Source organism: Macrosteles quadrilineatus, unplaced genomic scaffold (assembly GCF_028750875.1).
Source record: "Macrosteles quadrilineatus isolate MER2022 unplaced genomic scaffold, UCM_ALF_1.0 Scaffold_6__1_contigs__length_79288215, whole genome shotgun sequence".
In the NCBI taxonomy this organism is placed as follows: Eukaryota; Metazoa; Arthropoda; class Insecta; order Hemiptera; family Cicadellidae; genus Macrosteles; species Macrosteles quadrilineatus.
The window spans coordinates 41,627,404-41,699,492 of record NW_026542599.1 but is presented as its reverse complement, the minus strand read 5'-3'; the positions used below and the strand labels follow the sequence as shown (position 1 = coordinate 41,699,492).

Here is a 72,089-nt window from a genome sequence, read left to right as displayed (position 1 = left end):
GTAGCTAACTAACTGTTAAATTAGCAAATTTATTGACTGTTTACAAATTACCATATGTTCTTCTTCTCACTTTTAATTTCTGACAACAGCTGGAGTTTCAAAACAGTTTTTGTTTCCCATGTTAATCTTATGGAGAAATATGAACCTTTAAAGGGCCCCAGGGCCTCACCCTCTAATTATTTCCAAAAAAAGAAAGTGTCCTGCACAACTTCACGTTAAGCTCTTTCCAATGACACCAAGAACATGTAAATCGGTTCAGTAGTTTCGGAGGAGTAATTGTCACAAAAAACCTGCTTGCGTATTAAATAAGTACTAGAGGTCGTCCAGTGGTCGAAACTCGACCAAAAATATATAATGTACAGACTTCTCTATTTTCACCCCACACTGTAAATAAAACATGTGATTGGCATTTCTTCTATTTGTTTTGATTTTCTGTTTATATTTCGTTGTTATTTCGTCACCAGCATGACAACCCATAAAGCCCATGTTAATTTTTTTCAAATTTCAAATTCATTTTTTGTGCTTATTTCTGAGCCTATTTTAATTTTTAAAGGGTTTCTGCACACCTACAGAAAAATATCTTTCTAACGGTATGCGTAGATTTTCCCTGCGATGCACACGAGCTGAGGAAAAAGGTTTTAAAGAAACATGCTTGCCTATTAATATATAGATAGATAGATGTCCTATAACTTATTCTCTGCTAAAACGTCAGCGCAAACCTGAATCCCTCGTGTCCTAGACGTTTACCCATTCAAAGTCTATTTCCAACAATATCTTCAATGAAGTCCCTCATGGTCATCCTAATGGACAGATATGAGGGGATAACTCATGAGGTAATGGCAGGTTGAGGACCCTCATTAATAACGAGGGAGACGCGAGTGTGTGTGTGTGTGTGTGCGTGCGAGAGCCAGGGATTAGCCTATCTGCCAGCCGGTTAGGTAAATGTCCCATAAACATGCATCTGAAACCCGTTATATCGCGAGCTCATGGAGAAGTCAGTTTGGGTATTTTAATCGTCCAAGAATATTTCTACGAGTTTTTCCCTACCTGTGAGACAAGGATTGGGTAAGACAGTGGTTAAAGGGAGATATTTGTGCCCTGGATGAGCTAGTTCGAATCCCACCAAACATAAACGGACTTTTAGAAATGTGGTAATGCCATTTTGTGACCTACTTTAATGTTAAGGAACGGGACGACCAAGTCGGACAACGATAAAATCAGACACCGCTAAAATCTGACAACGATGAAGTCTTTCAAAAATGTCCCAGTTTTACGTCAAACGACGAACCCGGACACATTTTTCAAGTGTCCCAGTTTTACGTTGCACGCAAACGACAAACCTGGAAACTTAATCTGTCCTGGTTTATCGTTGTCCTGGTTTGTCGTTGTCCGACTTTGACGCGGTCCCTAAGGAACCCATGTTTAGCGTATATTTCGAGTCACAGTTTCAAGCGTGTTTCCTCGTCAGGATTCTCAAAACCGCGCCGCCGCTGTCAAGGGTTGTTGTAAAAGTGTCAACGCGAGTTGTAAATCCAAAACACAAAACGTCTGCTTCGCCCGGACCGTAAACAAGAGAAAGTGTTCCTGGAAGACGAGACTAGCACGACTGTGAAATGCAAGCAAACTAGCTTTGGCTTGTCTAATTTTGTTACGTTTGAGGTACGTTGGGAATTGGACTCATGATCTCGAAACGTTGTGAACGCTTTCATTTTTGCAAATAGTTGTGGAAGATTTCCGCAATAACTCCCTAAATACTAGTTTATTTAGTAATCACTATTTTTTAGTAGACTCAGACCTTGCTTTTGCTTGAAACGTTTAATTAATTTATTCTTAGTACTTTATATTTTTACCTAAAATGGCGGCCATACGTAAACGTAAGTAGGTATTTTAAGCCAAGTATGATAGAGATGAGTAGCACAATCTTGTAGATCTTGAGGTATAAATTGACTTTTGGATACCGAAATAGACATCGCATCTCTTTATAGTCCGGTTGTAGCCTATTTTTGTTTATTAAAAGACTGTAGTTTAATGAATGAGCCACTCAAATAGTGCGCTACAGTCTACAATTCGATTTTCTCCCTTACAGTAGTATTTTTTTAATGATGCAGTTTAGTTTAACTTGTCAAAAAAAAAAAAAAATTGAAGTACCCAAATGAAATAAGTTTTTTTACATCAGTTCACTTGTTCTACGGCCAAATTCAACAAAGTTCAGTTGGATTCAAAAACTTGTGACGCCTTGACTATGGGAATATTGTCTATGCACAGTCAAAGGTTTCATACACATATAATATCTGATGTCTTGTGGACGGACAATGCAAGGTTAAAAGGAGGCCTTATAAAAGGTCCACCTTTGAATTTCGTCAGCGGTGATTCACGCGTGGCTTGTGGTGTTGTAAAAAGTCCGCCCGCATCTTCTGTCGCGGTCTAATGAACACTACAGTAGCGTGAGAATATATAGGACTACGGTGACCATTTACAGTGCGAGATACAAATACTTTTGAAGTTATTTCATCTGACTAAGTACGCTAACATTTCACAGTTATGTGCCGGGACAAATCTGACACATCTGTGTTACAAGGGAAAGAGGTGGTAGGACTCTGACGGTTTCGGTTTAAACCAAAACTTTCAATATAAATTAAATACCGTAAAAGTAACATTTTATTTACGTAGAAGGTGGGATTTCACAGACAAAGTGAACTGTTCAATCTTGGTATTCTATGGATAACCACTTCGTGGCGAAAATGTATGGATTAATGCAATGTAGCCCCGAATATGGATTGTTGCTATACATTCGTAACGGGAGCTATAAAGTCAACTACGAAGAATAAGATTTGACTTTTCAATTCCTCGTTTCAGTTGTATGCAGTTAAAAAATACAATTTAACTCATCGATATTTGCCTTACTCATTGGTTCAATGAAATTTTGGACACATTTTGCAGCAGTAATAACAGTTGTCATTCTTATTTGTCATTTTTTAGATAGGTTAAGTTAAAATATCAACTGACTGTAAACTGTAGCGTATATTCGCAATATTCAAACTCGTCCGTATCAACCCGAAAAGCTATAGCAATCCATAAAGATGAAATTCGAATTCAAAGTGCAAAAGTATTTTAATTTCACCCGAGTGCGTACTTGTATACCAACATGACAACACGGTATATTGGACAAGGCGGGGGGAGATATGTTGATCGTATGGGGTATGAAGAGTTTCAGCTGAGTCAGAGTTACCAACATTGCCGCTCAAAATACACCTGCTATCCCCTTCACTGCATATTGAAAAGTGACAGGGTGGAAAACTGGAATTAAGCTATATTTTTACCAAGCGTCTCAAATATTTTCCCTTCCAAACACTCCAGTTACTGAAACGATAAAGACGAACAGTTTCCTATCATAAATAAGTTTTCTTCTTAGAGGAACACAGAATATTGTAGTAAAGAAACTTTCAAAAGCCAGCAATGTAATGTTACACCTCTAAATGTATCTACCATCGTTTACTAAAGTAAACATCCAATTTATACGGATGTACCAGATGTAGTGATTTATATTCATAAGAGAACATTATTAATTGGAACCTCTCACAGAGTAATATGCTACAGTCTAAGTGCCATTTTCTTCCATAAGTTTTTACTGTGATTGTTGATGTGACATAAAAGATGCTACTGGTAACCAAAGATCATAGATTAATCAAAGACCATTGTCCTTTCAGTTGAGTATTCGAAAAAAACGTAATTTACATCAATGTCTATCGGGGGCTAAACCCTGTAGCATTCTTTTTAGTCAGAACTTTAACATAGGATATGAATGTCTAGTTATATTCATAAGCCAAGTTATAGAACAGTTACCAGCTAGATTGTGTAGTTCTAGTTTCCCTAGTCGGGTGAGGCGTCGCCATTATTCCTCGCCATTTGACAGGTTTATTCAGCCATTAGGTAGATTACACGGTGTGATCTTGTGATAATTACATATCTTCTACAACTCAATCTCCCGCCGGAGCGATCTATGTAGACTCGATGCGATCGTAAATCTGATGTCAGCTGAGAACCGCTATATGGACACATCTATCGATGGTGAACTGTCCAAGCTTCGTGTGTAGAGACAACGGCTAATTTGCAACCAAAAGGTGAGTGAGCGTAGCGAACGAACTTCAACCTGGAGGCGAGTTAGCGTAGCGAACGAGCTAACCTGAAGGCAAGTGAGCGCAGCGAACGAGCTCCAACCTAAAGGTGAGTGAGCGTAGCAAACGAACTTCAACCAGGACGTGATTAAGCCATGCGAACGAGCTCATCTTGAAAATGAACGAGCATTGACATAAAACCACATTAGGACAGGACGACGTCTGTCGGGCCAGCTAGTTTATACTATAAAACCATACTATATTTAGGCTGGGTTTATCTTTGTAGAAAACCCTAACAAAAAAAATTCTTCGAGTATCCAGTGTTAATAACATTTTGAATATCAATTGTTTTCCGATGTTTCTCTGGACATCTATAGTTTCTGCAAGGTATAAAGTCGGTTTTGCGTACTGGCATTCTGGCTTGTGGCTAGTGTATATATAGCAGACTGCTGGGGCCACATCTGACATACAACAGGCCGGCCGGGCTGGAGCACTCGTAAAAGTACGACCGATTTAGAACAATTCTACTGCACATGTCCAGACACAAAGCGCAAGAACATTACACTATAGCGGCATTAGGTTACAGATGTGCATATAAACCCCATATTACTTACTAAGAGCACAGAAATAACACAAGCTATAATATCTAGATATGTTCAACCATTGCTGGGTAGCTTAGTTGAAGTGCCTTGCCTAACAGTCAGAATGGCACAAGTTCGATTCCGGAGAAAAGTCCATAGTTATTTTATGGCTTGAAACTAGGCCCATCTCTCCTCGATGGCTTTAAAATGTTTTCTGGTAGAGAAACGTATTTTTTAGTTATTAACAAAGGCACATGGATCATCTCACTATTTTTTATACGTACATGTTGTATATATTCAGCTGGAATATATACCTTTCGCCATAGATAAAACATAGTTGCTTAGTCTATGCTTTCGCCGTGAATATTTCATTATTTTCTCCGTGAATATTTTCAGTAATAAAACCTTTAACATTAAACTAATTAAATATATTCTTAAAAACTTCTTTTCACAGAAAATAAATCTCAATAAAATTTCAGAAACAAACTACCCAACAAATAACAAACTTAAGAGTTCTCGCAATACTGTAGTAATAAATTTGGTTGTAATGGTTCAATAATATATGAAGACACTTTGGAGGAATGTACAGATAAAGTTGAGAATCTATATATTAATTTGAAACTGTTTTCCTTTGTGACAGCTAATTTGAGAGAACGGCTGGGCGTAGAAACTCGGTAGGGGTGTCTAAAGAAAGGTCTTGGTCTGTAGATGAGCCATCAAAAGAGAAACGTAGTAAATTTTCTCGGGGCTCTGCCCCACTGGCCTTTAAATTCCCATCCCATGTAATTCTTATGGAGGAAAAACGGGGTTTCGTCACAGCTAATTTGAGAGAACGGCTGAGTGTAGAAACTCGGTAGGGGTGTCTAAAGAAATGTATTAGTCTGTAGGTGTGCCCTCAAAAGAGAAACGAGGTAAATTTCCTTGGGGCTCTGCCCCAGAGGCCTTTAACGTTCACTCAGCAGTTTTGTTTACATTACGACCATATGAATAATTTTACACTACTTTTAATGAACCAGCTGTTAATATTAAAATTGTACTCAAAGGTCTACTGAAACTGTCAAAATTAAATGTTTACACATTATCTTTATCTATAAATACTAGTGGCTTGTAGGGACATAAGTCCCTAAAAAGCTGAAATGTAAAACAACATATTGCAATTCCGGTATTTAAACAAACTCAGAATAACATTATCCATGTGTCAGAATAGGCATCCCTACACCATATCTTTTGTGTAAAAACCAGTTTGTTGTTCTTCTTTGTTTGCTTTTGTTGATGTCATTTTCAATAAATAATTTGAATCACTCCAGTGGTTTAACATGAAAAGGCAGCAAACATATCATTGTTTGTGAATAAATACTGGTTTACTAAGGTAGCTTTGGTCTTGTGGCTAATGAGGATAAATAAAAGCTTCCCTGTTTGGAATTTTAAAAATTAATTGGAGGTTCGCCTTCAGATGAATTAAAGACGCTTGCAATTTCATCTGCAGTAGGCTTATTATACCTACGACGATCCATATTTATCCTGTCTACAGGTTTTAAGTCACTATTTTCTCGACGCCTTTGACGAACTTCTGTTGCTGTTGATGTGTCAATAATGTACAATTGGCCATACACGGGGTATTCATCATGTTGAGGCAGCAAATCTGAGATTGAACGATAAATCTGTCCTTGAATTTTGAAACAGTAACTTATGGTCCTTTTCCTGGAATATCTTTCTTACTGGCTGAAAAATAAGCAAAAGCCATCGCACTGTTGTATTGTCGAATGAATTTATAGAGTTGTGGGCTCTCTTCAAACAAATGTTTAAGTTCTACATTAGTTTTTGGCTGAGGAAGGTTAATAAGTCCGTTATGGCAACATGTCATAAAATGATTATTCGTTAGTTCTTCTCTAAAATGAAGAGCACTACATTGAATGCACTCTTGGTCCAGTAATCCTGCATCATGGATATTTACATTTCTCTCGTCTACCATGGGTCTCCTAAAAAGGGGTTGTAACATATCTTGATTAAGTTCGTCATTATCTACTCTTGCTCTTCTACGCGCACTGTCATTCCTATGAACAGCTCCCCGCCTTTGTGGTCTTCCCCTGGCGTTCATATTAATTACAGTACTTATAATGAAAAGAATATATATCCAGCAGCCTACATACCAAAACATCTTGAATCCCTGGTGATTTTATAAAAGTATGATCGAATATGATTACTCTACGTTGTATATTCACTGCACTAAAAAAATTTACTTACGAAGGAATGCAAATACACCATTTTAGAACCAATAACATTTGTAGGTTATTTTAGTTGTTAAGACAACCTTAACCTTAAAATGTGTAGAAATATAAAGAAAACAACATCATTTAAAATAAACTTGAACATATGATTTAAAAATAAAAACAAAACAGAAGTTAGATTTAATTTCGACTCTTTGATTATTTATACAGATACAGATATATATTTATTCTATGTCGTTTATTCCTTTAACACGACAGTAACTTAAAAGCATGAAAAAATGAAACTTGAGTATATGATTTAAATATAAACAAAGAATGCAGACGTTTTTCCGATTAATCTTCAAGATTTCAGTTTTATTATAGTATACATTTCATAGTTGACTTGCTAAAAGTAAACCAAATGCGTGTATTGATCACTGTTTTCAAGATATAGCACGATCAGCTGTATTGAAGTAAACAGAAATCAGCAGTAAATGACTTCTGTTTTAATTTCAAAAGATGTAAACAAATTAAACCCCATGTGGTTTTAATGGGAAAAGTTTTATTCTGTTGCGAATTTATGGTAAAAAAATAAGAAAAATGAATAGTTTTCCCTCAAAATCCACGTCAAGACCTTTAAAATAAGACCCCTCCCATCCATCTACGGCCATCCAGTCACTCACAATTTCTTTACAAAAATTTGACTTACGGAATTATATATATAGATAAAAGGCAAAGCCCTCACTGACTGACTCACTCATCACTAATTCTCCCACTTCCCATTTACCTAGGAGGCTGAAATTTGGCACACTGATTCTTTATGCATTAAATAGGAAAACTAAGTGGTTTTTATTCTGATCGGACTCTCGGGCTCCGCCCCAGTGGTTCTGGAGTTTCCCATGTTAACCTAATGAGTACTCATATTTAAATGGAATAAATGAATCTTAACAGCTGTTTCAATTAAACAAGTTGGTTCTGTTCTATGATGTCCAATAGCATTAAAGTTACAAGAATTACCAACAGAGTGCAGCACTATTATTTTTTTTAAATACTTGACAACAGCTAATTTTAAACCTAAGCAAAGCGAACGAACTTCAACCCAGAGGCGAGTTAGCGTAGCGAACGAGCTAACCTGAAGGCAAGTGAGCGCAGCGAACGAGCTCCAACTTAAAGGTGAGTGAGCGTAGCGGACGAGCTTCAACCAGGACGTGTGAGCGCAGCGAACGTGCTCCAACCAGGACGTGATTGAGCCATGCGAACGAGCTCACATATGAAGTTAAACGGGGCAAAGCCCGCGGGTAAAGCTAGTTATTTATAATTTTAAATTGATTCTCCACTGCATGGCAAGTTTTTTATAGTTTCAACAAAATGATGAATTTATGATACGTTTTAAATATTTTTGTTGAAAAATCCATGCTTTATTGCTCATAAAAAAATTGAAATTATGAAATTGTGTGGTCAAATTTCCTACAATTATGGTTCATTCTATTCACGAAATACATGCACAGCTTTATGTGATCAACATAGCCATTGCAAGTTTACCCCATAAGTTAATCAATTAGCAAGAGGGTACAGGATGATTAAATACATGGGTCGATGTGTCAAGAGAAGGAATTAAAAATTGCTTGGATCGAAGTAAGAATGTTACTGCTTTCTGGAGAATCAGATATTTTAATAAAATAGAAAAAATATTTAATAAGCCTCCCGCTGATAAAATTCTATATTTTTATGACCAAAGATGGTGATTCACTTATACAATCCAAATACGATCTGAATGATTTTCCCAAAGCAGATAGAACCAGTTATTTTAGTAATATTGACTCTTTCCGTCAGATGACAGACCAATTATAAGAACTCCTTTCTCCATATAGTGAAAGAGTTAACATGAACAAAAGTCATGAACAAGAAACAATTGTTAGACTCCTGAAAAGCCTTTTGGGCAACCTAAAGCCAATGAAAGTCAATGAATTCTTCAACCACGTTTTTAAGGTACACTATCGTCTTACTCATAATTATGTTTATCCTCCCTAAGATTTTAATAACTTCACTCTATCCATCGCAGTTAGCTGAATTTACGTAAAACCTCAAAAGTAACCGTCGATTTCGACGGGATTCACCTAGTCCTATTGAAAACTAAACCAAAATTACTGTGTCTACAACAATAATAAATTACCAAATTACAAAACAAATACTGAGCATTCAACCGGGATCTATTCACAAAAATCCAATTAAACTAACCATGAGGAAATCCTACTAGGATTAACAACAGAAACCTTTAAACGATGTTGAAAGTTATTTATCAGTAGTCTCTTCAATCTGACCCCTTCCCCTATAATCAGAAGTGTCGTATATTTTACAATTCGCAACGTAAGCAATGTTGCCCAAGACTTATCCCCCTGACTTAAGCGTCCCCTTCACCCTTCATCAGAGCAATCTCATACACTCTTGCTTGACTTAGTCAAAGTAGGGACTAGTGCAAGTCATTGTCAGGTACTTAACAATGTTTAAGTTGAAAATCAAATTATGGTAATTGGGAAACTCTATATGAAACTGTGATGAATGAAAGTTTTCCTCAAAACTAATTATGAATTAGTGAAACAATTTTGAAAGGATGGGATTATATGTACAATTTTGATTCAAAAAGGCACCATATTGTACATTGTTTCTAATAATAATTATCACTATCATTGACATTAATTTCTAATGACAAGGTGTTATCAGTCTTGATACACAAACCTGAACAAGTAGATTGTCTATCTGTACCTGCAACAAAAACAATATTTTAAGTAAAAAAATTCATAAAAATAAACTGTAAAAACTAAAGACATAGGCTATGTAGATAGTTTCTTCGTAAAGGTTAAGGTGACATTTTTTAAATCAGGATACTGAAGGGAAATCGAATCCACAAAGGTGGGTATGTTAACCATTATCCATAAAATTTAATTTGAACTTTGGAATAATAATATGGTATAGCCTACTATATTACAATGAAGAATTGATTTTTATCGGGATTTCAAACACGTTAGTGTAAACCCAACTAATAGTAATTTTTTAACACCGTATCCAAAACGCTATAACCTTATTTATAAAGTTATTCTTTGGTTCTATTTTATTTTTTAACCATGTATACTAACTCAAACACCGTTGATCAAAAGTACTATTGAGCTGGAGCATGTCAAATATTCCGAACTAAATTTCCTTTCCATATTAGACAATTTATCTTAAACCCCCCACATAAAATTTAATATTTTTACGCCTAATCACCAGTTAAACGTTTAAGGTGTCACACACTTAATAATAAATTAATCGAACCTTAAGTAGCTCTGCTTATAGCAGATTATCTCTTAACCAATTCCCAAATCTTCAACCATGACGGTCAGGTAACCCCAAGCCTCTATCACCATGTCGTATGTTTTCACTCAAGTACTCCCCTGTTCCCCCTTCCCCAATAATTTCCCACCCCCAATCAAGGGCCGCGGTTGAAGGACACTTACGCCGTAAATGATTCCCTTGCCCTGTTGAGGGAAACAAGGCCTTTGATTAAACACGTTTCCCAGAATTCCCTAACCACCGATATATTTTTGGTCGATTGTACCGGGCGCATTGAGGGGGTTCAAAATGAGTTCTATTATAATATAACACCAAACTTCCATGACATATTTTAAGTTTAAAATGCAATAATTATTTTCACTTGACCTTCTAAGGTTGTAGCGTTGACTATAGATACATCTCCGTGAACAAAATTATATACACACAGTTAAGTTTTGTAAAGAAAGGTAATTATATTTTTTTAATTGATCCACCAACAGATATTTCTACTGTCGAATCCCGATTCATTTTGCGATACACCAACCAAAAGTGAATACGTTACTTATTCTCTACTAAAGCTTAATTTATGTACGATTCAACAAACAAGGTATTTAAAATTTAAAGCGAAAATGTAACTTTTACTATTGCACACTCTACGAGAGTCCATCGCTATCGCCTATTTTCTATCTCAGCAAAAACACATAGTTTTATTTGGTCTAGGCGAGATGTTTACATTAGAATCCAATGTCAATAATTGCTATCCAAATTCAAAGCCGCTATTTAAAACTGAGATTTAAATATTAAAACTGATCAATTATCCTCTCTAGGAAGGATAACAGGAAAAACAAGGAAGTTCTATATTTTGCAGGAATACTTTACCATCATGAAAAAGGAATAGTTTGTTTACAGGCCAAATCTGAACTTGTCTGAAAGAATATGTGCATTCATCAAAGATATAGATATGTTTCAAATTCCATTTTGTTTCCCCTGAACTGCGTAGTATAGACTCAAATATTACGTATCTCGTCTTGCAGTTAAAATATAGTGTTTGAAGTCCACTACATATGTTTCGCCAAATATGACATTCTCAAGTGGTTAGCATAAACAATTGATCCAAATTGGACTCATCAACATTCAATGCCATATTATTGAGAATGTCATATTTGGCGAAACATATGTAGTGAACTTCAAACACTATTTGATCTGCAAGACGAGGTACGTAATAGTTTAGTCTAATGTTTCGCCATTCTCAAAAGACTATACAATACAATAGAAATTCTGCAGTTAAGAACGACTATGGTAGCTTTACATTAGTTTTATATGTATTTCAACCGTAATTTAAAGTAGCTCAATACCTTTTCTCACAGCCTGAATTACTTCATACTACTTAAGAACTTTCCGTTTCGTAAAAGGCAATACAATTTACAGTTATCATACGTGACACCTAATATAAGAAATAGTTACTGTAGGTTCTTTAGTAAACTTTATTTTTCAAGTTTCGTTTATTCTCATACATTCCAACTACGGGAACATGTCAATCGTCCCCCTCTGAAGTTTCCAGAGTCAATCGAATCCGGGAACAAGACCACATTCAATCTGAGAAACTGTTTGACTAGAAATTGTGATTTTGTAAAACCTTCCACATCATGTGAGTTCGCTCAACTTGAACGCATCTTTCCAGCCCGATGTTTATTTTATTCTATGTGTTGAGTTTGTTTTATTTGACCGACAGAGTGTATTTTGTATTACATTAACTACTGCCATTGACATTGCATTCGCATTATGATAGCCATACCCCTGTTGATTTATTGGTACATTTTAATTTATCCATTGAATAAATATTTATTACTCCATAAATTTTTAGTCCATTTTTATTTCAGAACAATAAATTGCAACTGAGATATTTATTAATTTATCACATAACATTTTATTTTTAAGTTATAAGGATTTTCGAAATCAAATGTGTTCTTGGATGTATGTAGTCCCTATAAGTAGATTTTGCAAAAGCATTCGAATAATAAATATTGCATTAAATATATTTATTTCATTATTGAAACTGGAGACCAACCATTTCCAACTCAAGAGATTTTATATAAGTCAGTTGTTAAACATTTAAAAATGTCCAGAATACATGTGTATACTGTATACTGTCATAACATATCAAATGACATTTACTTGTTACTTTCGACTAAATAAAATTACTGATTTGATTTACTTATTCTTTAGATAAAATTTATTTAGATTTCCTGTTTTAAGTTAGGATAAACTAACATGATGTTAGTCTGTTCATTCATTTCTTTATGTATGTCAAGACCATACTTTTGATACACAAGGATTCATGTAATTATTGAAAAATTCGTTTGTTGAATAAATCCTTTCATATACTTATGTAGTTTACGTGTTATTACATATTTTTACTAGAACCATATTAAACAGTAGACCTATATTTCTACTCTTTAATCTAGAAGGGTGTATACTCTTAAATCCATGCTAGAACTAATCCAACAATAATTTCGATTGGCTCATTATTAAAGAAATTTACGTCAGAGTATAGCATTCACTGCATAAAGGTGTCAGGGATACTAAAAAGATCCAACATAGCACATTTAGTGGCAAAAGTTCATTCTTGTGCTCCAAACTTGTTGAATGACTCTTAACATAATTGTCACGTTTGCCAAAAACGCCGCGGTCTGTAAGATGGTCGCGCCACCCAGAAAAGTGGTTCTATGCAAATATCTTGAAAGTTTAATAATGTTGCGCGACGAGAACAACGCCATAAAGTAATCATGCTTGTTTATGGTACAAAGGCCGACCTGTTAGCCAAGTATGCTGAGAATCTTGGAGTTTCGGCTCTTCTGTTCAACATACCAACTACTGTTTACAACTCTCTTGGCATTTTACAAGTTCTTCTTTGTGACTTAAACTCTCTGCAGTTTATTATTACGCATACTTTAAATAAGATTATCACTGTTTCTTTATAGTAAACAAATTTGTTTCCTTTCGTGTAGGAATCTAATTACTGTCATTCAATGTGAATAAAGTAATGTTTATTTTGAATTCAAGTAGACTGTCAATATCAAATAACACAAAGAAAGTTATATATACCTATAAATACTGTAGGGGAAATAATGTGTACGGTAACATATAATAGTTTGAATACATTTATTTTGTATACATTTATACTTGGAACTTCTGTAATGTTTTATTATTTCTACTATAAAAGGGTTCACTGTTATTTTTTTTTTTTTTTTTTTTGTTAAAAGTGTAAACATTAAATTATTTGCGTAAAATTATGGATTTTACTGCGAATACATGAATAGTTTGTGAAACAATGTGTAGTCGAATCAAACCTATAATAATGTAAAATAAATCGTGAACAGTTAAAAAATACTTGGATAGGAGAGAATAACTGCATTAAAAACTCCGAAACTAATAGTAAAAAAAAAAAAAAAAAAAACACTCAGTCCATTATTTACTGTGTAAAACATTTTTTGAATGTACAAGATGAATATGAGTAGTGTTGAATTTTGACTGTCGTAAAACAGTTTTTTTTTTTTATTTGGTGTTTGAAGTCATTTAAATTTGTGAATAGTAATTTTAATTGTTTACAGAATTATATATAGTAGTTTTTAAAACATCGATAAACAGTAAAAATTTTGTTTATTAATCTTATTCTCTCTCCATAGTAAAAAAGTATTATAGAATTTCTGTTCTATGAATATGTCAATATATTGTACTGAATTAAGTAATTTGCGAAGCGTCGTTAATAAGCACATTGGAATACATTGTAATATAACGGGTAACGGCGGCAAACTCGTATAAACCTGTCCTGATAATAGGGAACTTGAACCAGCTGATCCTTGTATGGAAACAGGTAAAAACACGGTGTCATAGAAAACTCAAATACTTCAAGGTTAAACATGCTTTGAATATTGATCTTCAGGTAAAATTGATTTTCCTAAAACTACATTAAATATTTGCATATAATTATTTCTAAGTTTTTGCCAGTTTTAAAATAGAATTTAACGTAGTTGAGTTTAACCACCAGAGTGAACTGATTTCAATTACTTCTATCAAATATACTAAAAATCCTAACAAACAAAAACATTTCATAAAAAAAAAATATTTTATATATTTTAATTTTGTTTTTAACTCAATTAAATGGGCAACTTATTATTCTAGCGGCTTTTATGTTGAGTTACAAAAAAACCCCGATGAAACATGGAGTACCGACATAAGTACACCCAGTCAGTAGAACATTCATCGACTCAACTATTGTATATATTATATGAATTAATAATTTGCTATAGCTGGTCCAAAGAGATGTCTACTACTGTACAAAATTGGGGGAGCGAGCTAGTCAAGTGGTATAGCTCGGGACTTTAGTCCCCGAGGTCCTGGGTTCAAATCCCACCAATCACCAATGGATTTTATCCATGAAACTCTACCACATAGTCTATACGACACAAACTACAGTATACAAAAGTCAACGACTCTACTCTCATGACCACAACACATGGCTGGTAACGTGTTTATTTAATCAAAGGGCAGCGCGCGGGGAAGGGCCGATTTTACAGCATGAAGTGTCGAAGTCCTTCAACGAGGTCGCTTGATTAGCTAAGGGTGGCTTGGGGTGAGTCACTGGAGATGTATGAGGCTTTTAGTGTAAGGGCGTGGGGTAGGTTGTGTTCAATGTGGTGTTGGTACGATTGTTGGAGGGAAACTCATAGTTTAAAATAATACAACGTTAAATAGATGCAACATCTAACCAAACCTAAATCAAGGATATAGGAAACATCTAATCGGAAGATACATAATTTTGTTATGTGAGGTAAATTTATTATTTTTCCATGCTATCAGAGTGCCAATGGTGGGTTTTACTCACTAGGTTATTTTTAGTGTGAATTTGATCCGTCCAGTGTTCTGGATAACCAATCATTTTATTCTGGTAGTCTACTATTATATACGATTGTTCATATTTTTAAAACAAGTGAGGAATTGTTTCACATATAAAGAGGTCTGATAATAATCTACCTATAAGATTTGTATAGATTTTGTAAAAGTGACTTAATGGGGACATTTTGGTCTTTTATAATTTCCAATTTCACTGCTGATCTATTTATTTGGACTCGTCTTTTACCTTAGGCCATAACGAATTTGAAATGTTCAGCATATATAAGTGTTTTTAGCCACATGAACATCGTGATGTAACATAACCTTTGCTACAGAAACACTGATTTTGTATTGGGTTAATTTCTGACCACCCACAGTCCATAGCCTTTCCACAACACAGCGACCAGTTTATATTTATATAGGCTAGTTTTCGTTAGACCCTATTACATAATAGCTTCTTCATTCTTAATTATCTCTCGCTACAATAAATAAATGATATTTTAATCACAATCCATTTAATACACCGTGGATTCATTTGATGAACAAACATTGTATTTTATGATCATTTTGTACATCTTACACTTGTGTATTACTTTACTTCATGTGAGTGATTCAACTTTTCGGCATCCAAATGGTGATGACTAGCCATGACGTCACGATAGAAGACGGCAATGACGTAATGTTTGCCGTTTGTGATCAGCTGCTTGTTTTAATCTTTCCTTGGAAAATAAATAAATACCTACGTCATTGCCGTCTTCTATTGTGACGTCATGCTTGACGAGCACTACGGCCTGATTTTTTTAGTGTGGCCTTGGCTGCAAGCTTGTTGCAAAAGTAGTCAGCACCAGTTTGTTGACGAACATAACTAGAGAAGAAGGTCGAAGCCTTTGTTTGCGATAAAACTATCCAATCTCATCTACCTCTTTTCAATTTAAGCCTCCACAATCTCAATGCTATTCCCCAGCAGCCCGAAACTTATGAGGCGTGCAGTAATGTTTCCCATGTTTCCCAACAGTTCCCCAACACCTGATCGCAGCAGCCACGCGCCTCTTATAATGGAGGCATTGTTATTCAAGACGCAACCGTCGTCACCCCAATATAAAAACCACCCCTAAAGGGAATGTCGGGAAATCTTTTCGGGAACGTCTGGTAGTGAGGGGGGAAACAGCAAGTCATCGCGCCTCTTGGTTTAAACTGTTAAGCCGTGGTGTTAACTTGTGGTAATTGAATTTGGGGGTTTTAATTTGTATATTTTTCCCGCCTCACGTGAAATTGGATGAATTTTTAAAGTTTTCAATGATATAGACGTAAACACCAGTTTTGACTCTAAATAAGCACCAGGAACAACATATTTTATCACCCTGGAAATTTATTATAATTGCCTTTTTTTACAAAATGAATTCTTGAAATTTCATTTTAATGTTTTGTATAAACCATTAACTGGTGTCAACTTTCACTTAAGAATGCCTTAATCGTCTCCTCCTCGTCAGAGTAGTGGTTGGGGTGGGAACATTTGAAGTGTTGTAGTAAACATTTGGAAAAAGATACTAGTGTACTAATAAAAGTATGACATTGGGGTAAACCACTTGCATCTCCTTGCATCAGCTTTGACAACCATATGCAACAGAGTATTCATTCATTTTATTGTTCATTCTCGAAGACACCTTAGAAAGTTATCTTGCAGCTATGTTTGTCTGTATAATGTCATCAACACTAACACTGGGCGCCCTTCAGTATACGTATCTCTTCAATAACAGTTTGTAGTTGAGTAGACATATCGCAAGCGAGGTAATCAGTAAGTTTCCCAGCATCATTCCCAAGAAAGGTCAGTAGCTCTTTTATGATTCAAAACTGGACCCAGCTGTCCTTGATCAGTGGGTTTTAATGGCTCTGTCCAATCATAGTCAGTAACAAACCATTAAGTACACTTTCAGCTCATTTCAATTCAGGTTAGAATAAACAGCAATGGAAGACATATCTCCATATATGATAAACAAATATCAATGATTATATAACACAATTTTATTTCAGTTTCTATAGCACATAGCGTACAAAACAGCCTGTTGAACTTAATACCAGTGCTACAACAAAGTCAAGTATTGTGTTGTCTACGAAAAATTGAATGTGAATCTCGCCGAGACAGCTGCAGACCTCGTGAGGCAAGCAGCCTCGCAAGGCCCGAGGCAATGAGGCCATTACATTTAAATGCCTCGTAAACCTCCACATCTGTGAGGCCCTCGATAAATTTGGCACTCGGCACAAAACATCATCATAATGAGAGCAGTAAATAGACCGGGTGAGACGCGTTGATGAGCGATAAGTAACGGTGGCAGTGCGGGTGCGGGGGTGGGACTCATAACCTGAGTGTTGTAAAACTAGAGAAATCGTAATGGTAATTAATGCACGTGTGTGAGAATGGTTGGTTGATATTTGTTATCTAAACATTGAAATATTCGCTGAATCGTTCTTTGTACCCGACGCACTAATTTTAAACATTACAGATTTCGAATTGCACTGATTATACTGTTGTTGTCTGTACAAGACTATGTAAGTTTTCAGTAAGAGGAGATCTACAAGTGTAGGTACTACAAAGGAGCTGGTTGCTTACTCGAATTATATGTACATGTAAGTGTTCAACCATGACTGGGTGGGTAGCTGAGAGGTTAGTGTTCTCCTTACAATCAAAAGGTTGTCGGATCAATCCTGATCAAAGTCAGCAGCTTTTTGATGGTTAAAAACTGGACCGAGCTATCCCTGATCATTGGGCTTTAAATAAATGATCCTGGCTAACTAGAAAGATTATACCAGTGAGTAACAAAACTACACGTATCATCACACTCCATTCTACACTCATCCTTCACTCAAATTTAGGTTTAAATACCCACCTAGGTGGCGTCTCCCTCTCAATTAAAATTAATAATGATTTAGGATATTCAGGGATATTTTTACAAAAAGGATGATCTACGCACATGAACTTGTAAGTTGTTGATATAGGATTTAAAAAAACATTAGGTGTCAATAGAGTAATGCGTGTACGAAGTTGTAAGTTTTCACTAATACAAGATTAAAGTGCTCTGGTTGCTCACTGTTATTTTTTTGTACATGAAGTTTCATGCCTTTAATGATACGAGATCCACAAATGCACAGATTCCTTACTGGAGTGATATCTGTATGTTGGATCACTTACGAGACCTACAAGTGAACGAATCGCTCACAAGAGTGATATATGCACTTGAAGCGGTAACATATCTTCCCTAATGTGGTACCAGAGTAGCTTAAAATTACTGTAAAACCCCAGGATTGTTTGATTTATTGTGAACTGAACTAGTATACCAGAGTTTCTGTGTACATGGAGTGATCGGCGAGTCAAGCAGTTGTCTCGCTAATTTCCTCTGTGCACAGTTTTCAATTATCATCAATTGAGATGGGGACGCCACCTAGGTGCGTATCTGACCCCAAATACGAGTAGAATGAGTGTATGGTACGAGATGATCTGTGTGACTTTGTTACTCACTAAGATCAGCTGTTTCATTAGCCAGGGTCATTAATTTAAAGCCCAATGATCAGAGACACCTGGGTCCAGTCTCGAACCATCAAAAAGCTACACACTTTTTTTAGGGATCGAACCGGCGACCGTTAGGTGAACACTAGCTACCCAGCCAGTGTTAGGTGCTTTAATAACTGGCAATTGCGTTCATTGCTTGCAGTTGTGTTTCGTGTACCAGATTACCTAGTAATTACCACTCGCATAGCTGGCTACTGTGTACATTGAGTGATCTGTGTACGTCTTGTAGCGTGATGTACACATCTGATAACAATCTCACAGCTTATCATCAGTTTCACGGTCTGCCGCTTGACTGCGCCACGTTACATGATTCCCAGTCATAACCCGACACTGCACACTGCACACGGGTGGTCTCACACTAACACGCTCAAATTATAATCATGAGAAAACACCTAATCTACAGTAAAGCCTTGCTAATCATGAGATTTAATTTTGTGTAGAAATTCCTCGTGTAGTTTACATTACCTGATTCAACAATGTAGGTCTACGGATATATTTGTCTTTGACGTTGTTGTAAAAAAAGTTGAAGGCTCAGAAAAAGAAAAAGTCCAAGAATTATTAAGGGTTCCAAATACATGGCTCCAAATATAACTGAAGGTTTGAAAATACAGGTAAGACTGCACTATCCATTAGGATTAGGCTTATACACAACACGCAAATTTCGTACATTTTACCTTTAGAATATAAATCTCAAAACTGCTTCCATCTTATTATGCTATTATACACAAACAGCTGTTACTTTTATTAGGCGCAACATGTGTTACTCCACCAACACAAAAATAAATACAAATTAAAATTACTTTTAAGCATAATTTAAAATTTAAAAACTGTCTTTATGTCGACATTGTTGTAAAATATGTGGCATTTAGAACAAACAATTTTAATAATAAAAATTGGTTTTTTTGTTAATCGAAACAATTTTCTGCAATATCAACGGACGAATTTTCAAAATGTACAGCTGATCTCCTCGACTCTATCTAATTCTTTTCCACACAAGGGATTAATAGTATATTTCGTACCTAGGGCCGAAAATGAGGTTTTGCCGGCTCGAGATAGTTTTTAAGTTCGAGACGAAGTCGAGAACTTAAATCGATCGAGAGCTGCAAAACCATTTCGGTCCGTGGTACGAACACTATTTTTCACCACACTTTACCCTATTACCACTATTCACCACTATAATAATGCACACTGATAGTCAACACAACTACAACTTTAAGGTTATGTGAAGAAATAATTTGAGGAATCAGCAAAAATAAAAATAAATAGTTGCTAGGCAACGGTGACAATAACACAATTCTACTGCAATGCTATAGATTTTGATTGTGTATTTAAAATGCATTCATGTTTTAAGTAAGTAAGCGGACAGCTGATTTTGCGGCCCCGGCCTGTAAAAACCTGCTCGGTCCCCAAATTATGGACAGCTGGCATCGCCAGCAAAACGTAACTTTCGGCCACCAATTAACGCATGTAATACAGCCAAAAACATGATAGTGTGGTGAAAAAGTACTTATTTATCCCCGCAATGTATGTATTGAATACAACCGTTATGACGAAATTTCGGGTTGAGAGACAAAATTAGATTTTAAAGTACGTAATTGTCGTCTCACCTGAAATTCTGTCACACCTTAAATTTGTCCAGATAGCTTAGCCTACTATGAGATAGTCCAGGACTCTAACGTGTTCGTTAATTAATTATCGGTTCGAGTTTATTGGCTCAGAATATTAATTACAACAATAATGCTTACAATGTTAAGCTTACCTTTAGCAAGTGCTCATCATAGCCACTCGAAAAATATGTCAAGTTAAATTTAGAATTTTGAATAACCTATCGAAATGCGAATAAGCCTAATTAATTAGAAACTGAACTAAAACGTGATTCGGTCGTTATACTTGGTAATCACCAAAGTAAACTTGTCGGGAAAATTAGACTCGGTCGATCACCAGAGTCGGTACGGGGTTTCTTAAACCAAATTTACGTAGGACGGTCCGGGGTAACGGGGTAAGTCGTACGTAAACCGTTCTGGCAACTTAACTGATTTCCGAAGCTGGTTTAAGACAAAAGGTAGTGTGCTCGTACGTGAAAAGGCGTGCGGGGTGCGCGCAACTGCGGCACAGTAAAATAAAAATAATAAAACTTCTCTAAAAAAATGAGATTAAACAAAATAAATTCGGTAGCACACTAACCTGATGACTTATGATTCTACCAGGAACGGGGGAAATCTTTAATTGACCAGAATTTAGGAGGTTATATACTGTTGGATTGTCTCCAAACAGCAAGCGTACTGACGGTTCGGTAGCGGGTGGACGACTGACTAGTGACTCTGCTCTTCTGGTCCTTCTTTGCCATCGCCCCTGGCGGCGGGGTAGGTAACTAGCGTCATCCCCTCTACGATGACGTAGGACCCTTGCCCCTACGATGCCGCTGACAACGCGGGCGCGGCATACCCCGAACGTAGACAATTATAATATTTAATATGAAACTCTTAAAAATCGGGTTTTTACCCCTTGACGGGTTTTGGGTCGTTACACCGTTCTTGCTGCATTATCACGAAGTTATTCATGGCACAAAGTAGTAGAGTGTCTTTCAGTAGCTTTGTTTGGATACGCTATAAACCACGGCGACAAGTGGCAGGACGGCGTCAATGCATTGTAGTCGGCTCGTCCAGACATCTCCGTACATGGAAACTTGCCGGAATCCCTACCAGAAACCGTTTAAGATACGGTTGACAAATAGATTTTACGATTCAGTGGTCGAAATGCAATAAAGCCGCACTCCCGAACCGGGCTTCTCGTGGGTTTAATTGACGGTGTAAAGATCCCGTGATACATTGTGGTGGTGTTATAATCGTCACTTAATCATTAACTGGTTCGCAAATCATCTTCTGTTGTCAAGCAGCTCACGTAGACTACAAGATCTCTTAAAAGAATTTAAAATGTAAATAGTTTCTAAGCTAAATGATATAATGATATGTGTAGAAAAGTCGCAGATGAGACTACAATTCTTTGGACTTATTAAAAAAATGTTGCCTTACTACCTCAATACTTTTTTGTATCCTTATTACTACAAGCAAGGTGCTAACTTCTTTACCTCTTCAGTATTTCATATAACCTGTATCAATAAATTTGACTATCTCCATCTAAGATCTAAGATTCTTGGCTGTCTCGTAGGAAAAGCTTTAACCTATGAGCTTAAATTCATTGTTTCACCTATTGTTTTTATGGTTTTTAAGAGGATCGAAAATTTTTTGTTAGGTTAAATAATATTCTTGTAGCTTTACTACTTTTTGCTTGTCATCCACTAAAAAAAAGATGAAAGCAACATAGGCCTAAAACTAAGAAGGGCTAATAATCATAAAACTATCACATTTTCACGATTACTTTTTAAAAATTAGTCACACATCTCGCAATCAAATATGAAATACTTACTCAATTCTTATATCGTCCTGGTTACTATTGGTTTTCATGTCTTTCCAAAACTAAAGATCCTTATAACAAGGGGTGTATCAGAAATATATATCTGATGATTATAGGCCCTGTTTGACCCAGCTTATCCCGTTGGTCGTTGGAAAGGCTTTCTGTAATGGCCTGTGTGAGCTTTCCCTTTCGCGTAACTCTCCTGGTAATCTCCTAAATGAGGACGTATTTATCTGGGTTGAAATATTTGGAAACGTTAGGTCCTCAGTATTGCGCTTTTGATGAAATTTAGTTTAGCCAATGGAAACTTTACTTTAAATAACAATTGCATTGACAGTTCGACTTGTGAGAGGTACAGCGTAAAGTGCGTTTTACTTATTTTGGTTTAAAATATTACCAACATTATTTAAATACAACACTCGATCCTAAAGTGTGTTTATAACTGAATCAGCCATAGTTAATTTAAGTGGTCAAACTTAGCATACGAGAGTTGAAAATAAAATATTAAACTAAGTATTATCGTATTATACTAACATTTAAATGTTAATGAACACATATCATACTTTCAAAAACGCTATAAATGTATTTTCATTATCATTTGAAGTGGGACGCCACCTATGTGCGTGTTTTAAACCAAATAGGAGTGAAAAATGAGTGTAGAATGGTGTGATAACTTGGGTAGCTTTCTTACTGACTACGATCAGCTGTTTCATTAGTCAGGACCATTTAAAAGCCCAATTAAAAAGGACAGGTGGGTTTAGTTTTGAACCATCAAAAAGCTACACACTTTTCTCAGGATCGAACCGGCGACCTCCCAATTACTTAGTGGTGAGCACTATACCACAGACTACGGAAACATTAAAGTAGTATATTGTCTATGACTATACCTACAGAGCTACCCAAATACAGAGACTACGAATATGAACTTCTCTAAAACAAGTCACTTACATGACCAAATAGAACTGCACACTAGTTGAAACGAAACAATGGAAAGAAAAGAGAAAGGAACCGGTAAAGATGAGAAGGGACGTTTGAAAGTAAAATAAGTCAACGAGTACCCGGGGAGGAGAAAGCTGGGTGCACTTTGGAAGAGAAGACTGCTGTATATAGCGATGTGACTCGCCGAAGCTGGCACTGCATCTGTGCTGTGAGATATGTTATCTGTATACATAATATATATATATATATACATATATATGTACATATATATATATATATATATATACATCTATGTATAAATATATGTTGGATATGTTGTGTAAAATCGATTTATACATTATTCAATATACATTAACACACGGTCCCATTAGAGAAAAACATAGAGAAACGTTGGACATCTTATTTACATGCCTGGGAAGTTAATTCCTGTTTCGATATCGACGTAGGCTATTGTCATAGACTAACCAACCAACAAAAGTTGACTTCTAATCACATTGTAAAATTTTAAGCTCGTTTTTGTGTATAATTTATGCCCGGTGACACTGATCGTTAGTGTTGACTAAATTTTGGTTATATTTTTAAGGGCTAATTTCATGATTTGTGCTTTACTGTTTGTTAATATAACTAGGAAACGAGTTATTGTTTATGATAGATTATTTTATTTGGTTAACCGAAGTTTTAAATAAATGAAATAACATTAAACAAAAATTGTAAATAAAAAACTACCTCTACAGTACACCGGAGAGAACTAACAATAAAATTGTCTTCAGCTGTTCCATAAGGATGGGAAATCTACTAAGGGAGTCTGTGTTATCTATTCTATTGTTCTCTTCAAAGTATGTTAAGCTATTTAATTTTTGTAGCTTGAAAAGTCATCAAGTTCAGTGAAGGTCACAAATCTAAAAACCCTTAAATTGTAAAAATGTACAAAGTATACTTCTCTTAATAATTATATTTTTGAGAGGAAAGGGGGAGTTTTCACAATCAAAGAAACATTTTCTTAACTTTCGAAACAAAGCTTTCTAGAACAGAGGCTGAAATGCTTAAGGCAGTGAAACTTTAACACTGGTGGCCTTTGGCGATCTCAACTTTGATTTTGAGAGTACTGGAATAAAAACTCGACTTTTATACATTTTGTGTAAAACGATTCATCGAATACTATAAATTGCTATTAAAAACAAACAATAACTATGCAAATGTTTACAGAATATTTCCAAAATTATTGACTATAACTGTATCGTTCATTGACACATAGTTCCAAGAATTGGCTAAAATATTGATGTAAAATATACCTGATGAAATCACAAAGCATGTTATTGGAATAAACATAAAAAATTCTAAAATATACTGCAATATCTTGACAAATGATAGAACTAAACATTCCATCCCTATATCACTGGTTTTTAATACGCTCATCCTTTACGTATTGTTTTGTTAAAACGTACGAATTTTTATGTTTAAATACGTACCTAGGTGGCGTCCCCATCTCAATTGATAATGATAACGATAATAACATGCACGTAGTTGAAGTGGGAAAAATTACTGATTTATGTTGCATATGCGTACTTTTCAACCAAGAGAGACTAGGCTAATAAAAAATATTCATGCATGACATATTGTAAGATATAGCATCTTTTATGCCTATATCTAAACTCCCAGTAACTAAAAACAAAGAAAAAAATCTGACACTAGCGCAATCTGTGTCTGGCTCACACAACTATGTTCTTTTTAATAAAATTTTGGCTATAGCTGATCCATATAGATGGAATGTTTACTTCAGTATCCAATAATCAACGAACATTACTTTCCAAAATCATTGATTATTATAATTAAGTTAGCTTGTTTATTCAGTTTTTCTTGAGTGTGTTTGGTATAGAGGGGAACGCAACGCAACGCAAACCATATCATTGATTTTTTTATTATTTTTAAATGTACAGTATCGTATTTAGATGAATGAGGTTGTTGATATCATAGTTGTAGCGTAAGCTGTAACAGTAGTTCTATAGCCTAGAGTTATAGAGCGTGTCTTGATACACTAATTGACAGCTTAACCGATGATACGGAACCAAATACCTGTCATCGGAATATTATACCATTGATCAATTTAGCATACACTATAACCATAACGACTTAAAGTCAATGATTATACTCAAAACCCTATTACCTATTACCATAGATTAAAGGAGTATAGTGTCTATACTCATTTAATCCATGCTATTACACACCTACGATTACAAACACTTCATAAACCATTGCTTGTAATAGTTTAACCAACTCTAAAATAGAATAATGCAACTCTATGTTTCTATGAATTGAAATGCTCATTGGAAAATGGAAAATAAGATTGATTTTGTTACGTTATTCGTGTTCTAACGATATTGACAGTTTGTATTGAATTGTGTAAATTAAACTATAGATCATTTAGTACATAGTTCAAAATAGCCAAAGTTTACGTCGTACAAAGCCTATAAAAACTTTGTACCAAAGTCAGACGTGACTCTTTATGCAAATCGCAAAAACAAATATCTGAGATCTCCGCTATGTTCTATATCTGTTTTATCTACATTTTTGGAACCAAGTGGCACCGAATAACCTGAAAAGGTTTAATTTGATCGTTGAACCTGGTTAATCAGCTGTGAAAAGAGTTACGAGTAGTCGTAGTAAGTGATGGTGCTATTGGTCCTTTTATCGATACTTTGTACTGGTACTGGTACCAATCTATGAGGCGTTGACGTGATTGGTTCTGGAACCTTGATGCGAGGCAAATTGAGAAATTAGCGGTCAACCAAACGACAGGCTAGCGGACCTGCCATACAGCTGATCATGATTGAGCAACTTGTATAATAAATTGACTGTAGAATACTGAAGTAAAGAGTAAAACAGAGGAGAATTTGTGTTAATATACTTTGGCAAATGCGTAGCGATTAACACAAACCGACAAAAACCTAGGAATCCACATATTTTAATGCCAATTATTGAAATAAGCCTACTTGTGTCTTATTATTAGGGTTGATTACACCAAGAGCTAACATAAAAAACCGTATCCAACCCATCGATGATGATACTAACCTTAACTCACCTAATGTTTATCAAAGAAACTGCTTCAAGGGCTAATAAATAGTAGCTAGCAAAATAAATAGTAGTCAAAGTTCTAGTTAAGTTAAGTTAATATTGCATCAGAATTAATGGGACCGAAATTACCTCGGTTACCGAGAAAAACACCGAAATCCCAAAGATTTTTAGGTTAGGGATTACGGTGCCATTGAAAGTCATATACGTGTAAAATACAAAGTTAATAAAAATCTATCAAATTGAATATTCATGCAAAACATTATTTAGTGTTATCTAAAAAAAATAAAATATTTCTTCAATTGTCTTGGAAAAAAATTATATCAGTATTTAGTTAGTTTCAATTGCTTTAAGCAAGATACAATCAGACAGCACAAAAAGGAAGCAAAGCCAATGGAATTGACCCGGGATTTGATTTCCGCTGAGAGGAAAGTTTCAGTAAACAGACTGAGCGCCTCAAGTTAAATAGAATCAAATTTCACCGAACTTAATTAGGTTCCATTGTAATATTCTCTCAACTCTTTTAAATAACAATATTATATATTCCTTAAATCGAATTAAGTCTAGGTTTTGCATCCTATCCCATTTATTATTACATATTAATTTTGGCAAATTATCATGAAATTAATTGTTATTAGTAATAAACAGCTTCTCAATTTGGGGTTTCAAGATTTTAATTTTCACCACAAATTGGTAAAACACAAGCACTAAATTGTTTCGTACTATAGAACATCCTGTCTTCAGGTGGGCATTAATATTGAACATTGGAAGGTGAATACTATAGGGCAGCGCAGGGGAACACAAAATTGTATCGGGGAACAGCAAATTATTAAAACAGTAGGTTTTTTTTTCATTTGACAATAATTGTGTATCTCATATTCTAAGTCCTGTCAACCACGTCAGCAGTCGTTTCACCCTCTCTTTGTAGAGACGTCACCAATGGTTAGACTAAGACAGTGAAATACTGTTAATACTGTACTGTTAATACTGTTCTATGAAATGGCGACCATACAAAGTAGGTATTTTAAGCCAAGTATGAATGGAGATGAGTGTAGGATGAGTGGCGCGATCTTGTAGTCTTGTTAGTGACTAAAATAGAGCTAAGGGCGAAAAATCTGACATTAATCTGCTGAAAATCACTATTATTATAGTGACACCGTCGTGGAAATCAATTCTAAGTTTTTTCCAACCTCAATACAGTGCCAGATATCAGTTCAAAACGTCACAGAAATCATATTTTACATGTATTGAAAAATATCCTCAATTCTATGAATAAGTAGTAGAGTTAGTTTGATTGCTTATTTTCCCACACCCTCACCACCATTGACTATATATGCTACCACGCTGTAGGTAAGCCGGCCTCCTGCTGCTATATGTCGACATGCCGCTGAGATCCATTGTTCACGTTCTTTTATAGCAGCAAAGAACTGCTAGCTTCCTCGCAATGTCTGTCTGGACGAGTATTGTGGAGTGGTAAAAAACGCTAGCAAAACCAGTTGATGGTGCTGTTAAATTTCTTCTAGTTCATTTAAAACAACTGTTAGAGCATCTTTAAAAGTAAACCCTCCAATTTTACGTAATGAAATGTTTTTGGAATGTAGTATTTGATCACTGTAAGTAAAAACAAAAGTAGACCTGACGACAATTTTTCCAATTTAAAATTCTTTTGGAAATGTGTTTTTTGAAGTGTTAAAAACTCATCCTACCGTTGGTGGCTGAAGCAGATCTATGAAACTTTAAAATAAACGGAGAATTATAAAATAGTTTAATTATTTACATGCAGTATTTTTGTGAAAAAAGGAACTCGTGAAAGTGAAAACATAGAAATGAACAAAGCTTAAGTGAAGTTGCACAGTAAATCTCAAACTTTCGACAATGACCTGAGCTGTGTGGCGCCGTGTGTTTCTTGCTTGTATTGTCTACTCGTCTTTGTCTACTAGTTATTATTATATGAATTCGTATTCTTACGGAAAGTAAATAAAATAAACGTCTTATAACGCTTGAAACATATATTTACGCTTCTACTGTTACTCACAAGACGGTAAATATACATAAAAGATGGTAAGTGGAGATCGATTTCGATTGGACACCCCAATCATCATCAGACCCAATAGGCGAATGACCCTGTGTTGTGAGTAACAGTATAAGCGTAAATATGTTTTAGGTGTTATAAGACGTTTCTTTTATTTGCTTTCCGAAAACTTAATAACACGTACAATGCTGATCAAAAAGTTATTCATATTTTTGTTCGATGGATATATTGCAAAGGTGTAAAATGCTTAAATATATAAAAATATTATGACAGAATTCATAACAGTTTAAACCAACTAAATGTCAATACTTTAATTTTTATTCGAGCCTTTTAATGGTAGTAGCTTTTGGTTAAGTGTTCAGACATAGTTAGAGTAGCTAACGATGTATTTGACATTTCGAAAAACTTAAATACATATTTTCTGTATATTAGATTGATTTACATCATTCGTGGTGGACTATTAAACTGACTGGACCAATCGCATAAATGTACACAATTTATTCCATTAATAATATAATTCATGGTTGCGATTTAGTTTCCATAATTTTGAACATAATTTCAACTCAGAACAACACATTAACACTTTGAATCTAATATACATTACCTAACTCGCCATGTTAAACTTCCCTATCCCAAGCGTGATGTATACATGTTATTTACTTCACGTGTGGTATAAAGTTGAAAAAACTCACTCGGTGAGGTAATGAAACCCATTTAAATAACATTGAGAGTTTAACTTAAAAAGTATTCCTCATGGAGCCAACGACGTTCAACGCTAGAAATCAGCTGTGCGCTTGAATTGTATTGTTATGCTTTGAAGAATTTTCCTAACCTAGCTTTTATTTGAAAATGAACGTTACCGTTAGAAGATGAGTGAAATGGATAACGAAAAATATTCTTCGTAACCTCCTGTATATTGTCGGGTCAGGTAAAATATTGTATGTTACACGTTACGCAAGAGTTTGTTTACATCACTTAGGAGAATGCAACTCGCTATCCATCGCTCGTTGCACAACATTCACCTGCGTGATGTTAAAACGCTCTTACTACACTTGTAATGTAAATAGCTATTTTAACAACTGACGGAACATCCACCAATGGGCTACAACTATACAAGTGTGTGAATTCGTCTTGATCCGTGTTCATAATAATGTCTTCACAATTGTATGTAAAACGTTAAAGAGGTATGGTTTGTCATAAAATTATATAGAAACTTTCTAAACTTCAATAATCACCTAATAAAAAATGGAAATATGTTTCTTATAATATTTTAAGAAATATATTACCATAGCGATGCAATGTAATTTAGTTCAAGTTTGAGATGCAATCAATGCGGTATCCTAAAGGTATGTATTTTTTAATAAGTAAAATTATCTAATGTCCGCAAATAGCTGAAAATGTTCAATCGTAGCTGGTAAAGGTGAATAAACCATGCTTCATGTACTATCCTCAAACCTTACTAAGGCCAATTTGCATCAACCACAACACATATCAGATGAGAAGACAATTGAATTAGTATCACAGCTGATAGGTCTGTAGTTTATAACAATGAACAACAATAGTGTGTAGGCCGTGTATAACAAGGCCAACGGCTACAATTGGATACTACTCATACTTTTACGCTTTTACCAATTAGGTTAGAAACTGCGGCGATGATAATTATACAACCTAAATTGAGTTTGAAAGTAACAACAATATGTATATTGAAGTAGCATTTCTATTCTTAACTAACCAGCTGACTAAGACCAGCTGTTTTTCTCTTTTTTGCTCGTGTCTACGAAAATGGCATTTTAAATTTAAATTTAAGTTATTTTAAACAAAATTTTAAGGGGAAGTGGTCCAATCATTGACTATACACAGAATAGACTTCCCTTGTAATGTAAACATTCGAAGCCAAGAAAATAGATGAAGTTCAGGACCATCTCACCACTAGTGCATTGTGCTGATTAAAATTATTGCAGTATCATAGCAAACAGCTGATTGATTTATCACCTGACACAGAATATTGTCATTAGTTGGTGACCATCTCAACAGATTGCACCAGGTTTTTTTTGCTTTAAATTTTTACATTACATGGGAAGTCTTCCAAGCCCATAAAAGTTATTGTTTGTTTATCCTAAAGGTGTTTTTATTGTTATCCTTAAGTTGTGGTAAATCTAGGAAACAAATGTTACAGCAATTCTCTATTAAGACTATTAGGTTGCTGAAAACCAAATCTACTGATCTACTATATAATGATAAGACTTTGAAAAAAGAGAAGGAGGAAAGAAAGGGAGTTCGAAGGGGAAATTAGAGAAGCCCATTCTCGTATGATAAATGATGTGAAGAAGTCTGTATCGAGCGTTTCACTGAGACGAATGTGTAATAGAAGCCTTCGTTAGATCTCTTTGTTGTCGAGAGTAAAAGGGAATTTCAGAGTAGCAGCTTGTGAAGTTATCTCTACTCCTCGTACAGTTAAGTGAGAAAGAGTAAGACCAATCGAAAAATAAGTTAGGTTACTAGCCACGCAATTTTGACAGGTTAAGCTCAGCTTGTGTAATTTTAGCTGCATTACTTACTATATACTAACACAAGTGTTGTGATAAATTTCATATACGGATCGGTTTAATTCAATTGAAAATAATATCTTGTAGGTTTTAGTGGAAGGAATGTTCAATACAGATAGAATTATCTCCTTTTTTTATCAAATCCTGAGAACAAATAGGTTCTTATATGTATTTTTTAAGATGATTTATTGCTAAGGTGTATTCCTATTTATAGAATTTCGGTATTTTATGAACTTAACTAAAACCAATTTGCAACTTTTAAACCAGGAGTAAGTCTCGCGCTCTAACCACTACACTAAATTCACCCTATTTATTAGTTCTAATTGATCATGTTATTGCCGAATAACTTCTAAGCCAATTGCATTTTGTTTTTAGGTAAAATTTGGGTTAGCTTGATTTTTGATATTTTAACTTGCAAATTGTATAAAAATAGAAAGCAAAAACGAGTCAAACGAGGGTTCAGCAAACATTTGGTAAAAAATTGAAAATCATATCAATATCTGAATGCAATCATGTTTGAATTTCCTAGATGATTTCAAGGTTTAGCCTATTTTAAATGTATCTTTCTTTACTTACATAAAAAATTGACATCAAGAGAATGTGTCCTACCTGAAACAACAAAACATTAATTATAATGAAGAAATCATCTATACAAATCCCCATTATTGATTAATCATCAAGCCAAATATTGTAAGTAGTGCAATTACTACATTCAATAATTGTTTCAAATATTAAGATATTAATTAAGAGAAGAGAACACAAAATACGGGTTTCACCTAAAAGTTTGTTTTCTTTTGCTAGGTCATCGTAGGCTACTTGGTTTGTAGAGCTTAGTTCTCTTAACAAATCACAAGTTGTTAAATCTATTCTCAACTAAAACAGAAACGTCGAATCATCGTCAACATCCTACAGAGCTAACGTAAAAAGAGCATACACACATCAAAACAGAGAAAAGAGAAAGGATACGCGCTGTACCCAAAGCAAGGATTTTATCGTAAACAGCTGGGATTGTTAGCTTTTGACATTGAGTATGTATGTTAATGTTAATTAAAGTTATGTTAATGTAATGTTAATTTGATTACCATCACTTTGGCGGTGCCAATCACGGACACCGTCTCACAGGAGGTCTCATCATGAGTGATGGACTCGCTCATCAATCTACCAGCCGTCACAGATATTTGAATGATTGTGAGAAAATATAAGACGAAGCGACGAGGTGATTAAGGCGGCGGCTATTGAAATTGGGAATTACGCGCAATTGGCCGTGAAGAGACGTGGCGAATATCGAACCAAAACAGGTGTTCCGTTATAAGTGTGTAAAATTAGTTTTGATGGAAAATAAAATGTGACCACACAAAAGATGATAGTACAATTAGATTTCCTAGACATACCTGCCAACGGTTGTTTACTTTATCTAAGTTTATGAAAAAACCAAATTTTTGATCATGAAGTGAACATCTGACCTTTATGGATCAGAAGTAGCATTTATTTATTCCAGTAAAAATGTCTTATTTGTCCACGAAGTGAAATCAAAATTAATTTTCCTCTCTTTGGTTTTGTTATCATAATATTCATGTGAATGATGATATAGTTTACCAAAAGTTTATTTTTTTTTAATACTTTAAAAATTTTGCTTATTTGACCTTTGAGAGAAATGAGTAAGTAATTCAGTGCACTAAGTCGGTGATTAAATTGAACTACCATTGCTTTATATTTAATATGGGAATCTACTTAAATAATATCAATAGTAAACAATTTAAAAGTAAAATCCTGGAAACTGAATTTTCACTCTCTAGCTTGATGAGTGTGGATTAGAATCGATCTTGAACGCCAAAGTACATTTACTATACGAAACCAATTATGCAATAATCGGGGAAAGTGCTTGGAAAAGCACACTTTGCTTATTATAAGGTTTGAACAACGCTTTTAAAACACGTACACCAAATTTGACTATATGCCTCATTTGTTTAAATTTCTGTCAGACTATTTTAAACAGTGAAAAACAATTACTTTCGAAATACAAAAGTTGATTCAAACATATATAGTATTACAGTGCGCAATGGGCAAATACAAAAATTAGTCAGGAGAAAGGATATGGAAAAGGGCAAAAATATATTTATTTTCTCATGCTAACTTATACAGTATTTGGACTTATTGATTGTCAATCAATATTTGGTCCACTGTATGATCTTTCGTGCGGCCCCAATGTTTAATTCTCTGTAATTACATCCTGACATCATTACGGCCGAAAAAAAAACTCGCTGCAAAATTAAATTAAATAACGGCTTGTTAAGTGTTTGATAATTAATTGTTAATTATATTTGAGTACACCGCCTCAAATTCAGCTAATGGGTCGTTTAGGCGAGTTCTTCACGCGGGTTTATAAATATGTAAACAGGGCATCCGCTCAACTGGTAATGAGGTACGGAATAAAACCCAGCTATTTTAATGGGGAGTGTTACACTTTCCCATAGACATAATTTACAATGGTCCGGCGACTTTCGTTTGCTCCAGTTCCACAGTGTCTTAGCGTTCAATTAGACCGGATGACACCGTAATTGGTAAACAAGAAGAATCAGCTCACTCGATAACCAAAGGGTAATATGCAGTATCACTTTGAACCAAATACAGTGAGCAGTAATATCTTTTTTAATGTCTCGGCTTACATTGACTTGGTTGAAGTTGAGGCTTTAATTGCTATTAAATTTTTTCGTGTAAGAACACATAGAGATATACAGTTGTTTGAAAAAGGATTTGTAATTCAAAGGCTTGCAAAAATTGCAGTAAATATGTAAATGTGTCTGAAGTCTGAACTCTATAACCTAAACTCTATACAGTAGATTATATACTTACGTATACCCTGCATCTAGGAACCTGAGTGATTATATTTCTTATCCTAGTAATAATTAGAAGGAAGAATTATCCATCTATCATTTATGTCGCATTCATGTTAGGGGATTAAATACATACTGTTGCAACTTAAGTCAGATTTAAGGTCTTATAAGCAGAAAATATACATAATAATGAAAAAAAAATTAATACTATATTTTAATGTTATCTGTTTACTAATATGGATTGGTAGTGTTAAAATAATAAATGTTAATTTGTATTTGCCTAACGTTTAATAGTAGAATCATTGTCTTTCTTCAACAAACAAGTTTCTAAAGTTACATATAAGTGCATTGCTCTTCCTATGCTTCTTAAGCTATGAAATTAGGATTACAGCCTGAAATAATTTGATGACAGCACTTACACTTAACTGTAAAACTAAAAGAATGGCCTTGTTTTAATGGTAACATCAAGATAGTAGCATACAATCACCTAGTTGTATGTATAATTCATGTTATATACACATAAAGTAACTATGTTCCTATGCTGATTGTCTTGTCAGCCAGTGCCTCATTAGACCAACGTGGTCTCTGATATATAGCAGAGATGGCATCTCCAAGACCCGAGAGTTTTCATGCTAAACATATCATCCGCCTGCCTATAAACTTGTCTTGGATAGAATTCCCTGCGCATTGAGGAATAGAAGCAATGACTGAAGAGATTTCTTTACAGACCCGACTAGTGTTTTTTGGGTAGCCAAGTGGATATAGTGCTCGACTAACAATCAAAAGGTCACCAGTTCGATCCCGAGACAGGTCGGTGGCTTTTTGATGGTTCGAAAATGGACCCAGCTGTTCCTGGCTTCAAATAAATGATCCTGGATAATGAAACAGCTGATCTTAGTCAGTAACAGAGCTACACAGATAATCTCACTCCATTCTACACTCATCCTTCACTCATTTTTCCTGCTTGATTTCACGTGGCCAAATGCCCCATATATAAAAAAATCCTCGGACGAAAATAAAAGTTTGTCCGTACACGCGCTTGTTTTAGATTATAGAATAGGATAAAGTAAAGTATGCTTAAGTAACTCACCTGCTAGTGAAGAAAATGTATGTAGAAAGGATGAAGAAAGGTTACTCCCTCAGCGGGCTCAATCCAGTTAGTTCGTGAAATCTATGTAAAGAAGAGACTGCCAGGTTTATAATTAAATTAACATAACCGCACGAAACAGAGCTGCGAGTCATAACACAGGAACTAATACCATTGTAAGGTAGGTCAGGGGGCGAGCTGTGGCCTGCGAGGTAACAATAAGTTGTAAATCATCAGTGGAAGCTGACCCTTGGTCTTTACAGCAATTGTGAATGGCGGAATTGGCACTCTCCGGACACGAGTGTTTGACTAATGACTGGGAGAATATGACTTGCAACATACATAGCGGACTGCTAGAGATGAAAATATGACTTATGACTTGCATCATACATAACGGAGTGCTAAAAATTAAAATATATCTTTCAACCATAAATATTAATACGTAACGTTAGGATTGTTCGTGAATAAATAATGTCTTTTGGTGTTATTGAATGTCTGTTGAGCATAGAGAGCTATTCTTTTTACATATTTGCTGCGTGTTTTTATAGGTTAGTGACAGCTTCAAGAAAAACGATATATCCAAAGGCAGATGAGCATATTGAAAAATCAACCGACTCTCTCAATTAAATCATAGGAACGCGAGACCTTATAGTACAGTAATGCAACAACCATCTCTCAAGTTAGAATTCATAGGCAACGGGAGACCTTAACAGAAATGCAACAACCATCTCTCAAGTTAGAATTAATAGGCAACGGGAGACCTTAACAGTAATGCAACAACAATCTCTCAAGTTAGAATTCATAGGCAACGGGAGACCTAAAACAACCATCTTTTAAGTTTACAGAATTCATAGGCAACGCGAGACCTTATAGTACAGTAATGCAACAACAAGCATCTCTCAAGTTTACAGAACTCATTGGCAACGGGAGACCTTATAGTACAGTAATGCAACAACAAGCATCTCTCAAGTTAACAGAACTCATTGGCAACGGGAGACCTTAAAGTACAGTAATGCAACAACAAGCATCTCTCAATTTAACAGAATTCATTGGCAACGGGAGACCTTATAGTACAGTAATGCAACAACAAGCATCTCTCAAGTTAACAGAACTCATTGGCAACGGGAGACCTTATAGTACAGTAATGCAACAACAAGCATCTCTCAAGTTAACAGAACTCATAGGCAACGCGAGACCTTATAGTACAGTAATGCAACAACCATATCTTAAGTTTACAGAATTCATAGGCAACGCGAGACCTTATAGTACAGTAAAGAAACAACCATCTCTCAAGTTTCATAGGCAACGCGAGACTTTATAGTACAGTAATGCAACAACAACCATCTCTCAAGTTTACAGAATTCATAGGCAACGCGAGACTTTATAGTACAGTAATGCAACAACCATCTCTCAAGTTTCATAGGCAACGAGAGACTTTATAGTACAGTAATGCAACAACCATCTCTCAAGTTTCATAGGCAACGGGAGACTTTATAGTACAGTAATGCAACAACAACCATCTCTCAAGTTTACAGAATTCATAGGCAACGCGAGACTTTATAGTACAGTAATGCAACAACAACCATCTCTCAAGTTTACAAAATTCATAGGCAACGCGAGACTTTATAGTACAGTAATGCAACAACCATCTCTCAAGTTTCATAGGCAACGCGAGACTTTATAGTACAGTAATGCAACAACCATCTCTCAAGTTTCATAGGCAACGGGAGACTTTATAGTACAGTAATGCAACAACAACCATCTCTCAAGTTTACAGAATTCATAGGCAACGCGAGACCTTATAGTACAGTAATGCAACAACCATCTCTCAAGTTTCATAGGCAACGCGAGACTTTATAGTACAGTAATGCAACAAACATCTCTCAAGTTTCATAGGCAACGCGAGACTTTATAGTAGAGTAATGCAACAACCATCTCTCAAGTTTACAGAATTCATAGGCCACGCGAGACCTTATAGTACAGTAATGCAACAACCATCTCTCAAGTTTCATAGGCAACGGGAGACTTTATAGTACAGTAATGCAACAACAACCATCTCTCAAGTGTACAGAATTCATAGGCAACGCGAGACTTTATAGTACAGTAATGCAACAACCATCTCTCAAGTTTCATAGGCAACGGGAGACTTTATAGTACAGTAATGCAACAACAACCATCTCTCAAGTTTACAGAATTCATAGGCAACGAGAGACCTTATAGTACAGTAATGCAACAACCATCTCTCAAGTTTCATAGGCAACGCGAGACTTTATAGTACAGTAATGCAACAAACATCTCTCAAGTTTCATAGGCAACGCGAGACTTTATAGTAGAGTAATGCAACAACCATCTCTCAAGTTTACAGAATTCATAGGCAACGCGAGACCTTATAGTACAGTAATGCAACAACCATCTCTCAAGTTTACAGAATTCATAGGCAACGCAAGACCTTATAGTACAGTTATGCAACAACTATCTCTCAAGTTTACAGAATTCATAGGCAACGCAAGACTTTATAGTACAGTAATGCAACAACAAGCATCTCTCAAGTTAACAGAACTCATTGGCAACGGGAGACCTTATAGTACAGTAATGCAACAACAAGCATCTCTCAAGTTAACAGAACTCATTGGCAACGGGAGACCTTAACAGTAATGCAACAACCATCTCTCAAGTTAACAGAACTCATTGGCAACGGGAGAACTTATAGTACAGTAATGCAACAACAAGCATGTCTCAAATTAACAGAACTCATTGGCAACGGGAGACCTTAGAGTACAGTAATGCAACAACAAGCATCTCTCAAGTTAATAGAACTCATTGGCAACGGGAGACCTTATAGTACAGTAATGCAACAACAAGCATCTCTCAAGTTAAAAGAACTCATAGGCAACGGGAGACCTTAACAGTAATGCAACAACAAGCATCTCTCAAGTTAACAGAACTCATTGGCAACGGGAGACCTTAACAGTAATGCAACAACAAGCATCTCTCAAGTTAATAGAACTCATTGGCAACGGGAGACCTTATAGTACAGTAATGCAACAACAAGCATCTCTCAAGTTAAAAGAACTCATAGGCAACGGGAGACCTTAACAGTAATGCAACAACCATCTCTCAAGTTTCATAGGCAACGCGAGACCTTATAGAACAGTAATGCAACAACCATCTCTCAAGTTTACAGAATTCATAGGCAACGGGAGACCTTAACAGTAATGCAACAACCATCTCTCAAGTGTACAGAATTTTAGGAGATTATGAGATTAGATTTGGTTTAAACTTCTTCTACACAACGAGGTATATCAAACCGAATATGATTATTGCATTTATGAGATTATAGCTTTGTTTGTAACTACGTTTTTGATTGTTCTTAAGCCAGGATCATTTCTTATAATCCAATGATGGATGGGCACATTTATAGCAATCAAAACCTTACAGATTTGCTTACGACTTAACCGGCAACATTATGATTAGCTGAACACTTTGACCGTTTAACATTTGACATACTCTAGCCCGGTCTCCCTCGCCAGTGTCCAACACCAAGAAAGGCACTTGATACCATGTCCTCTCTCCTACTCTAACATCTTGTTAGACCCGATCATCGAGGTAGACTTCTGGAGTGATCGCGCCCGTGTTGAAGCGAACCGTTTTTCGGTCCGGCCGCGAGTAGCTGTGAGCAGCCCGTGGTAGGCAAGAACGCCAGCGCTAAGATGGGCGGGATAGGGAAAATCGCGACGCGCGCCTACTTTTATTTTGTTTCCAGACGACATGATTTTTTTTAGGACAAATGAACGATTGAATTGTATTCTCTAATAGATTGTGGTTCTTTCGGAATTAATTTCATTCTTACTTTCACATCAGGTATATTTTTAAAACACGATTAACTTCAACTTTTAGTGTAATTTTCTTGTCAGTGACATGTTTTATTTTATTTTATTAAAAACAAATTGGAATATTTCCCTAACACATTTGTATAATATTTTTAAACATTTTTTGGCTTTTGAAATAAATTTGGATAGATGGTCATAACAGTCCAATTACTGTAATAATTAGAGATTGGTCTCATGTTTATAAATTAAAATGAAATAAAAGGCAATAAGAACACTTTCAACGAATCAAAATAATTTATTATTATTAAATACACATTATCTATTTGAACTCAAATAAGATAAAAAACATTATATACAAACATTAACACCTTAATAACATTTATGTCTAGATTTTTAGATCTTAAATCCTAAACATTTCTAAACAAAATCAGTTTGGTTAATTTTTGCGTTGTAATGGTCAAAATTTGCTATTAACGCTTATTATTTCCAATCTACTATAATTTAAATTAAGTAAATAGGAATTTGTTTCAAAAACACTTGAAATATTATTCAAGATATTAAACCTATAATTTTTAACAATATATCCGAAAACATTGTATTTATTTACCTGTGGAATCCGATGGTCGTCCCCTTTGCTTGCCTATTTGTACAATTAATAGCTGCACAGGATGTTACCATCTTGGAACATTGGGAACATTTTAAAACTGAAAGTCCAGTGCATTAAAATATCAACAAACGATGGCAGAGATGATAAGACGCCCAACTCAAGTGTGCGCTGCTCGTAAACAAACAAAAAACATCTCGATCCTATCAATGCCTGGCAGTGCTACCACTGCATTCACGAAAAATCCCAGATTTCGGGTTGTCATTCATGAAATTTACCCGTTAAAATCTCCAAATATTCTTCTTGTTTTTAAAGTATGGCAAATAATCAATTTGATTTGAATGAACATTGGTCGTTTCGTTTGTATAGCTGAAAACAAGTTTATAAATTTAATCTTAAACTTGATTGTTAATTTTACTCCTAAAGTACATGTGGAAAGGAAAGTATGTATTTTCGATAAGATCCTATACAAATACTTATTAATAAACGTTCTAGATTGTTTTCTGAAAATGCATATCGACAAAGCTACACAACCGGGACCGGGTACTCCGGGAGTGGCCGCGCGGTGGCGGCGCGGTACCGTCCCACGCTCGTTTCCAAACGATTTAATAATGACGCAATCATTTTATCACAAATTGGTTGATTTGAAAGTTAAGATCAACTCATTGGCTACAACTTTCCCGCTAGAAGTTTGTTTGTAACCCAAAAATAAAAATTTTCCTCACTTAGTGACTTTTCCATGTCAGTCTCTGGTAAGTCTTGTATATTTTCAATTATTAAAATTCGAAATAATTATTACAATAAAAGATATTTATACTGTCAGAATCCGATGTTTATGTAGATTAAGAATATATAAGTTTTATTTGACTGGAGCTTTTCCGTTGAGCTACAACAGCGAGTAAACTGCAGCGCGCACGATACTGAAATACGCCCGAATTCGTTCTTGCCTACCACCGCTTTCCAGCACGGACCGTTTTTGCCCCATTTAGCGATCACTCCAGAAGTCTACCTCGATGGACCCGATAGATGTCCCGTGTCTTATCAGGACACATCTCACCAGAGAGGCCGACCGTCGTGTGTCTTCCTCGGGTGTCGCGGTAGTACCTTGACTAGTCAGTGACGGCTACCCAGGAAGTCATAGTTGTACAATTTACAATCGCTAATACACCCCGACGATGTATCTTCTGTAATTATTGTTATGTATTAAACCGTCGACTTTGATAGTATTCATGCTATTCCTAGATTAAAGCTGTGGCCAGATTTTAATATACATTTGAATTGGGCCACCGAAAGAATGCTGATTTTAATTTCCAATTTTGTAGAAAACAAATTGTCACCAGGCAAAACTAAAAGGGAAAGTTTTTTTTTTTGTCATGTCATTGTGTACCTATGTCACATAAACCATCACAGTAACAAAAACTGAAAATAGGATTTTAGACTCCAAAACTGTTTTTGAGGGGCTAATTTTAATATGTTTGTTTTGATAGTAAGTTAACGACAGCTTGTACATAGATGGGATATTTGGTTCAGTAACCAGAGCTGAATGATACTAGGGTAGCTTCTTATGCTATCTTTACCAACCGACTGTTGTCTATTTGAAAGAAACCCTAGTTAAATTGGTCTCTGACTGGGTGTTCAACTGTCACACCTCTTTTATCGAAACATTTTACGTTTTCGATACATTTTAGTCAACAGATACAAGATACAAAACGTCTATAGTAAGGTGTCCTAGAGTTTGGGTTGGTTAGATTCGGCGTGTACGACGGAAATGAGTACTTTAATTTACATCAGGACACACTGTCGCTGGCTCGACTTGATTTTATCCAAAATCAAATATCACACACATCCCGTTATAGATTAAATCATCATTATAAATCAGCTGAATAAAATTTAGAGGTTATTATAAATAGTTCGTCAACACAGTTAAACACAAGACACAAAAACATAAAATGGACATACGTATACAACAAAACACGAAACAAAGGAACATTGACAAAATCTAACGTGACCGGGCTGATGTAAAGTCTAGACTTCGGTTAAAATGTTTCTTTATATTTTTATATGTTCAAATTGTGTTTTGTAAAGCATTTTAATGTAATTTTATTTGCCGTTTCATGATTTGAACCTATGAACCTATGGATAATTAAACTGTTTTAAATCAATTGCCGTAAATAGCACGATGTATTGTATACAAGTTTAAGTAAAACAAAAATGAATATTACAATAAGGGGGTTTTTGTGTTAATATTTTCAATTGACTAATCCACTATATCCTAACTGGAGTCACCTCGATGTCCTCACTATGACCTGAGATCCGTGATGGGGTTCACCTCTCAGACGAGATTCCGTATGTAAATCGGCTGAGGATGTCAATCAAAGTAGCTCATTAGACCAAAGGAATGGCGAGTCCTAGCGATGCCTATTGAAGGAAGATGGAATCTGGAAGATTGAAAACGTTCCCAACTCTGTACAATGATAGCACATAAACCAAACTAGGCGTGGTTGTAAATAAACGCTTTGAGCAGATCTGTTTATTTCTGTTGATTATTTATCTTTTCCTGAGGTTTGATAGTTTGGTCCAATTTAGCATTTTGGGCTTGTTGGGATGTTGGATGATTTTAGATTCTCCACCGCGAACGAGACGACAATCAATTTCTCAAGTTAACCAGCTTAAGAATAAAAAATGAACGTCGTTAAAATGACTTTTTGACTGAGTGTGCTCCTGTCAGATACTGATTTGTGTAGTTTACTCCAAGCTAAACTGAAAAAACCCTGTTTGTGTAGTTTACACCAATATAAAATGAAAAGATACTGATTTATGAATAAACGAAGAAATGCTGTAAACTCTGGCATCTGCCATATAAACTCAAAGTATTAAAACGAAAGGAGAAAATATCATTTTGATAGTGGCACCCTCTACGTGAGGTTCATCTGACGGTGTTCTCTTTGGATAAAACCTTTGTTATGGCTGAACCACGTAGATACTAACTTTAATAGTAAATTATGTGTTGTGTTGACCTAACCTAACTTTTTTAGGACGAACATTTTAATTGCTTTCTTATTTAGAAGAGAACAATTATAACCGTATGAGCAGAGCAAACAGTTAACTGGGACCAGAAGATATAATTAGATCACGTAAGCCATAAACAACGTAAATTGATACAACCGGTTTGAAAAGCTAGGAATGAGGTCTGTAATTGATTTCATCAGAAAGGCGTTAACTGGGTGCCACGTGGACAATCTGTAAGTAAATTAATTGATTACTAATTAGTACAGGTATGAGAGGTGTTAATTGTATACTATGTATGCATCTAAGTTATAGATGGCTTATAAACTATTTTTTACCATTAAATTTTGAATACAGATGCTTACAATGTAAGTTGGTATACTTCGGATTGTATATTGAGGTATAAATATCATCCATGTTGACCATCAGGCGAGGATTTTTTACAATCAAACAGAGCCAGAGAGTGTGGAAATGTCTAAATTAAATTTTTGCCCTTGGTTTATACAAGGGCAAACATTTTCCAGTACCTCGCCATTTACGTTTGACTTTGTTAAACAGTTTTTGAATACGAAATACCTCAGCAATCAATTTTGTCAGCAGCATAAACTGTCGGCGGCTCGATCTAACTATGTTTCTTTTATTCTAAACTAGCTAAAGATTTAACAAGGGAATTTAATGTCTATTTCTCCCTATAATCAGGTGTATACCAACCTTCCTTTACCTGGAATAGATGGGTTTCAATGATGAAGATATGTACAGCATATTGTACAGAAAGGTATGTACTCTTCAAATATTTAGTCAGCCTTATTATATTTCTGAATATCGTTTATATTAAATGTATGGAATAACAACAAGTATTGATTGAGGACGAACCATGGCATTACATATTCATACAGAACGGTTCCCAACGAGAGTCCTAGGGAATTTAACGGGGGACAAAAAATATAATTGGCTGAATCCAATTAAGGAGGCCGAGAAAATGTTCTTTTGGACCAACTATCTTCATTAATTAGAGAACTTGTGATTTTCCATCTAACGTATGTAGACGAGGCCTACACTTTAAGTTACTCCGGATGGTTTATTTCATTTAATGAAAACAAATGCTTAACTTATGTCTCAACAAATATTACAATACCAACTATTATTTACAGGTGAAACTGTGTTTTACAATTGACTCATTCAACAATACCATTTATAATAATTAATCAGCTGCAGCTGATATATACTGATGGTATGTGTACTTCAGTATCCAACAGTGGTAGGAAATAGCAACTTGCCAATGAACCAATCACCATTGGGCGTGGCTAAGGAACCTGTTATTATCTAAATGTTGGCGAAATCTTGGCAGAAATACGGGAGTGATTTATCATTCACCTTTTCAGCACTCTACTGCAAATTGTCATTCATGTAACCCATAGGCCTATTCAAGTTTCGATCGGTAAAAGTTTTAGTTTCTGAGCTGCTACAATCCCTACTTCAGCTTTCAGTTCCTGTCATAAATTCTCCCTCTATAGGACAATGTTAGTTATATCTTCAGATCCCTCAAAAATATAATATGAGGAGAGGCACAGCTAAGGGAAAATATATTCACATTTTTCAACAGTAATAAGGATTACTGTAAGTAGACTAAACCAAACAAAAAAATCATGCAAATTTATTAACTCACTTTGTATGTCGCTCATACAGAGGTTTGATTGCAAACTAATTTAAAGTCGTCCTGATGAATCATTGAATCATTGCTGTTGAGTGAGAAGAAGAAGCAAACAGGCGTGCGACAGGTCAAGAGGGAGAAAAACTAAACAGGTTGAAGAGAAAAAGACGCCCACGGAGCAGGAGAATGCTGCCGCGCTGACTGCTGGGATTGGCACTGCAATGCATAATGATCTGGTATAGGCTTCAGGCAAAAATCTGCACTAGATCAGATTTGCCTGGAAATAAACAGGAACGTTATGAAACTGGGGAGAGATAACCACCAGGAGAAGTATAAATCGTTAAATTTTCTTAATTGCTTTGGAGGATAGGAAATTAAAAGATGATTTTGGAAAAGAAAGATCAACCTGAAAGCTACAAGGAATATAGGTAAAAAGATGCAAAATGTAAGTAGTGATTATCCTAATCATCCTAGTGCTTCGGTGCTAGGTGAGGGAGATATGTTCTGGTGGGCACATAGAAGAATGCCCGGAGTATGACAGTAAAGACGCCATAAAGAAGAGCAATACAACAGGACTTGGTTTTCAACATTAACCATGACCGGTGAAGGGACCGTGGTCTTCGAAGCCAACCATTTATAATGTAATATTGAAACTATCTACCTTAGTTTCGTTTATTGGGTATATAGAATGATTCAAACGGTTACAACTTAATTTTTTCAGTGTATTTATTATTCCAACTTGTTGGTACTGGTTACATACCGTTCTTGGAATCAATAGTAAAGTAACATGAAATAAATAGTACACTCGAGCATATCTGCAACTGTTTTTAGTTGAATTTTAAACGACTTCCAAGCATAAGTTCTTCACGTTCGTTCTCTGAGAAACCAACCTATTATTACACATTTCCACACATGACCAGAACTCAAAAGTACTCAAAGAACAATTCCAATCTCACAACAATCAAGGGCGATGTTTTTATAGAGATTGGCCAACCCCATCAGTCGGGGGCGTGGGACACAGACAACCTGTGATTATCTCTAAAGCCATGTGGAAACGCCGACCATTTCTCGGGAATTAATAACATCATCTCAAGCCAGTCTTCAATCAGTGTAGCCGATCGAACCGGTATTGGGAATTGGGAAGTCTGTGCTTTAAAACAGGCTATGCGATCTGATCGGTATTGGAAAGTCTGTCATGGCTAGCCGAACTGATGAGTGCAGAGACTGACTGCTGGCTAGTCGAACTGGTCTGTATTGGGAAGTCTGTGCTTTACAACCAGGCTATGCGATCTGATCGGTATTGGAAAGTCTGTCATGGCTAGCCGAACTGATGAGTATTGCAGAGACTGTCTGCTAACTAGCCTGACTGGTCTGTATTGGGACGTCTGTCTCCTGACGAGCCAATCTAATCGGTAAAGAGAGATCTGTCCCCTGGCTAGCCGAACTGATGAGTATTGCCGGTATTGCAGAGACTGTCTGCTGACTAGCCGAACTGGTCTGAATTGGGAAGTCTGTCTCCTGTTTCCTGGCTAGACAATCTGATCAGCATTGGGATGTCTGTCTCCTGACAAGCCAATCTGATTGGTAAAGAGAGGTCTGTCCACCGACTAGCCGAACTGATCGGAGTGGGGAAGTTTGTTATACCATTAGGTTCACAATTTAACAATAGTATATTCATCATGGTGGTGATAGATTGGTTTTATACGCAAAAACTTATACTTCCAACAACTGCTTGACAAGCGGTGTAATGAGGTGGGCTAATGAGTTGATCTATGGTTCCTCTAACCCTAAGCAGTCAGACATCGGTCATAGAGTGTCTATAATATGCTCCAATGATATTTCCTATTGGGTCGAATGCATTAAATGCAATATATAATGAAGGTTATCCAACTACTCTATTATAAAGGATATATAAAGGATTCCTGGAAGTTTTTAAAATAAATAATATATTTTTTACCTGCTAAGATATTACACTACACCCAGACAGATATTTTTTCTGTAAGATGGGGGGATCAGTAGGTTAGGTTAAACGACCTACTGAGTTAGAAACCCTCTGTTTTTCAGATGGTGCTTGTAGCATTTGTAAGGAATCCATCATAGCCTCCTCACATTAACAACGTGCAGTGTGTACGGCTGCCCGCGAGCCCGCGACTGTCTTGTGTCTTTGCCATCTGTCCGCGACGGAGACCAGTTTTTGCGCGACTCCACGTCCTGTCACCTCTCTAGCCGTGTGTTGCTCATTCTACTTCCAAAGCGGGCAGCGCAAAAACCCGCTCTCAAGTATATATATTCTACATTGATCGGATAAAAGAAGATTCTTGGAATACTCCACCGTACCTGAATTGTTTTTGATTTACTGTGGATGTGACGAAATAAGAATTATTGTCGCGTTGCCATTTACAACATATTTAAACTTTTCATTACTTACCCTGATACCTCACAAGTACAGAAATAGGTTCAAATTCACGATGGTTTAAAAGTGATTTCTTTTCACTGCTGGTGATTCGACCTACAACAAGCGATGGAACAATGTTCACAAGCTTTAATTCGTTTGTAAACTGATCGATAAATCAATGTGATAAAGTAAATGGCTGATTGGTGATGGTGCTCACCTGGTAATCCAAATGTTCGGCTGGGTCCTGAGAAAAGTAAAGATTTCTAATTAGTTATTAAAGGTTAAAAACTGAACTCAGCTTAATTGATCACTGGGCTTTCAGTAAATGATACTGGCTAAAGAAACAGCTGTTCTTAATCATTAACAAAGCTACTTGATCGTTTTGCATTCGTCATTCAATAAATACACATATGGGCGTCCACATCTTAATTGTAAATAATAATAACAACACGTTTCTGCTGTGCTATTCGTAATATTCAAATATTTAATTTCCACACAACTGATCCCCTTTTTACTTCAAGCGCAATCGTGAATGATGCTTCAGTATCAGTATTATTTATTTCTTTACACGCCGGATGATGAATCAGAGTTTGTAAAAATATGTTGATGCTATAAATGAGTAAATGAAACAATCAACAACTCGCGGAGAGCTGCACAAGCTCTTGTATTTCGTGTGTTTGGTTTCAGCGTTGGGAGGCGGCTGTCAGCCTTCGTTGTTATCGATAATGGATCTTCCTCGTCGTGTTGATAAATGTAGGCAAGGTCGAAGGTCAAGGTCATTTTCGTGACCTCCTGGCATCAACAGGACCTCACCTGCAGACTATGGATGTTAAGTCCTCTTCAAAATAAAGTTTGATATCTTATAATTTTTTTTGTTTTCTGTTTAGGTGGTTAATCTTTGATCAAGAAGTCAACTTTGGTTTCCACAGAAGATTTTCGTATTTCTTTTAACCTATGTATAAGCTCAGTCAAACATAAATTGTTTTATAGAGGCAACAATTCAAGAAAATAAACATTAAGTAGACTACTATATAATGCAACCTGTACTGCCTAACGCAACCAAAACCGACAAATATATTGAGAAACGTGGTTTAAAATAATTTTTCACGACGTTCGTTACTAAAAAAATTAAATTACAGTACTTCAAAATAAAATTCCTTCTTGTTACTATCATTGACTATACACAGAAATTTCTGTGTATAGTCAATGTTACTATACTTGATTTTTTTATCATCTCTAGATGTTGTTTCCTTACAGGGGTTAATGTTTTGTATTTACTGTTATACATTTCTCTATGTAGTTTTCATTTATTATTTTACAGTTTTAACTGATTATGTGTAGTGTTCATGTTATTTTTTAAAAGTTTTATCTACTCAGGACGATGTTACATCTTAGATTCCGATATAGTGAAAATCCGTTGTTACTAATCGTGACAATGTCTCAAACATAAACATTATCATATTGATTTTAAAATTAATTAACTTAAATTATTTACCTTAATTCACCTTGTATAATTTTGCCGAAGCTTATAGTAAGTGCTGAGATCTTCTGCATAAGACCCTAAAAGAATAACTGTTTCAAAACAAGTAACATCTCAACACGTAGCAGTGATTTGAGCTAAATAGTTATTACGAAGGTTTATCGAATAATAGCAACACTTGCAATAATGAGTTCCAAACAGATAAACATCTTAACTGAGCGTGCGTCCACAGAGAAGCTTGCGAGAAATAAGTTGGCAATTATGATAGACCTGTTTCTCACCATCACTCCTCAATTACCGATTCCTCCATTGTCTTATACTTGGTGAACAGAAAATGGTTAGCTTTCAATTTGCTGCACAATGGAACATGGAAATGGAAAATCACTTCCTGCGAAAATAATGGTAGAAAGTGAGGTGTTTAGGAATGAGGTCTGAGTCAAGTATTGTAAATGTGAATAATTGTTTGTTCTTACTAATATTATAAATCTGAAAGTTTGTGAGTTTGTGTGTGTGTTTGGGTGTGTGTTTGTGTGTATGTTGCTCAATCACGCATAAACTACTGGACGGATTGGGCTGAAATTTGGCATGATGATAGCTCACATTCCCGATTAACATTAAAGCATATTCTTACCTCAAAAATCCTTTCGGGCTCCACCCCAGTGGCTCTGTAGTTCCCCATGTTAACCTTATAATTTTTCATATATAAAAGGAATTAATGAATCTTAACAGCTGTTTCAATAAAACAAGTTGGTTCTGTTCTATGATGTTCAATAGCATCAAAGTTACAAGGATTACCAACAGGGTGCAGCACTATTATTAGCGAATTTCCCATATAGGGAATAAGCTATTACCGTAGTACTCATGGTAAGACCTGGACCCGAGACCGATTCAATTTTTCATTTTGAGGTCCCTAGAGGCCAAAAACACCATCCGTTCAAATTCATATATATATATATATATATTTATATATATATTTATATATATATTTATATATATATATATATGTGTCCGTTAGCGCGATAACTCGAGCAAAAATGATCCGATTTTGATAAAATTTGGTACAAACGTGTAAACCTACGTTTATTCGAACGAGTTCGCGATCCAGCATAATCGGACCATGGGAACGGGGGTTTATGGGGGGTTTTATGGGGTAAAAATGTGTTTTTCCCATTTTTGAACCTAAAAACAAAAAGTTTTGCGATTTCTTTCCAAACCGTTTTGTAGAGCTTAAAAAAAGAAATAATTTAGTATATTGAAGCGCTGTTGTATGCCTAACGGTCACGGAGAAAATTCAAAAATAGTGTAATTAAAAATTCCCATGTTATTCTTATGGAGAAAATGAAAATTGTTGTAGTTTACTTGTTTATGGGTATATATTGATAAAATTTGGCAAATTTATTTATTTCATCCTATACTATTGACGTATGGTCAAAAAACACTTTTTACCTTCCCCGTAGCAGCAAACCTAAGCACTCGTTAAATCTAATGTTATTTAAATAGGGAATAATATGTCTTATTTATGGAAATATTTTAGTAAAAATGTAATCAGACGAGATGAAATTCGCTTAGTCTGCAGGTTTTCTGCGGCGGGGGTATTTTTTTACTTTCTCCCCCTATACCATAGTATATGGAGAAAGTATTGTTTTCGTCAAAATTTTCGAGTTTGAGTTTTGAGTGGATATATTCGTTTTTGGGTCCCTGGACCCAAAAAAGTGGTTTTCGAAGTGATGTCTGTGTGTGTGTGTGAGTGTGTGAGTGTGTGTGCGTGGGTGTGTGTGTGGGTGTGTGTCTGGATGTGTACAGAGCTAGAGACTACACCTGTGGTCCGATTTCGATGAAATTTGGTATGTAGGTTCTAATCCATGGTATCTCCAGGCGTTTTTTTTTTATTTTTTTGAAATTTTGATTTTTAATGGGGATTTTCCCATAAAACCCCATAAAATAACGGAAAAATAGGATTTTTCCTAAAATGGCCGGAACGATTTTGATAAAAATTTTGTATGTTATAGTCCTTTATATTCTAAACAAAATGGTTTAAATCCCTTTTCTGTAAAAATTACGGTTCAAAAGTTATTGTAAATTATGTTATTTCCCCATAATATAACGGAAAAATAGGATTTCCCAAAATTGGCTCGAACAATTTTGATAAAAATTTGGTATAAGGATTTATAGTCAATGGTTATAGTCCTTTAAATTCTGAACAAAATTGTACAAATCCCATTTCCGTATATTTACTCTCACCGTTTACACATGATAAAGGTTGTTGACAAACTTATGGGAGAAAGTATGTGTCAGAATGCTGATACCGTTTATTTTAATTTATGACAACAGCTAATTTCCAACCAAAAGTTGAGTGAGCGTAGCGAACAAACTTCATCCTGGAGGCGAGTTAGCGTAGCGAACGAGCTAACCTGAAGGCAAGTGAGCGCAGCGAACGAGCTCCAACCTAAAGGTGAGTGAGCGAAGCGAACTAACTTCAACCAGGACGTGAATGAGCCATGCTAATACTTATGAAGTTAAACGGGGCAAAGCCCGCGGGTACAGCTAGTTATCTATATATAAGCTTTCTCTTATATTAAGTTACTGATTGGTTAATCCAGAACTTAGTTTTTTTACATGTTTCCAAATGTAATCATGATTGCTACAGATGAAGGATTCTATGATTATAGTACGATATTCTTGCTTATTTCAACAATAACGAACTTACCTTATGAGAGAATGATTTGCCTTGAACTAATATCACATACCTGCAACCAAGCATGACACAAATGTTACAAATCTGTAGAAAATCTATCTAAAATTATTACTTTGTAATATAATAAATAACGAATACATATTTTTTACACTGTGACAGTCACCAAAAACAAAATATATTAGCTGCTATAGATTAGATGATTTCACTTTAAGCTCAGCAGTCAAATGGTAAAAGAGAATTAATACAGTATTTAACAGAAACACGCTGTTATGGCATTTGCTCAATCGTACTAAGTATTTTTAATGTAAACTAGCACTTTTAACATGAGATTATACATTAATGTTCACTTGATAGTGAACAAAGTTGAAATTCGTGTATTTTTATTTTCTATGGATGGATAAATATTTAGCCTTTAATCAGTTGTTACACATCAGGAAATATCAAACATGGTTACAATCATTCTCAGTGCATTAAATTTCTTTTCGAGAAAGTTAAATCTTCCACTTCATCGTCTAACTTAACACCTTTTCTCCTCTGTGCCACCTCTTACTAATAAACCATCGTATTTACAATTCAAACGCTTTCTGTTCCAAATTACTTCAGTTTGCAATTTTCTTGGTACTCTTGGGGCGATTTTCTGAATGACTAAATTACAACAGCAACTCGCCGTGTAGAAAGTAGGACTGGTGATGTATACAATGTGAGAGGATTGCCTCGGGTTAGCGTCGTGCTGAACACTCCTACACTCTTAAACAAGTCTAACGGAATATGTGTACGTGTATTTCGTCTAGTGTCAGCATTTGACCATTGTTAGATAAAGCATTAAATTACCATGGTAAAAACCTTAGGTAATTTTGGAGTAAAATGTTAAGTTGAGCCAAAGGAGAAGTGTGTTGTTGCAATGTCTGATCTGCCTAATACACTAACACACAAACCGCAGAAATTATAAGGATAAGTTACTGTAAGCTGCAGCATATTTTATACCACATCAGTTATCAGACAGTTATTACTACTGATGCAGTTGCTCACCTTGAGAGTGTCAAATGCAACTATGTTTAGTGTCAAAGTTAGGTTCAGTTGATTAAAATAAATGGGAAGTAGACCCTGGTATTCAAATCGTTTCCCAATCACAGGATAGTTGTGTCCTTTAATAGCTTGAACAAACCACCTTGTACTCTTCTTCACTTTCAACATAACCCAACCAACCCAACCCAGTCTAATCCAATCAAACCCAACCTAACCCAACCTTCCTAACCTAGCTTAACCTAATAAACCTAACCCAACCTTACCTAACCTAGCTTAACCTAACCAACCTAACCCAACCTTGCCTAACCTAGCTTAACCTAACCAACCTAACCCAACCTTACCAAATCTAACCCAACCTAACCCAACCTTGCCTAACCAAGCTTAACCTAATCAACCTAACCCAACCTTACCTAACCTAACCTAAGCTAACCTAGCTAATATAAATCCGATCAGTCCTATCCAAGTTACACAGTTTTTTACCACTTTTAACCTGTTGTGAAAGTCGGGCAAAGCTAATAGTTATTCATATATGTATCAGGAGGTAAATCTTGAATATATCTGGGTAAATACTTGTTCAACGTAAACAAAAACTGAGGACCCGAGCCCCGTGCGGGCTGAACTCGTCCTCTGTTATTTTGGGGGCGTGGGAACATCATGGAGCATGTTATTATCTTAAATGTTGAAACGCCGCGAGCAGTCATTTGTAAGTATTTTCATAGGAAATAGAATACAAACAATGTTTATTCTTTTAACGAAAAATGAATGTGAAATAACTAACAGTAGTACAGAGAAAAAATCTAGAACTATGTCGTTCAGCGCAATATGTTTACTACAAACTAATACTGTTTCTGTTTCCAATTCAAAGTTATCACTTGTGAGAAATGCTACATACGTTAAGTTTGGTTAGTTAGGTCACAGACAAGTTAGTCAATGGTTAAGTGGACCAAGAGTGTGGGTTAGGTAAGAAGTAGTATATTATATTTGAGTAGAGGTTCTAAGGATCAATATTTTAGATTTGTTAGGTTAGAATAAGTTGCAGAAAAGCTCTACTACGTTTACACACTCCTTGATTGCCTGAAGACAATTTTAAGAGATGTTTCTGACCAGTGAATTGTTATTTTATAAACTACAAACTATTTAAAATAAATACAACTTTTTACGTATTTACAAACTATTTCTTTCTTGTCCTGAATTATAACCAAGAGTAAGTAAACATCGTCAAATGTGTTCTACAATAAAAGAATAATACAGTATACAGGGTGTCCCGTAACTCTCTGGACACTTGTATATAGCGTTATTCCTTAGGTCAAGACAACACATTTCACCATAGGAACATGGGTCTGTGGTGTCTAGTTTACCGACTGTCGGTATTTATGTGTTTTTTACAAAAAAACTAATAACTCCTAAACGGTTTGAGATACAGCTTTGATATTTTGCAAAAATGTTTATCTTATTAAGACCTATTATCGTTAGAAATTATACTAAAAAATCATTAACCGTTTCAAAATGGCGGCCATTTAAAATATTTGATGCCAAATATCACGAAAACCGTTAACTTTACAAAAAAATTGCAAGAGACAAAAAAGTTTGTAAATGTTATGTAGTTTTCAATGATACCTGATTTGTTAAGATTGGATAAATAATAACAGAGAAATGTCTTCTTTTCTAAACGCATGACCACTTTTCTCCATTTAAACAATGCTAAACAACGTCAAAGGAGTATTAGCATTGTTTAAATGGGAAAAAGTGGTCATACATTACGAAAACAACTCGTTTCTCTGTTATTATTTATCCAATCTTAACAAATAAGGTATCATTGAAAACTACATAACATTTACAAACTTTTTTGTCTCTTGCAATTTTTTTGTAAAGTTAACGGTTTTCGTGATATTTGGCATCAAATATTTTAAATGGCCGCCATTTTGAAACGGTTAATGATTTTTTAGTATAATTTCTAACGATAATAGGTCTTAATAAGGTAAACATTTTTGCAAAATATCAAAGCTGTATCTCAAACCGTTTAGGAGTTATTTGTTTTTTTGTAAAAAACACATAAATACCGACAGTCGGTAAACTAGACCCCACAGACCCATGTTCCTATGGTGAAATGTGTTTGTCTTGACCTAAGGAACAACGCTATATACATATGTCCAGAGAGTTACGGGACACCCTGTATAGTGTAGCTCAACTTAGTCGGACATGAATCAATAACATATTACATTTAATTAGACCACCATTATTTTTAGTTTAAAGTATATATTGGCTGATCAGCTGTCGGCTGTTGTTTCATAGGGTGAAGTAGAAGGGATGGAATCGCTTTCCCTCAAACCAATTTTGTGAACAGAGTATTAGGATTAGAAGGCTACTTGCAGTATATATTAAATTCATTAGTCTGTGAAGATGTTTTAGATTAGGCTAGATAAGGTTAAGGTTATAATTTTCAGGTTGTATGGGCATGGGAAGAACAGATTACCGGTACCATAGAGTCGTTTAGGTTGAACGTTATGTGTGTAGGTGAAATTTAATTCATCATACCAGCGTCACTACCAGCACTACATGAAATGCCTAACGAAACAGTTCATGATGGTTAATGTCCGCTATACAAACAGCTCAATGCCACCGTGACATTGTACCAATACACTGCCAGTTGTATAACGGGACCGGTCTTTGTATCAGAGGCTATACACTATAGAAGGCTGTGGCTATGGCGACCTATTTATTCAGCAACGGTATTGGCTAGTTGTCCAACTATGACTTGCTAATACGGTGAACTGAATCTGTAACTCGGTCGAAGAGTAATTGGATACTGTATTGGGAAACTTAATTTGTATGTAAGCTGTAAGACTTTAGAGAAAGTTCATGTAAAATAAACTTGAAAACAATTGATATTACAAGTTGGACCAAATACAGTAGTGAAATCAGGTGAGCTAAATGCTTTAGGTTATTCTGCTTTGTCGAGTAATCATTTTTAGTACACTACTATAGTAGTTTCAGACTTATGGAGGAGTCCGTCATCAGGTGTAACAAACTCCTCCAGAAGTCCGAAACTGTAGCACTAACTATCCGACGAAGCAAGGTAAACTAAACCAATCAGCTTACATTTAGTGATACAAAGACTACACCATGAAATCAGGTAAGCTTAATAAATTCGCAAAGCTAATGTTTCATAATGAGATTAGAAGAAAGTAGATTCAGAAAAATAAAATATTTCTTATTGTAGATTATTTACCGAAAACTTGATAAACTGAAATAGCTAGTACCAAATTAAATTAACATTTTACCAATATCGTTGGTTTTGGAACATCTATCACGTCTTTGAGGTGATATTTTTAATTAATAACTTTTAACTCTACACCCAAATTATTAAATTGAAAAGTTAATTCTTATTTCAGAAGTTGTATAATTCGATTTCAAATTAATACAAGCCAATGTTGGTGCAATGTTTATGAAAATCTCTAAGTCAAGCCTATGGCCTACCAATGCAGTACAGAAGTAGCAGGTGATGAAGCTAGGCAATCGTTTACAGTTTGACGGCGCTCGGTAGGCAATTCACATATAGAAACATTGTACATAGATTGCCTAGCTGCCCCTTATAAACACAGCATGAATGACTAATTCCTTCCCCATTAAGTTAATTATTTTTAAAGATTTAAAATTTTAAAAATAATTTTATTTGGAAAGAGCTATTGGCTTAGTCGTCAAGTAAGATCCATACTCATGTCCAATGTAACATCTTAATAATAATTAATTTGACAAATAATAAAGTGAATTAATTACTATACATTAAGCCCACATCTATATGTACATGTTATTTTTGCTGATAATAATTATAAATATAAATTTAAAATGTTTTTGCTATATGGAAACAGTGGGTCGTCAAATTAGACGACCCAGGACCACAGTACTTCTTAATGTTTTGACAAATCATGTTCGGGTGCAATATTTTTCCTCACCGCAAAGAAAATTGCTTAAGAAATATCTGCTAGAAATGATATCAGCCGGTCAATAGAAGCAAGGCGCCACAGTCTGAAGAACGCTGACGCCATACATTGTTGTAAACACTAGCCAGGTTAACTTTGCTTCCACTTTGCCATTTAGGTAATAGGGAATACTTGTCTTAGTTTGGTTATAATACAAAGTGAATGATAAAATCATAAAAATATTTATTATAACTCCAAATTTCCTTTTGGTAGGTTAGTAATGAATTTCATAGGTACATTTGATTTTATTGCCGTATGTTGAATAGGAGTTGAATACATAGTTGATTGACAAAACATAAAAAATCATAAAATGTTTTAGGTAGGTTAATAAAAGGTTTTGTTATGTTATATATATTTTAACGCCATATTCACAAATGAGAAATATTGTTATAGAGAAGTGTTTAACTTTAAAATTGGATACAAAGTTAAATGTTAACTTGTTGGCATAATATAATCTATAGATAAAATCATATTAACATTAATTAGAAATTCCAACGAACCGTATGATACGATAAAAGACTGGACTTCAACAGTATACGAGGGAGATCCATCAATAGTGGTTCTACAATTAGCTTTCACTACAACACTATGACGACGCCACGGGTGGATTTCAACCCAAATGACCAAAGGATGTGGAATATCGTGAGATGACTTTTGCAGCTTTGTCACTAATGCAGGCAAGCAACTTATTTAATCAGAATAACTTTTTGTAAACGCATTCCTCAAGGAACTTTTGATCCATCGAGAATATACTGGATTTATAAGGGCCAAACAAGTAATTTGATGAATTTGCTAGTTAGCGCTTTAACACTTTAAACTCTCTAACATCCAAGAAAAAACACGATTACTACTTTACGTTATCTTTGATGTTGATGTTATTTTAAACTGAACATGTGAGAAGAGAGAGTGCAGAGAGTGGCCATGGTGCAGACTCTTCCAGTATCTAATATCAACGGTAGAATAGAGTGGGATTCCTTGTGAAGCTTTATTACTAAGATCAGCTGGTGATTTAACCAACTGGTGATTAAAATCCCAACGAGCAAGGACTGCAGATCCTAATTCATAAAAAGCTACTGGCTTTTCTCATAATCAAACCACCACACAGATTCGAATTAATTAGCGTTTTAAAACGTAGATGTCTCTGGCACCCGAAACAACACGAGTTCCGAGATGAATAACTCAGTAGGAAATAGACATGTCATTATACTCGCAGCGCAACGTAACGTTTCGACTCGGTCGCTACCGCCGACAGCAATGCAAGCCACCGGGGGGGGGGGGGGGAGGTGCCATTTGAATATGAAAGTCCCGCGTACAGACGCTCCTCAGCCTCTCACCAGCGGCTGGTTCTGGTTCAGTTACAGTTAACCAGAACCACATAACTCTCACACCGCATTCTCCATAAAGGATCTTCTCTGGTTAGTGTTACAATGTTCCACTCCAAGCTCTCACCAATATGTGTTAATGGAGTGGTGTGTCAAGTGATTTCTATCTAAAACGGAGTCGATTCCTTTAAAATTAACTGGAAATAAACAGTATCGTCTAACTGACGAATACGTTCTCCCGTAGCTTGTAATTGAAATTGAACATTCTACTACTCTAAGCAAACAATTAAACTGGGAAAACAGCGAAGGTAATGATGAATGTTATGGGTACATTTTTTTAATTGCAAAAATTTTAACTGGAGTTTTTACATGGTAGGGATATTTGAAGTTAAAATTGTCAAGGATTTTTGTTTTATAACATTATTCGTTATTTTTATGAGGAAAATACCCTTCATAATTAAAAATTAAATTTTATACGCTTGGAGGAATCTAGGACTTGTAACAACACCCAAATTTGATAAAAATCGGATCACAGGAGTTACAGGAGCTACTAGTGTCTGTAGCTCTGTACACATCCACACACACAGATATTACTTCGGAAACCATTCCGGTTCAGGTGGTACCCGAAAAGAATTTTTTCACTCAAACTCAAAACTGGCAAAAACAATACTTTCACCATATCATCGGGAAGAGAGTAAATGGATGAGGAAGATGGTCAATAGATAAACTTGGAATTTAAACTGGATACGGTAATATTACAGGGTACAGGGTCTTTTGTACAGCAATCGTGCAAAAATCGTTGCAGTTATATGTACACAGCCTTCTGATACTGATCTTGTAGGCATATTGCGAGAGGAATATATACATTAGAGTCTTCAGTCATCCGTGACTCCACTTCTTTGTCCTCGGTCCAGCAATGCCTCGGGTCGCCACACCATCACCAACCTCCGGGACTAACTGGAAGTGATAAACCCAGCGAACGGTGAAGCTCTGAATGGCATCGCTACAGGCTATAGGTAACAAAGAGAAGTTTTCCAGCCATAAATTGTTTGCTGGGCTGTGTTTATTTTTAGTGACTGGAAAATGGAAGGAAGTTATCAACCCTGATTGGTTTGAATCTGTCGTATAGAATCGATCGTATTTAACAACGATTCACTTTATAGTACATGAAACATATGCAGATTGAAAATAAGCACTTAATCGTTCCTATACTAGTGTTACCTGACAAAGAGGGCTTCCTTGCACTTATTACAGCACTCAAAGTAGCTAATTGCTTCATTTACTTACTTTTGCCGCACTCCAGTAGGTATTCCAACCAAACAACACAAAAGCAGTGCTTTTATTAGGCACTAATACGTGTACGCTTGAAAATAAGTTGGCAAAACTTGAAGATACTACGACTACGATCAGATGGTGCAGCGTTTCCCATGTTCAACGCTTTGATTTAACCTAACCTAAAAACGTGTTGTGTAGTGTTTGAAAGATAAAGACTTAATTATTTAAATGTTTTACCGTAACTGTAGGAAAAATATAATGTTAAACGCGTATGCACTTCACACACTAGCACAAATAACTATTCTGTATGAATCTGTAACTACTATACTATTGAACTTTGGTAATTAATCATCTAGCGAATGTTGGATAATTAGTACGTATCTTACTTCAACTCTAATTAGAAGCTAAACAACTTTTACTGCGCGATTACTCACAACTAGGAATGCTAATTGGTAAGAAGCCTCGACCTTAGTTGGCGAGAAAGAAAAGGTAAGTTATGAAAGTGAAAAACAAGAGTTACAACACCAAGTACAAGCGCCGCGGCGGTTATTTAAACAGAAAGATTCATGGTTGCATGCAAATTGGCTCTGAACTCGATTTAATTTCTGAGTTACACTTGTTTGCTTCACACTCTCTGATTGGAGTTATAGCAGAAGAAAAATTACTCGGTTCTTACCAGCTTGGTTGGTTCATCATTATTGTGTGACTAAGTTCTTTTCTAATTAGAATACGCTGGCTTGAACCGTAAAGGCTTGATTAATTCATCTTTTTCCATAATTGATTTTTGGAGAAGTTGTTTCAAAATTTGTGACATGGCTTCAAGTGTATATAATAACCTTTATTGCATAATCATTAATTTATAGCTAGGTTGATTGAAGTTTGCTTAGTTATTTACCAGTTTGAAAAGCAAGGTAAAGTACTGTACATTTCACAAAAGATATTTTAAATTTTGTTCCAGTTAAAGAATTAACCAGTATATAGTCATGGTTTTTATTGAGTACGAGTTTGCACAGTTCACTCAAAATACGCAAAAAATACTTCTGGCTTGGAAAATCGCCAAAATAAAAATCAAGACAATAACAGGTTTTAAATATCTCCGTCAAATAGTCCAACGATTAATATTGTTCATCAGCTTACATGTTTCGCTGAGAAGACAACATTCTCAAAGCTTGCAACTCGTCAAAACACCATAACAACAAGGAAGACACGAAAAAAAACATAAAAATTGTACGAATACACACAAATTTAGATATCGCTACCATAGCAATATGGTCCAGGGTCAGAAACATGAATTTTGATAAAAAATAAACTTGTAAAAAATCATTTCACAATCTTGCGTTAAATATTGTAATAAACCACGTTAGACAATTTGTGGGTAGCCTTTCTAAATTAATTAGGGAGGGGTATATAAATCATCAAACATAACATTTTGTAGATAACATGGGATTTAAACCTATGGGAAAACCCTGGAGTAACCTTTACCTGTGGAAGAATGAAGGTCTGCAGCTAGAGTTAATCAAAACCTCACCTTGAGAGGCCAGTCAATGCCTTTCCCTTCGCCTACATTGAGGCTGGAGTCAGTAAAACTCTGTAGGGACATGCTTAGCGTGTGTATAAAGTGTACAAACATTTTAATATACTGTATGAATATCGAATCGATTCTTGGATGATTTATTGGGAAATATTCGCAGTCTAAACGGATGATTGAAGAGCTAAACTATTCATCTTCGGAGAAGGCTGCGATTCAACTAATAAATTTTTAAGCAGACAATGGAAACGCTACAGTGGTAATGGACACAACAAACTAAAATTACAAAATGGACAGCTTGTTAAGAAAAGTACGTACAAATATATCTGGAATCCGTCAAAGGCGAAATTTCCTCGTCTTCTATTTGTTCAATCAACAGAAACTTCCAACAATTTCTTCTTAACAGCTTGTTTACATGAGAGCGTGTACCTGTGTCCTACAGTATTTACACCACCAAGCGGATATCTTCCCAAAAAAAAATACTCGGGTGTCTACTTTGACCATGGAAACCTACCTAGTTTGAATGTATACCTGTGTAAAAAAAGACTATGAGTTGTTATTTTGTGTATGTAGGCATTAAGCATTTTAACGTTTTACGTAAAGGAACTACCCAGACCCTTGTCTTGTTAATATTTTACGTTGACATTAGATTACGTCATTAATTGATAGTCCAATTAAAAGGTATCTGAGTATGGGAACAATCGTGTGTATGTTTGGGTGGCTAGCGCAAAGAGAACTTTTTATTTTACAAAATAGTACTTCTGTTTCACCCGCATGGCCGCATCTATCACACATCACTTAACTTCATAGTTTATAGTCTTATCATGTGCGCCTCAAACATAGAGAGAGAGGGCACACAAACCACGTGACATGAAGGTAAGTACCTCGGCCAAGCACGTTGTTTGAATGTAAATTTACACAAGATCTCCTCCTACCTTCAACGTGGCCAATAACCAGGTTTCTTTTGAAATTCGGAAGACTCTTAGGAAAGATACATTACAGTAATACACGTTTTATAAGTCTTAAGAGATTTATACTTTTGACTCGTACAGAAAACATAACTATAAACTTGTAATAATGATTAAAACTTTTTAAAACTAAGTTCTACAACAACCGGGCTTCGAATGATGTATTGAAGTGAAAAGCCCACTTGGTTCCATTGGGACATTGGGTTCAAATCATGACTACATCCACTGTTGAAGGACGTTTCAGATACGAGGACCTTTTCATTTCAAACCTCTTTTAATAAAAAGTCTATAACCATGTTTTGTATACATTTTTTGATATTTATATACCATGGCTAACTGTATCCAACAGTCAATATAAGACGCCATGAACGCCATGTTGATGATGTAATTACACTCATCGTTAAAACAACCATGGCATAACACCGAGGACATAACATTTATCCAGAAGACCGTATCGAAAAATAAGTTACTCTTACCACTCCAAGCTGTAGTGAGTCTCCTAGTGATCCTCATAGTGATTATCCTAGTGAGTCTCCTAGTGATCCTCATAGTGATTCTCCTAGTGATCCTCATAGTGATTCTCCTAGTGAGTCTCCTAGTGATCCTCATAGTGATTCTCCTAGTGATCCTCCTAGTGATCCTCCTAGTGATTCTCCTAGTGATCCTCATAGTGATTCTCCTAGTGAGTCTCCTAGTGATCCTCATAGTGATTCACCTAGTGATCCTCATAGTGTTTATCCTAGTGATTCTCCTAGTGATTCTCCTAGTGATTTTCCTAGTGATTCCTCCCCTAGTGATTCTCCTAGTGATTCACTTAGTGATTCTCCTAGTTATTCTCCTAGATTCTCCTAGTGATTCTCCTAGTGATCCTCATAGCGATTCTCCTAGTGATTCTCCTAGTGATCCTCCTAGTCATCCTCATAGTGATCCTCCTAGTGATCCTCCTAGTGATCCTCCTAGTGATTCTCCTAGTGATCCTCATTGTGATTCTCCTAGTGATCCTCATAGTGATCCTCATAGTGATTCTCCTAGTGATCCTCATAGTGATTCTCCTAGTGAGTCTCCTAGTGATCCTCATAGTGATTCTCCTAGTGATCCTCATATTGATTTTCCAAGTGATTCTCCTAGTGATTCTCCTAGTGATTCTCCTAGTGATCCTCATAGTGATCCTCATAGTGATCCTCCCAGTGATCCTCCTAGTGATTCTCCTAGTCATACTCATAGCGATTCTCCTAGTGATGGTCTTAGTGATTCTCCTAGTGATTCTCCTAGTGATCCTCATAGTAATTCTCCTAGTGATTCTCCTAGTGATCCTCATAGTGATTCTCCTAGATTCTCCTAGTGATTCTCCTAGTGATTCCTCCCCTAGTGATTCTCCTAGTGATTCACTTAGTGATTCTCCTAGTTATTCTCCTAGATTCTCCTAGTGATTCTCCTAGTGATCCTCATAGCGATTCTCCTAGTGATGGTCTTAGTGATTCTCCTAGTGATTCTCCATAGTAATTCTCCTAGTGATTCTCCTAGTGATCCTCCCAGTAATCCTCTTAGTTATTCTCCTAGTCATCATCATAGTGATTCTCCTAGTGATCCTCCTAGTGATTATCCTAGTGATTCTCCTAGTGATTTTCCTAGTGATTCCTCCCCTAGTGATTCTCCTAGTGATTCACTTAGTGATTCTCCTAGTTATTCTCCTTGATTCTCCTAGATTCTCCTAGTGATCCTCCTAGTGATTCTTCTTAATTCTCCTAGTGATCCTCATAGTGATTCTCCTAGTGAGTCTCCTAGTGATCCTCATAGTGATTCTCCTAGTGATCCTCAGAGTGATTCTCCTAGTGATCCTCATAGTGATTCTCCTAGTGATCCTCATAGTGTTTATCCTAGTGATTCTCCTAGTGATTTTCCTAGTGATTCCTCCCCTAGTGATTCTCCTAGTGATTCACTTAGTGATTCTCCTAGTGATCCTCCTAGTGATCCTCATAGCGATTCTCCTAGTGATGGTCTTAGTGATTCTCCTAGTGATTATCCTAGTCATCCTCATAGTGATTCTCCTAGTGATCCTCCTAGTGATTATCCTAGTGATTCTCCTAGTGATTTTCCTAGTGATTCCTCCCCTAGTTATTCTCCTAGATTCTCTTAGTGATTCTCCTAGTGATCCTCATAGCGATTCTCCTAGTGATTCTCCTAGTGATCCTCACAGTGATTCTCCTAGTGAGTCTCCTAGTGATCCTCATAGTGATCCTCCCAGTGATCCTCATAGTGATTCTCCTAGTGATCCTCACAGTGATTCTCCTAGTGATTCTCCTAGTGATTTTCCTAGTGATTCCTCCCCTAGTTATTCTCCTAGATTCTCTTAGTGATTCTCCTAGTGATCCTCATAGCGATTCTCCTAGTGATTCTCCTAGTGATTCTCCTAGTGATCCTCCTAGTGATCCTCCTAGTGATCCTCCTAGTGATTCTCCTAGTGATCCTCACAGTGATTCTCCTAGTGAGTCTCCTAGTGATCCTCATAGTGATCCTCCCAGTGATCCTCATAGTGATTCTCCTAGTGATCCTCACAGTGATTCTCCTAGTGAGTCTCCTAGTGATCCTCATAGTGATCCTCCCAGTGATCCTCCTAGTGATTCTCCTAGTGAGTCTCCTAGTGATCCTCATAGTGATTCTCCTAGTGATCCTCAGAGTGATTCTCCTAGTGATCCTCATAGTGATTCTCCTAGTGATCCTCCTAGTGATTATCCTAGTGATTCTCCTAGTGATTTTCCTAGTGATTCCTCCCCTAGTGATTCTCCTAGTGATTCACTTAGTGATTCTCCTAGTTATTCTCCTAGTGATCCTCATAGCGATTCTCCTAGTGATGGTCTTCGTGATTCTCCTAGTGATTATCCTAGTCATCCTCATAGTGATTCTCCTAGTGATCCTCCTAGTGATTATCCTAGTGATTCTCCTAGTGATTTTCCTAGTGATTCCTCCCCTAGTGATTCTCCTAGTGATCCTCCTAGTGATTCTCCTAGTGATCCTCATAGTGATCCTCCTAGTGATTCTCCTAGTGATCCTCCTAGTGATTCTCCTAGTGATCCTCATAGCGATTCTCCTAGTGATGGTCTTAGTGATTCTCCTAGTGATTCCCCTAGTGATTCTCCTAGTGATTAGTGATTCCCCTAGTGATTCTCCTAGATTCTCCTAGTGATTCTCCTGATTCTCCTAGTGATCCTCATAGTGATTTTCCTAGTGATCCTCACAGTGATTCCCCTAGTGATTCCTCCCCTAGTGATTCTCCTAGTTATTCTCCTAGTGATCCTCATAGTGATTCTCCTAGTGATCCTCATAGTAATTCTCCTAGTGATTCTCCTAGTCATCCTCATAGTGATTCTCCTAGATTCTCCTAGTGATTCACTTAGTGATTCTCCTAGTTATTCTCCTAGTGATCCTCATAGCGATTCTCCTAGTGATGGTCTTAGTGATTCTCCTAGTGATTCTCCTAGTCATCCTCCTAGTGATTATCCTAGTGATCCTCCTAGTGATTATCCTAGTGATTCTCCTAGTGATTTTCCTAGTGATTCCAGTGATTCTCCTAGTTATTCTCCTAGATTCTCCTAGTGATTCTCCTAGTGATCCTCATAGCGATTCTCCTAGTGATTCTCCTACTCATCCTCATAGTGATCCTCCTAGTGATCCTCCTAGTGATTCTCCTAGTGATTCTCCTAGTGATCCTCATAGTGATTCTCCTAGTGAGTCTCCTAGTGATCCTCATAGTGATTCTCCTAGTGATCCTCATAGTGATTCTCCTAGTGATCCTCATAGTGATTCTCCTAGTAAGTCTCCTAGTGATCCTCATAGTGATTCTCCTAGTAAGTCTCCTAGTGATCCTCATAGTGATTCTCCTAGTGATCCTCATAGTGATTCTCCTAGTGATTCTCCTAGTGATTCTCCTAGTGATTCTCCTAGTGATTCTCCTAGTGATTCTCCCAGTGATCCTCCTAGTGATTCTCCTAGTCATCCTCATAGTGATTATCCTAGTGATTCTCCTAGTGATTCTCCTAGTGATTTTCCTAGTGATTCCTCCCCTAGTGATTCTCCTAGTGATTCACTTAGTGATTCTCCTAGTTATTCTCCTAGATTCTCCTAGTGATTCTCCTAGTGATCCCCCCTAGTGATTCTCCTAGTGATTAGTGATTCCCCTAGTGATTCTCCTAGATTCTCCTAGTGATTCTCCTGATTCTCCTAGTGATCCTCATAGTGATTTTCCTAGTGATCCTCACAGTGATTCTCCTAGTGATTCCTCCCCTAGTGAGTCCCTTAGTGATTCTCCTAGTGATCCTCATAGTGATTCTTCTAGTGATTCTCATAGTGATTATCCTAGATTCTCCTAGTGATTCTCCTAATGATTCTCCTAGTGATCCTCCTAGTGATTCTCCTAGTGATCCTCCTAGTGATTCTTCTTGATTCTCCTAGTGATCCTCATAGTGATCCTCCTAGTGATTCTCCTAGTGATTCCCAATTGTCGGTTGATGAACGCCGGTGTTGCCGTGTCGAGGCATCAGCGCGTAAACTGTGGTTACACGCTCAATGGATATTGATTGAATTTCCGTCCATCTGCATTCCGACAATTGAGCTTCTGACATTGATCTTCTAAACTGAGTTTGGACACTGAGCTTCTAAACTGAGCTCTGACACTGAGAATCTAAACTGAGCTCTAACAATGCGCTTCTGACACTAAGCTTCTAAACTGAGCTCTGAAAATGAGCTTCTAAACTGAGCTTTGACACTGGAATTCTGACAATTAAGGTTCCGACAATTGAGTTTCTAAACTGAGCCTCTTACCCCAACAACAATACGAGTGAACTAATTAACGTAAAAAACCCTTAAGCTCTAGTTTTGAAGCTTCGACAACTGAGCTTTTGACAAGTGTCAACACTAAGTTCTGTCACTAATGGATATGTAAACAGGGCGGGTAAACAATGAGTAAATAACCAAGCAGTGCTGCCAGCATAAAATAACACGCATGTTTTGCTCATACTTTTTAGACTACTAAAACATACTAATGAGAATACCTATAAAATTTTAATTTCCAAAAGAAGTGTGTAGCTTTCGGATTTGTGGCTTAAACTTTTAAAGGTTAGATACCCGCGTAAAGTAATCCGTGGTTGCTGAAGTGGCACCAAAAGCTTAAGATTAACAACCTGCTCATACCTGTATTGTGCTACGTTTCCATTTTTAAACCAGACTGACATAAGATACGTAACTGGCCCAATAGATATTCATTTAGATCAACTTAACCTTCTTCGTAGCGAACCATAAAGGACTCGACCACATACCTAGGTAATCGCGGTCCTCAGTAACATAAACGAAACAGTGACCCTGTTATTGGAAACCATCCAGCAACCTGTCTGCAACCTGAATCAAACATCCTTGGAACTCAAGGATTCCGTCTTCGCCGACCATCTGTTCCGGCAGCCTCCTCCTCCTGATCGATTCGTCTCAGACTGCAGCAATAACTCCACAGAGTGTGACGAGAAATATTCGCTGTTACACTGAGACGAGGTGTGTGAAGGATATCACATAGCTTTGTGGTGAAATGGTCAATTTGAAAACCAGATGACGATCCTACGGAATATAGTTTGAACTAAGATTATGTCATTCGCGACACTTAAGAAATTGTTTAGTTTTACATTTTGTATTGCCCAAATATTTTCGTATAGCACAAAAAATTCGTTTGTGTAAAGGAGCTGAAAAAAATTTACGTGGAATTGGAACTTTTGAGATATAAAGTTGTACATAGATGTTGGTAGTAGTCTATATCTATATAGAAGTTTTATTTCTTAGGAAGTAATTTTAGTGTGGAAGCCTAAACTAAATGTAATTGAACTTTTAGGTATTTCTTCTAAACTATTAAAATTTCATCGACATCTCTTACTGATTTATCTTGTATTCCCCAAATTTCTTCCAACAACCATTATATGTGATTATATTGTATACAGGTAAATATTCATGAATTAAATTGTCTCGACAGTTTAGCAAAAATACTTCAGTAAAACAAATCTTTTGATGCATGAATAAGAAAAATAATTTGATGGACCAGTCTTTTAAACTACAAATTATCGTATAAATTTAGCGGAGAAAAGCCTCCACACAGTTCCCCTCGCCAATGATGTCCTTTTAGTTTTATAACCCGAAATTAATTATCAAATAACTAAAAAATCTGGTGGTTAGTGAAATTTGATCCAGGTCCCAAGATCTAAATACTAGACAAACCTTTCTTTCAAACAAGACATTCAAAACACAACACATTAGCAACAGAAACTACGACAAATTTAACTGCTGCCATTACATTCAGGATAGTCAAAAGATTACACTGCTTTAATAAACGCGAACTACTATACGAGCGTACTGACAACGGTTCCGGCTCTAAAACAAACGCTGTTCCAATATTGTGACCTTTTACATAAGGAACCGGTTCTTCTGCTCGTTATCCGCCATCTATCATAACTAACTCGCTAACGATGGCCCACTGCGGACCGCGGTACAATCGGAGGCATCAATATCGCCGTGAAATGTGCAATTGGGCGGACATATTTGTATTTTTGATCGCAGTAACATCACTCTTGGGGAACACGCGCGAGCAGATCACGACTGTGTGTTTGTTGGATGCAGAATCAATGTTTCCTTTTGTACAACGAATGTTTCTAGGATCCTGGCATTACTCTAAGCATAATTTAGAGATGCACTGATCCAAACACGTTTTCGGTGCAGTGCCTTTCAAAACAACCTCAGCTACGCAATCTCTTCAGAACAGAACCTTTCGGAACTGTGCCTGACCATACACACTCCTTCGACATTATCGGATCAATGCTACTTATCGATGGTTTTAAATTGTCAAACTTGTTATTGTTGTTTAAAATGGTTCTTGCTAAGGAATTAGCTGGTAATCATGTAAAAATCTACACAAAGCTTCTCACTCTATTCGATAGTTGGCTTTGAGTAAAAGTAGACTTCCCATCCTTTCGTAAAAGTTTAATATGACTTAATTAAAATGTTGTTAACGTTTAGAGTGCACCAATGTCAAATTAATATTTCTACTTAATTATACTCTTCGTAATTTTTCTTTCGTTACTTTCCAGCTTAAGTCTGATTTGCATAAAAATCTTGTTAAGTTTTGGGTACTATACCCGAGGAAGAATCAAATTCCAAAGCTCGATGCAAAATGTTCGCGATGATTATTCTAGCCATGACTAACAATTAAAGTTTTACCAGGAGAGTAATTCCTTTCACGCAAAGCTAAAGAGTGAAATAATTGAAAAATGCAATCTAACAACCAACTCCTGAGTAATTGAAAAGTACAGCTCTACTCGCGATATCCACACGGACATTATCTTCCTGTAGACCTCAATTATAAGCTCCTCATGAAGCCTCTGTCACGGCTGAGGTAGTCGTGACAGACGGTGAAGACAGCAGCCCAGCGGGGGGCAATATCAAGGGGGGCTATATTGTGGGGGGGCAATCATCTTAATTATTTCTCACAGACTTCTGTGGTCCATCCCCGCAATCATCTAAATACGAGACGGCGTCCAAATTGTTCCGCGAGGATAGTCGTGTCTTACGGTTATTTAGGTCTCTTTCTTCCCGCGGTAATAACTCTGCAATTATTTGTTAGTTGCAAAGGTATGTTTAGCTCGGCGAGAGGTTGGACTGTTTGTTGTGTTCTTCGGTTGTAGTGGTAGTAGGTATTTTCATGAAATGTTGGTTAGAGCGCTCTTGAGGTACATCGGAGTTTTGAGAAATTTATACTTGAAATATTAAAATTACTCGTACTAACAGGGACGGAAGAAAATTGCTATGAGCCGATTTGACTTCCGTATGTGTGGATCTTTTATAAAGGCGTCCACCTTTGAAAACTCTGATTTCGTTAAATTTTTGCCTTAAAATATATTGACATGTCACTACATAGGCCTACAACGCAGCATTAGGGATGACTGAGAATATAGTTTGCAGGATCATGACGTGCTGCTAGTGCCTGATATACAACAAAGTTCTTGTTTTACAGCAGCCGAGGCTCTCCTTCCGGGAGAAGGTATCTCGACGCAGAACCCACCACGGAACCTTCCTATTTTACTTTCCCAGAGCGAGGCTGAAGTTGGGATAAGAAGGTTCTCGTACTTTGAACCAAAGTTGTATAACGACCTCCCTTCCAGCCTCGAAAATCTATTCTTTATCCCCAAGGAAACCATGAATTAACTCCACCCAACAGGGTTGTTGTTAGAATATTAGATTAATTATATAGTTAGGTTATTGGTAGGCTGTTGTTGGGTTAATTGTTTTACCTGAACCGTCTTGAGTTTATATTCATTTAAATTGCTTGTTATTTTAAGAACAAGTTTTTTTTCTTGAAAACGAGAAACGTTTGATTATTTGCTAGTTGCTAGCATTGGTCATATTCTCATATTCACATACAATACAATATTCACATATTCTCCTAGTAGTAGTATGTGTTCCTCAGAGGGTACTTTTACATATTATTGTCCATGTTTCCTGCCTCGACTATCCAACGCCCCCCACGGATATTTGGAGATCTTGGATTTATTAAAAGACGCAAGTTGTGACCAAGCATAATTTTCTGAAGAGATTTAGCGATTAATGATCCTACTCTACAAACCCTTCGCGAAAAAGGGTTCTCAGATGGCATTAAATCCGATTCCGGGACCGACCTGCCCTTGATCATCATGCTTCTAAAAATTTGCCTGGCTCTTCTCAAGCTGATCTTAGTCAGTCAAAACACTACAACAATTAATTCATCCCATTCTTTACTTTGTATCCGTATTACACTTGAAATATGCACCTAGCGTTGTTGTAATAATTCATAAATGACCAAATCAGCCTCTAAGTAATCTTATTAATTATCGTATCACGAATACAAAAAAGGTTCTATTAAACCATGTACTCAAAGTTAGACAAATTTCCCGCGAAATTGATTACAAAACAGGTTCGTAGTCTGATCGCACCTCCGTCATGAACTCAAGGACGAGACCCCGGCCTGACCTCACGACCCACCCCCTCCACCCCCCTCCACCAACCCTCGCCAATGGTGCCGCCCACAACCACGGACCCTACAATGATGATTGCTCGGGATTACCGACCGTGAAAATACTTTCCTACGCATCTTGCGTCCGCTAACTACTTAGAAAACTCCGGACGCGCCGCGGATTTGGTGGGGATTACTTTGGATTTTGTGACTTGCATAAATGTTTTGATACATCGCGGGCCTATTGCTTGTGACGTAGATGTCCAAAAGACCCAATACATTGTGACACGTAGCAATAACATTGCGATGTCACATGACTCTAATAACTTTGCTTGTCCATTTCTTCGGTTCGTCCATGTCAAGCAAGTTCCCTGATCAAACTATTTTGACAGCCATGGTTTGTCATATGAATTTATTGAAATTAACATGGCATCCAATGTGATTGCCGGGCAAATAGCTTGTTGATACGGTGCTTTTCGTATGTTCCTACATCATATAAAATGACAGTCAAGTGGCTTGACGATGAAGTGATTTGTCGAGCAAATGGTGGGTACTCTTCAGTGGTTGTCTAGTGAATATTAACGTGACGGCTGTTGACGGTGGTTCTCTTCAAATTTAAAACAGTTTTTACTTTTTTACTGCTAAAATTGGATTCATTCCATTAGGTTATGCTATATTCGCAAAGGAAATTGCCACTGGTCGGATTTGAACCGATGCTTTTAGAACAAGAATCCCGCACTGCCAGACCAGCCGTGCCAATAAAGCTGAATGTTATATTTATAGAATAACAAGAATACAACAATCAAAACCGCACATTTTATCTTTTGGTGTTTAATATGTACAATTGGAGCGATAGTCTAAGAAAATAATATTTCATCTCAGCATTCAATATCTAGCATTCAAATACCTCTGTTGAAAGAAATAATCAACCAATCGTTGGTTACTTATGTAATTTTCTATTAACAAACAATAATCTCTACATATTTTCACTTAGTTAAATATGTAACCTCCTAAGAATTAGTTACCGCACTTAATTTATTTCTTGGATATTTCTTACTTTGAGATTATATTTTATACAATACTAAACTAAAGTAGGAATATTGAACGATTTTATTAATTAATTAGCGGTCAAATTTAGGAAATAACAAGTATACCTAATACCACAGACGAATAGAATGTTTGTCTATTCTAATACTTATAACATAATACGAATAAATTAAAAGAAAGGATGGTATAAAAAAAATGTAAACTGAGCATACATTTTAAAATCTTAAAAGACTTTTGGCCAGGATTCGAAAGCAAAGAAGATTCCAAAACAGTGTTTCTAATAACCTCAAATCACACAAAGTACAAAGTGTTCAAAACACACCAGTCATTTGTATAATAGTCACATTCAAAACACACTGTCTATTATTATATCTCCAAATTTAATGCCCCTACTCACTCACTATTAGCGTCTCTAACCACAGCAATCGACCGCTTAGGAAAGCGGTTACCGAACATTACAGTATTAATCAAGATAATTCCGGATTCCTTCCACTGTGGTTATTAAAGTGTTTACAGTTTGCGTGGAAGATGTAATTTCGTGGTGTAATTGTATGAAGGCACCTCCCTACTCATCATTGCTGTAGGTACCCGCCTCGGCCATCAATAACTGTCAATGCACACGTACCTAGGTGGGAGGGAAACTATTTACTTTGTAAGTATGGATGGCGTGGAGTTGTTGGGAAAATAATTCTACCCACTTGGATTCTGTTCATCCTAATGTATGCAGATTGATTGATGTTACATGCATTTTGTTACATAGAGGTATGGCAGATACATAGTTTGCCTATTGTGAATTCAATGTCCAAGAAACTATGATGTATGTCCAATATCCAGGTGTATGTGAGAATCTAATAACTTTCTTACTTCCAAATATGTAAAATCCCAAAATAGAATCCACACCGAGTATAGCAGTAAAATAAAGAAGAAAAAGATCCTGAAAAAAAAACTGTCAGTAAATAGAGGGCAGAGGCTAATAATGGTCACCTTTGCACAATATGGTGGCTAAAGAGAGACGTGTTAATTTTTTTTTCCATACGAGTATTTTACATCCATTAATTAAGGTAGGCCTACATGACATTTTAACTTCTTCTTTTACGAATGGCCCAAGCCTTATTGATTTAGTTACACCATTCAGCAGAATTACAGGCAAATACTTAATTGCAAATATGTCCATAATCGATATTCTTACGATCAAGTTGGTTACCTCAGGTTTTGAAACAGTTCCTAAACAGTTCGCTAAGGTCCCAGTGCAGATGATATGGGAGGTTAAATATCCATTATTAGACAAGTTGATAAGCATGACGTTTTCAAACCTGCAGGTTATTTTATCCTATATTGTGTAGACGGTGGCATGCGCGGTTTGACAGTTTTTTACAGTTTCCGTAAACTTGCCACTCAATCCGGAAAGTAACTCGAGTTGGTTATAATCGGATCACACGCACGATTAGGTTGCGCTTTTTGTTTAAGTGCTTTCAACCTTCTCGATTAAGGTGCATTGTCCCTGAAGCGACTCTTGCGATAGTAGCTGAGCGATAGTAGCTCAGCGATAGTAGCTGAGCACTGGTTAGCGTTGTTTCAAATGGGACCATTGTCCTTGACGCGACTGCGACTGGAGCGGCTAGCGGCTGAACACAGCGACTGTAGCGGGTCTGCTCTGAGGGCAGTCAGAGTCGCAGTC

General features: G+C 36.1%; 2 protein-coding genes across 2 annotated transcripts; both read left to right on the top strand.

The window, feature by feature from the left end:
- The first annotated feature begins 60,715 nt into the window (after nt 1-60,715).
- Nucleotides 60,716-61,693, top strand: LOC128997487 (clumping factor B-like). The gene is made up of 3 exons (XM_054423126.1): nt 60,716-60,735; nt 60,879-61,156; nt 61,194-61,693. Exons 1-3 carry the CDS (start codon nt 60,716-60,718, stop codon nt 61,691-61,693), a joined length of 798 nt encoding a protein of 265 aa, XP_054279101.1.
- A 123-nt stretch (nt 61,694-61,816) lies between these two features.
- On the top strand, nt 61,817-64,718 carry LOC128997486 (cell surface glycoprotein 1-like). The gene is made up of 6 exons (XM_054423125.1): nt 61,817-62,021; nt 62,067-62,450; nt 62,501-63,490; nt 63,523-63,711; nt 63,771-64,439; nt 64,543-64,718. Exons 1-6 carry the CDS (start codon nt 61,817-61,819, stop codon nt 64,716-64,718), a joined length of 2,613 nt encoding a protein of 870 aa, XP_054279100.1.
- Nucleotides 64,719-72,089: the final 7,371 nt, after the last annotated feature.

What these genes read in the sequence shown, in the direction of transcription:
- LOC128997487 (XM_054423126.1), top strand. Translation starts at nt 60,716, where the DNA reads ATGAACGCCATGTTGATGAT. An exon ending in ATGAACGCCATGTTGATGAT is followed by an intron (nt 60,736 to 60,878) that starts GTAATTACACTC and finishes TGATTATCCTAG; the next exon opens with TGAGTCTCCTAGTGATCCTC. An exon ending in CTCCCCTAGTGATTCTCCTA is followed by an intron (nt 61,157 to 61,193) that starts GTGATTCACTTA and finishes TTATTCTCCTAG; the next exon opens with ATTCTCCTAGTGATTCTCCT.
- LOC128997486 (XM_054423125.1), top strand. Translation starts at nt 61,817, where the DNA reads ATGGTCTTAGTGATTCTCCTAGTGATTCTCCATAGTAATTCTCCTAGT. An exon ending in TTCTCCTAGTGATTTTCCTA is followed by an intron (nt 62,451 to 62,500) that starts GTGATTCCTCCC and finishes TGATTCTCCTAG; the next exon opens with TGATCCTCATAGCGATTCTC. An exon ending in TTCCCCTAGTGATTCTCCTA is followed by an intron (nt 63,491 to 63,522) that starts GTGATTAGTGAT and finishes TGATTCTCCTAG; the next exon opens with ATTCTCCTAGTGATTCTCCT.